The sequence below is a fragment of the Schistocerca serialis genome, chromosome 4 (assembly GCF_023864345.2).
Source record: "Schistocerca serialis cubense isolate TAMUIC-IGC-003099 chromosome 4, iqSchSeri2.2, whole genome shotgun sequence".
In the NCBI taxonomy this organism is placed as follows: Eukaryota; Metazoa; Arthropoda; class Insecta; order Orthoptera; family Acrididae; genus Schistocerca; species Schistocerca serialis.
In genome coordinates this window covers 483,692,693-483,764,781 of record NC_064641.1, presented here as the reverse complement: position 1 = coordinate 483,764,781, position 72,089 = coordinate 483,692,693, and the positions used below count along the sequence as shown (strand labels likewise).

Sequence of the window (72,089 nt, the reverse complement as noted above, 5' to 3'; positions counted from 1 at the left end):
TCGCCTGTTCGTGGTTTCACCGTCCTTCAGCCACTTCCCACAGATGTTCACTACATTAGCACCCGAACAGTGTACCGACCAGCTCCGCCGTTTCCGAGACGGTCGTTTCCAGAGCCAGGTCATAACAACCTGCTCTTTGTCAAAGTCGCTTATGTCAGTGGATTTGCCTGTTTGCGTTCCGTGTCGTTGCTAGTACGGTCTCCCATTCGTATCTGCTCTGCGTATATACTTTCATTAGCGCGTCACGCCACCAAGCAACATTAAATCTCGCGATGGGCAGCGGCTATGATGTTTTGGCTCTTCACTGTTCATCTTTCTAATTTTACTTCTCTTCTGGGCCGTTACCAATTTTCCGGCTACATATCCAACGACAAGTTACGACTAGGCATATTCTCTGGGGCACTTGTTGAGATTTTTTCGTCTAAATTTTTCCCGAAATAGTCTTTCAATAGCTCTTCAAATTTATTTTCATCTTAGAATACGAGTCCAGCTTCATTTTTGCTTGCGTAATAAGGATGGAATATTTATTCTCCCTGTCTCTGGCCTCAGCTATTCTAATGGGTTTCAACTTGCCTCCTTTGGTGCTCAGTTTTTCATAGACTTCATTCCATGAGGCTTCCACTCTTCTATTCCTCCTCTTTCTTATCACACTTTATTGTAGCTTCCTCTCAGCGGCTATTCCTGTTCTTGGTGTTTCGGTTTTTCAGCCTTCTGTACTTCATTGTCCCAGCGCTAGGTTTCATTGTCAACACGACCATCGTTCTTAGATGTTTACCCGAACAGTTGTTTAGCCATTTCTTTTAACTGCATCTCAATTCATTTTCCTCCATAACTGTGCCCGCATTATTGGTTATGTTTTTCTGATAACCTTTCTCCTGAAGCCATTTGTCATACCTAGGTTCGTCAGTCTTCTCTATTATGTTAGTGTTGGGTCGATAGAAGCCCATTAATTACTATCAGCTTAACCTCCTTCAGCTGTAAATTCTGAAAATAGTTAACCCTGTCATACTTTTCCCTTCCTCCATTTCTGTAGGCAACTTGCCGCTTTGCCGACCCCTGAAAAAAGAAATTTTACATATTGCTGATTCCAGTGACAAGGCAAAACACACAAACTCTCCCCTTCTTAATTTCTCCCTAGGATTCCCGACCCAACATGAACTCCTCTTAACTGCTCATTTTCTCTACTGACCTCTAGATGACTGTTTAGATGTTCTATTCCAACCGTTTCAGCCTATAACTCTTTCTCAACATACAAGACTGAAGTTCTTGAGTCAAGTTATTGTATACACGAATTCGAGAAGCATAGCTTCTGATGATTTAAAACAGTTCCTAGGAACACTACTAGCCATTCATTATTCGACCACTGCCTCTATTGTCGTTCTCTATGGGCCAGGGCAGGGCTAATCATCTTATACGCCATTTTTCCCTCGGTAATATTCTCCACTGTTGATTATCTTGTAACCTCCTCTCAGTTCCCTAGGATTTTTCATCGTCCATGTATTAGTCTGACCTATTGATCTTCCTGCAAGTCACCTCTAGGAAGTGGCGCAGCATTTTTCAAGTCTTCATCTTGAAAAACTTGTCTTCTCCTGTTTGCAGTTTTCTGTTTCAGCTGAAGATCCTTCCTGATCCCCACCCCTCCCCCCTCCTTTGCCGGTTTTGAAGCTGACGACAGTATTACTGAGCTAATTAATCCACCTAGCTGTAGTGCCACAGCTACAGTGCGAAAGACATACGTAAACCTCAGACAGTAGACTAGTGTCAAGTTTACTCAAAAGTAAAAATAACTATCACATTTTCATACGAGCAAGCTTTATTAAAACGCCACCCTAAACTTCGTCACCGTTTACAAGTGTGGGCAACAAATCTGAGCGTATCAGCCCAGTTAGTGTTGTTATCTATCGAATACGTCTTAAACACAAAACAATGACGCACGCAAGCACTCAAACATCTTATCGGCATTTATCACTCTCGTAGATGCAGTTCACATGCACTGCCAAAGGAAGATTGAGATAACACTCTACTCTCAGAAACTTGTGATTGAGTACACTGTACTGACAGAAATAGTGTTTCCCTTAACCACATTTAACTTTTCTTTCATCATTGCCTGCCGTTCTACTTCGAAGTCAGCAGTGAGATTGGTGAGGGGGTCGGAAAAGCGTAACAGCTGACTCAGTGGGCGTCTAAGAACTTCCCAGGAAGGGAGGAAGGGAGGCGAATCTTTCACCTGTGATGTCTTCTTCGGTCTGATGCTTATGGCAAATTGTTTCACCACCAACCTCATCTTGCGCTTCGTCAGATTTCAGCTGCTATCTTGTTCCGCGCAGTTGCGTCGCCACTCCCATGCCACTTTCGAAGACTGAGCACATCTGCTGCTTCTCGCGATCGTTTGTGTTCTGTTCCGTAAATAGTCATTGATTATTATCATCTCCCCCATCCACTGACTAAAAGCGAGAGAGGTGGAGCAGTATTTAGCACACTGCACTCGCATTCAGGAGAAGGACGGTTCAAACCCACGTCCGGCTATGCCGATTTAGGTTTTCTGTGGTTTCCCGAAATCGCTTCAGGCAAATGCTGGCACGGTTCCTTTGAAAAGACACGGCCGATTTTATTCCCTATCCTTCTCTAATTCGAACTTGTGCTCGGTCTCTAACAACCTCGTTATCGACCGAACGTTGAACACTAATCTCCTCCTTCACTGACTTAAAAAATCGCGGATCGTGTCTCATTAAAAGACCATGTGCAACTATTATTAATCGTCTAAACGTTCGAGAAATCTCACTGTCGTTATTGGTAAACCACTGAATAGTAACTCCTGCCAGAGCACCCTCTGAATACTGGGAACCCATATACGAAGGCAACTTCGACGCACTTACGGAAACGAAGTACTACCCACAAGACAGCATCCCAACACGAAGCCGTCCAGCCACTCCTCGATATCCAGCTGATGCCCTCCACCTTCGTAGTTTTGCAGTTGTGGCTGTTTTGAGTGTTTCCTTTTATTTACACTTGTTCCGACAAGGCTCGTAAACTGTATATTACAGCCTGGGATAAAGACATGCAAAGCTTAATTAAACGAGCAGCGATTGAGATTCGAATACCCGCAAAATGAGGTAGAACCAAAGAGAGCATTCAGATACACGAAACGTACTTCCATCATGACTTAGCGCACTGCTGTAAGAAATACAGATATTGGACACTGTGGACTAGAGGCTGGTTCATTAGGCACGACTGCATTGGTAAGCTCTTGCCTTCCTCCAACGTGGAAATTAGCGTACACAGTTACAGGGTATGCTGCACTGCAACGTGTAGTGCGAATCGTAGATTTAGTTAACATTAAACGCGAAACTGGCTGAAAGCTGCCCTTTACACAAGGACAAAAAGCCTCAGCAGATATAACAGGAACTGCCTCAATGTCAGTTAACACTTCCATATTTTTTTCAAAAGATTGGAAGAGTGATAATGCTTGACGAATCAAATAAACTATCCTTTCAAAACCAGTAGTAAGAAACCCGTGTTGTAGTAATGAATAATACTGCTTGTATTTTATCACTGAATGATTCGCCACGAAATATAATGCTCAGGAGAAAGCACCACTATCACAATATGAAAGTAATGGCAAGCGTGAACCAAGCGTCTGCCGTTCACTGCAGGGCTTGCGTGAAGAAAACAGCGGCGTTCCCAGTCACCGTTGCTCTCTCACACCGCAGTCCGCTCCTGGTGGACTTTCGTTGGCTGAAAGGAACTAACTCAAAGCCCAGATAGTACAGGAAATGCTCTGCAGGCAAGTGATTAACCTGGAGGAGTAATTTCAATTATCAAATGATCATCGTAGCTTCATCTGTTCACCACTTTCGTGTTCCATTTGCGTTTGATATCACAGATAACCCGAAGTTACAGCTAAGTTGCGGCAGTCATATTGTCTTGGTAATTTGTCTTTGTTTCTGAGCTTTTTCTTTCACTGGTGCTTATCAGGAACACGGATGACAACACTGAGTCACAGAAATACTTCCGAGCTGCCTCGTATGTCGAAATGTACCAAAATTAAAATAGCGCCTTTTATACTTATACAACTACGCAGTTTCACTCATGCTGTTCACAGTCAATTTTTTGATAGAAATTTAGGTTTCCATTAAGTATTTGAATCTGGAAAGCGTATTGCACCTCTTCTTGTAGTCAAGTGAAAAATTCCGCATTACAATGACTTCTTCATTGTGCCAATTTTTATCGACGTAATAAGACTATAAAGTTTGTGAAAATTTCACCTCCAGGAACGATATATGTGATTTACAAGAACCCTATACCGTAAAGTAGATTCGGGACAATAGACAATGAATTACGATTACAGAAATGTATTTAATCTCCTAGTTTAAGAGCACTACAGGGTACGATTTCTTCTCCCTCGTGATGCAATCACATTATCTTAAGTTTTTACATTGGGTCAAGGAGGTAGTGATCTGCTTCCCGGGGTATCTTCGCACAGTTTGTGTGTCAGTGGTATTCGGTGGATCGTGACAAACAAGTTGGCGACAAAACAATTCAAAAATATGTTCTGTGGGCAACATCTCAGACGAACATGCAGTCAAGGGTGCCAGTGGCACCCAACAGTCTTTGAAGAAGGCATCCACATTTCGTGGCAACTGTGATTAGTCATTGTCACACTGAAATACGCCATATCCAGCTGCCTCAAGGATGGGCAGTACTCGGTATTTAAAATGTCCTTAATGTATCGTATTTCAGATTGTCCTCAACGAGCATATGTCTATAACGCATATCATCCTCTTTTGACTCCTTTATCTAGAACTATACTACAAAAGCAACCTCACGTCTGTGATTGGGGTATTTTTGATACTGCTTTTATTTCCCCCATTGCCAATGGCCTCGTCGCAGTGGTAACACCGGTTCCCGTCAGATCACCGAAGTTAAGCGCTGTCAGGCTTGTCTAGCACCTGGGTGGATCACCGTCCGGGTCTGCCGAGTGCTGTTCGACAGGCAGGATGCACTCAGCCCTTGTGAGGAGGCCAATTGAGGAGCTGTTTCATTGAGAAGTAGAGGCTCCGGTCACGAAAACTGCCAACGGCCGGGAGAGTGGTGTGCTGGCACATGCCCCTCTGTAACGTATCCAGTGACGCCTAAGGACTGAGGATGACATGACGGCTGGTCGGTTCCGTTGGGCCTCCACTGCCTGTTCGAACGGTATTTGCTTTTTTTTGTTTCATTTCCCGCTTTACTGTTCCATTCGAGAATTGTAAAGCGAAAGAACGACTATCTTATTTTCTCGCTGTAACCATTTCACTAGACATGTGTGGAAGGAAGTAATTTGTTGACCGAACGTTCGCTCTCGAAATTATGGTAGTAAGCTTCACCGTGATGCACAACACATCTCTTGTGACGTCTACAACTGAAGTTCGTTGAGTATCTCCTTAATGCTCTCGCGAATACGGAATGAACCCTTAACGAAACCAGTCAGTCTTCGTAGGTTCTTCTCTGTTCTGTTAATCTAAACTGGTAAGATCCCCGGACTAAAGAGCAATACTCAAAATTCGGTCAATCGAGCAACTTTTAAATTCAGTTCTTTCGTTCATGAGATACGTTTCCTTAAGACCCACTCAATGATGTATCAGCATGCCATATGCTTTTCCAGCACTTAGTTTTGTATAGTCATTCCTCTTTAACCGCTTCGATCAGATACTTCGAGGTATTTTGGGTTATTTCTATTTCTAGTGATTTATCGTCAATACTTTAACCGAAAACCAGTGTATCTCGTATATTTGTGCGCAATGCGTTACATACACAAGGGTTGGACAAAAAATCTGAAACACCGCCAAAAATGTATACTTGAACATAAATGCAGAGGCTAGGCAAGTCTGCTGGTTAAGGCTGCGAAATGCCAACATGTTGCAAGTGGATGTCCTGGTATAACAGTGTCCTACGTAGTTGTGAGTGCATTATATCGGACCTAAGCAAATTCGAAAGTAGCAAATTGTTGGCACTAGTGTGATCGATGCTTCCGTAAGTAAAGTGGCCAAAATGTTAAGTATTTCAAGCGGCACAGTATCGAAAAATTTATACTGCACACAGAGAAAGTGAAAAAACATTATCCTGAGAGTCACAACACGAAGTGTGTGTTACGTGATCGTGGCAAACGAACATTGAGGAAGACTGTGACGAAAGAGTCACTGCAGGACTTAATGTCGCACTCCCTAACGCCGACAGTACTAAACCAGCACGAATGGAGCTCCATAGCTAGCAACTGTGGTGCGAACTGGAATTCCAGAATCACTTGTCAGTTATGCAAACGCCCGTAACACGCAAACGTGGCGCCGAGCCCGTAAAACCTACACAATGGAGCAATGGAAGAAAGTCGGTTGGTCTGTTGAGTCTTATTTCTCACTGCAACCATCTTCTAGCCGAGTTTACCATCCAAGTGTGAAACATTACGAGACTCCGGTGATAATCTGCCTATGCAAATCATGATATTCCATGGGCCCCATGGTTACTTTGCAATGTCACATTACTGCCAAGGATTATAATACAATTTTGGCTGATGAGGTGCATCCCACGACAAACTGTTTGTTCCTCAATGGTGATGCTGTGTTCCAACACGACAGAGCCTCTGTGCACACAGCTCGCATCGCCCACGACGTTTTGTGAGCACGAGGATGAAGTGTCACGTTTCATCCGGTCACCACTGTCACCAGTCTCAAAATTATTGAGCCTTTGTGGTCTACTTTGGACAGAAGGATGTGTGATCGCTATCCTCCTCCATCACCTTTATCCAAAGTTCTCACTATTTTTCAGGATTAATGGTACAAGATTTCTTTGAAAATCGCACAGGTAAAAAATATATCCATTGCGAAACGGCCGAAAGCTGTTTTGAATGCTAATGGGTTTCCTATACCGTATTAGGTGTGATAATGTGTTGTGTTTTTGATGTTTGCAAGCTTTTGTCCATCACGGTATTTACGTTCACGATCGACTGTCAGTCTTTGTACCAACAGTCGATCCTCTAAAGCTCTCCCTGCATTTCACTATAGTTTTCTGACACTGCAACTTTCCTGCAAACATCAGCATCATCCACGGACAGCCTAACGGAGGTTCCGACGATAACCCCTAGATCATTTATACATATTGTAAGCAGTAACGGCTCTATAACCCTCCCTTGAGATACTCGGGAAATTACTTTTACATCTGTCGATTCTGATGGTAAACTAGGGATGGGAGTTACCTCTGAAACAAAGAGTTTTCGGTTATATCCTCTTTTCCAGCGCCAGTTTAAACTGAGCGCTGACACCGTTGAAAATAACTGGTTTCTGAAATAATCGATTTTCGGCTTTTTATTCTTATTATTTCCTGTAATAAATGCAGAAATCGAACAAAACTTGAAAAATATTGATTCTCTCAGCTTAAGATAAACAGAATCGAAATATTAAATTCAATAGGCACATAAAAGAAAACATAGTTCGTTCACCATTCGCTCCTTTTCTCGAAAAGTGGTAAGTGGTTGAATACTACAAAAAATCCCCGGTATTCTCCTATTGATTCTAATTTTTCGAAACTCTGCTCAAAAATCCTGTTGTATTCGAGAATCATACCGGTATTTGGGCCTTATGAATAGTAATTGCACAATAATCAACATTCTAGTTTTATTGTAAACTGTACATGAAATGTTGAGTTTTACGTTTTCTCCTTATATGATATAAGATTATGTAAGTTTGTTGTGGGTCCTCCCGTTCTTAATATTTTTAAGCAAATGGAGCATTGTACTTAACTGATACCGCACTTCGTAAAATTCTTCCAGGTTGGGGATGGTGCCATTCTGTAATACGACTGATGTTCGACGACGATAGTGTGAGACTAACATACACTGATCAGACACAACATTATGACCACCTACCTAATAGCCGGCGATGCCTTGTGGCATGAAAGCAATGAGGCCTTGGCAGGTCGTTGAAGGGTGTTGGCACCACACCTGCACGGACAAGTCATCTAATTCCCGTCAATTCCAGGGAGGGCGGCGATGAGCTCTGACGCCAAGTTCAGTCACATCTCAGATCGATCGGTTTCAGATCTCGCCACTGCGTTCCTCGAACCACTCCATCACACTCCTGGCCCTGACACATGACATATTACCTCGCTCAAAAATATTACTGCCGTCGGGAAACAGGATCGTCATGAAGGGGTGTACGTGATTATGCGATACTCCTTGGACGTCATGGTGCCTTGCACCAGCTCCACTGGACTCATGAATGCCCACGTGAATGTTCCCCAGAGCGTAATCGAGCCGCCGCTAGCTTCTCTCCGTCCCACATTACTAGTGTCAACGTGCTGTTGTCCTGGAAGACGACTAATTCATGCCCTCCCATAGGCATGGTGAAGAAGATATCGGGATTCATCAGACCATGCAACGCCCTGCCACTGCGCCAACGCCCAGTGCCGACGGTCACGTGCCCATTTCAGTTGTAGTTGCCGATCGTTAGGAGTGTTCGATGCACTGTGTATTCAGTCACACTAGTACTCTCCCCAGCATTAAAGTCTGATGTTAGTTCTACGATAGTTCGCCGCCTGTTCTGTTTTACCAGTCTGCCCAACCTACGACGTCCGACATCTGTAATGAGGAGTGACCGCCCAACACCACAATGTCTGGAAGTGGTTTCACCTTGGTTTCGCCACGTGTTAAAGACACTCACCACAGCACTCCTCGAATACCCGAGAAGTTGTACAGTTTACGAAATGCTCGTGCTGCGCCTCCGGGCCATCTACCCCCATTCAAACTGAGATAGACGCGCGCCTTCCCCATTCTACACATGGACAGTACGCTCACTGATACTAGATGCACCTTGCGTGTGTCTGACTAGCAGACATTTCTCGCCAGATGACACTGCTATTGCCTGTACGGGTTTAAATCGATGGTAGGTCGGTGGTCATAAAGTTCTGGCTGGTCAGTCTGTAGACCACATAGGGCAAGTCCCACACACTGCTTGTACAAGGTACACGCTTACCATCCAATAGGCCATGCCACATGGAAGTAGGTACATTGTAGAATCAGCAGTGCTGTACCAGCTCTTACGCCACGTGTTTGTTGCTCGTTTGTATCGGCGTTGTTATTAAAATAACACTGTCCGCTATTCCCGGCTTCTATAATAACGCAGTTATCCAAAGCAATAGAAATTTTACGAATAAAAATTACTCAATTTTAGAAAAGATTTATTAAAAATCCAAAAATTTTAGAACGGTCCGTTACAGCCATCCGAACAAGATGAAGATCAATCCCTCCTGTGGTGACCTTGCTTGCTCCAGTACCTAAGAGTCGACGGGTACGATTCTACGGAAGATTAGGATTTCACATCCTGTCGACTGACACTGATAGGACGTAGGTGAGAAAGGAAATCAGTCACGTCCTTTCAAACTGTCATTTCGTTTGATGGCTCTTTTTATCTCTTCTTGGCAAACGCTGAGCTTTTCATCACACAAGAAACAGCGCTTCTGGAACTACGAGTAATCATCTTACTGAATTGAAATTCCTCATTGATAACATACTGTTCTATGCTTTGCCCGATTTCGGTTTCAGTTTTACCACCCTTCATGAGCATTGCAATTTTCACTAAAGTTAGTGTAGCTACTCCTGCAAGAATAGTGGGTGGTACGAGAGATCTCACGGTCTAATGATTTTCTTAGTCATCTAACTGGTTTGATGTTGTTTGTCACAAATTCCTCTCCTCTGCCAACCTTTTCCTCTCGGAGTAGCACTTGCAACCTATATCCTTCTTGATATTCTCTTTAATCGATCTAGAGAAACCAGGAAAAATCTCAAGTTGATAAGCAGACTAAGATTTGAACCTTGCTGCCCCAGAATGACTATAACCTACAAAGTGGTTCCATGCGCTCTTCGCTACATTGAACCGTGCTTTGTATGAGCGGGAATGTCACGCTACGACAACCCTATTTCCTGGAGGCCGATCTTTTTGCCCCGATCGAACTCACTGACCTGCTTATATTGGGACTTTGATGCAGATGGGGTACACTGGCATTTACTTTCAAACTGTCATTTCGTTTGATGGCTCTTTTATCTCTTCTTGGCAAACGCTGAGCTTTTCATCACACAAGAAACAGCGCTTCTGGAACTACGAGTAATCATCTTACTGAATTGAAATTCCTCATTGATAACATACTGTTCTATGCTTTGCCCGATTTCGGTTTCAGTTTTACCACCCTTCATGAGCATTGCAATTTTCACTAAAGTTAGTGTAGCTACTCCTGCAAGAATAGTGGGTGGTACGAGAGATCTCACGGTCTAATGATTTTCTTAGTCCTCTAACTGGTTTGATGTTGTTTGTCACAAATTCCTCTCCTCTGCCAACCTTTTCCTCTCGGAGTAGCACTTGCAACCTATATCCTCAGTTATTTGCTGGATGTATTCCAACCAACGTCAAATCTAGCACCTTCAGCCATCTAAATTTCCTGTTTTGTTTTGTTTGTGCAACCAGTTTCAGCCTTACATTACACACGCCATCTTCAGGTTCCCTGACCGACGTGAACCTGGTCCAGTCAAAACAGGGGCCAGCATTCAGTGAAACGCTGGAACTGGGTGCACAAATAAAATAAAACAGGAAATTTACACAGCTGAATGCGTTTGATTTGACGCTTTATCCTGAACGACCGACATCGCGCTACCTTCTTGTATAAAGACGGACTTACAGATAATATTCCAATCTCTGTCTTCCCATACAAGTCTTACTGTCTACAGCTTCCTCTAGTTCTATGGAAGTTATTCCCTGATGTCTTACCACACGTCCTGTCATCCTGCCCCTTCTTCTTGTTAGTGTTTTCCATATATTCCTTTCCTCTCCGATTCCGCGGAAAACCTCCTCATTCCTTACCTTATCAGTCCACCTAGTTTTCAACATTCTTCTGCAGCTCACATCAAATGCTTCGATGCTCGTCCGTTCCAGTTTTCCCGCAGTTCATGTTTCGCTATCACACAATGCTGCGCTCCAAACGTACATTCTCAGAAATTTCTTCCTCAACTGAAGGCCTAAGACTAGCAGATTTTCTTGGCTAGGAATGCTGGTCTGCTTTTTATATCCACCTTGCTCCGTCCATCACGGATTATTTTGCTACCTCGGTAGCAAAATTCCTTAGCTTCATATAAGTGGTGATCACCAATTTTGATGTTAAGTCTCTCGTTATTGTCATTTCTGATACTTCTAATTACTTTCGTCTTTCTTCCATTTTCTCTCAATACATATTCTGTACTCAGCATACTGTTCATTCCATTCAACAGATCCTGCTATTCCTTGGTGCTTCCGTATCCCATTTATGTACGCAATGATTCTTCCTGACTAGTCTCTTATACTTCAACCTACTCTTCATGATTAGTAAATAGTGTCTGCACCTGCTCCGGGTACGCCTTACAACCCAATATCTGATTTTGGAATCTCTGCCTTACATGATGTAATCTAACTGAAATCTTCCCGTATCTCCCGGTGTTTTCCAAGTATACCTCCTCCTCTTGTGATTCTTGAACAGAGTGTTCGCTATTAGTAGCTGAAATTTATTGCAGAACTCAATTAGTCTTTCTCCTCTCTCGTTCCTGCTACCAAGCCCATCTGCTTTTGTAGCCGTTTCTTCTACTCCTTCCCCTAGAACCGGATTCCAATCCCTCATGACTACCTTAGAGTACTGATTACCCGTTCAGTGTCCTCATATACTTTCTGTTTATCGTCATCTTCTGCTTGCGACGACGGCATGTATACCTGAACGGAACTGAGTAATTACTCAAAAAGCGATACATCTCGCTATGTAAACAGCATCGTTAAGAAGAAAAGAAATAGGGAGTGTTCAGTGTCTTTTCGACAGTGAAATTATTAGAGACGAATGATAAGCTAAAAAATTGGCGAAGAGAAAGGAGAAATCGGCTGAGTCACTGTTGACCTAAGAATTCCGGCACTCACCTCAAGTAATAGAGAAAAATCAAGAAACAGTCGAAATCTGGAATCCTATACAGGGATCTGAACATAGCAGCTAACGAAAAGAATAAGTGGCTTAACCTCATATTTCGGTACATCCGTAAAATGATTCAGGATGATTTTTTGACTTAATGGTTCAACCTACACGCAAAACAGCAATTGATTTTTAAATGATGGCGCATTTAGAAAATTTCGTATCAGGAATAGGTCATTTTCTTCAGCGTAAAGTAGAGGAAGCTCTATTATACGGGGGATCCCAGGAAGAATGGTTAATATTTAGGAATATGGCAGGAACGATCATTCGAAGAAAAGGAGTTTATAAAACGTGGGTTCTAACGTGCATACATCAAGAGTTGTGAGCACTTCTTCATCTTCGATACTATGAAACAAATCTCTTCTACTGAAAGCTCTTTGCTGTCGGTATTTTCGGAGGAGGGAGTATATATCAAAATTAGAAAAAATTATCAACTAAAAGTGTGCTCAAAATTGCTTATCTTAAGGGCTATGAAAACTTGTTCTGTAGATTGGATGTTTCACAGTGGTGAAGATATCCAAGGGATCACAGCTCTTGAAGTGTGCATCTTAGAGTCAATGTTTACTGCATATTTTTCTTCTTTCTTGTTCAATACTATCACCTCAGAAAATATGGAAAGCAAAGGGCTTGCAGTAGAAGTGATTTGTTACACAGTATCGAAGACGAAAAAGTGCTCATAGATTTTAAGTTATGCGTTTTAGAGCCCATGTTTACTAGACTTTTTTGCTGAAAATAATGTTCGTCATATCCCTGTATATTGACCATTCCTCCTGGATACCCTGTATAATAAATAAGAAGTGGAACACGGACTATCTCAGTGCAAAGGGACTCTCAAAATCACACATGTAGAAAACGCACCAGCACATCGATCAAAACATCTTGAAAGCCTGCGATTAGTGTTTACTTTAAAGTGTGACTTCAAAAGAGTTTATGATCCCGATTTTTATGCCGTGGATCGTTAGTCCTTTACGTAAAATACAGCCCTTACGTGAATAAACGCAACTGACTCACTTTAAGTTTCGTAGTGGCAAGGAACGTCATTTAATAACACTGCAATCTCTGCTTAAAGTACATTATTTCCTCAGGTTATAAATGCAGTTAACACGAATGTAGTCCGTTCCGAGAACATAGTGAGTGAATGAAGGCCGGTGAAGTTATGGAACACATGGAAGTTTAAGGTCAACATAGACGCAGGGATGATGAACAGAAGCTCGTGAAGATTTCAGATTTTGCTCGCGCGTAGTATGATGTTCTGTGCTTGAATACAGGGTAGGTAAAGGTAGGTAAAATTCTGAGTTATAACCCTAGATGGGTCGCTCGTGCCCGACGGACCGCCATGTCATCCTCTGCCAATGGCGACATGCGGTATGAAGGGGCACACGGTCAGTACACCGCTCTCCCTGCCATTGTCGGGTTTCTTGATGTTGGAACCGCTACTAATCGGTCAAGCAGCTCCTCGGCTGGCCCCACGAGGCTCAGTGCACACCCTGTACCAGTCCTCCCACCAAGGAAAGATCCCTGGCAGTACCGGAAATCGAACCCGAGTCCTCCGCACGGCAGCTACGGCGGAGGACTGAATACAAGATGTCGTATTCCATTTATAAATCCAACAGACCATGTGCTTTTACGCTATGCTCTGGATATAACAGACAAAAGAAAATCACCACATATTGTCATTAATATCCGAACCATTATTCAATGAGTGGAAGAGCGACGAGATAAGATATACGAAACACTGGATGACTGAAGTAAAGACCTTACATTTTTCACGTTAAACTCTACTGTAAAACGTATGGTGGGTAGAAAACTAATGCAGTATATTCTGGGAAACCACGTAACGTACAAGCACGTCATTACAGTGCAGGCGTCCAAGCCAGCAACCATCTCACCATAATCCAGAAACAAGGTGGATGAATATGCCCAGTTCACTACCACAAGACAAAGCGTCTATATTATGAGACAGTATCGTCACGACGACATCAAGCCATCAAGTGGAGCTCAAGAGTGAGTCCTTGTATAGGGGCCTCGTGAACCGATTCTGCCACCAAGCTTCTCTGTTGTTTCAGTCCCGTCAGAGCTCGCCCGACTTGGTAAGATGTAACTTACAGTTTCCACCCGGAGACGTACTGCCAAGCAGACGGATAAGTGGCTACACATCTTTGGGGCAGACGAGAGCCTATCGACATACATGCAAGTACGGGGCATAGAAAGCCTCTCAGTGTAGTGACTTTTTAGCCGAAGTAGACGTCAGAGTCATTGAGCTTTTTGTAGCCCTGGTCTTCTATTTTTTCTTAGTTCCTCTAGCGTCCGCTCGACTGAAAGGCATTGGTTTTCTGCCGATGAAGAGCTCCTTCAGGTGTAGAACCATAATGTGCCTTTTCGCCAGCAGGCAAAAGGAAAAAAATAGTGGTTCTCCGCACTTGCTTTCTAAAGTGATGCATTAAGTGAAATAGGAATTACTTAGAAAATGTTAGACGTTATGCTGCACAACGACCTTAGTACTCACTGAACGTAGGTAGAAGTTAATTGCACATAAGCTTAAATAATGTTAAACTCTGACATAGATGAAACAAAACTGTTGGGACAAGGGTCAAACTGATGGAAAGAGATCAGACTAAGCAATGGAACCAGGGGGCAAGCGAGAAGATAATTTTTAGCGACTTGATACAGCTAAACACTGTTCTTGTGTTGTCGTGACGTTCGTATTACTGTGCAGTATGCTCTGCAGTGCACTTCCAAAGATTGGGTTTATAGATGAGATGTTCTCAACGAACAGAAATTGACGAATACCGAAAACAACAGCCTAAAGAAACTGTCGATTTACAGGAAATCTTGTTACTGCAGGGATCAGTGAATTCCTTGTGTAACTTGTTCTGTAAAATCAGTCCTACAAGAATTTCTTACGTTCGCTACTGAGGTTGGAACTTCATGTACAAACCCGGTGAATATTTGTGATACCTTAAGATGGACAACCACACCGGGGCTGGAGTTGGGACTTGCCATTCGTGGGCTATAGCAGCACCTGCCTGTAGCCTTCAGTTGTGTCATCCGTGCAGTCTTCACCGATAAAGCCATGGAGGTCATGACTTCCGTTTGGCATTAGCGCTTCTCCACTCTTTGTTAGTGGTTGCAGGCAAATGTGTGTGTCCGATAAATAAATAATTTGACTCTATGAGACATTTCTCATTGTTTTCGGCGACTGAGAAATTACTCGTAGAGAGAAGGTTTAATGAAATAAGCTTTTCAAGTCTCCTTCAATAGTAATCTCTGAAAATGTCTCAGTGGTCATTTGCGTGCTAATACACTGGTATTCTATAGGGTTGTTTACTACTGTAAATGGATAACTGTCTGGAAAGCATCAGGACAAACAAAAATGCTGTATCCACTAACATCGAACCAAAGATCCCATACGCCAAAACCCACCTACGGTATACAGCGCAGAGTATGCTACGCTTGCATCATGTGTCCTCTTCCTCGATTCATTCAGGAAACCTACGCAGGAAACACAAGTGCAGCATATTTTGGTATTCTCTAAATGTCCGTAAGTTAACAGTTTAACTTTAACCAGAAAGGTATGTAGAGGGGGACTAATATACCTTTAGAATGCTTTGTCAAGACGTGTTCTCATAATTTATTGAACAGCTGTAACGCGCTAGGCCTTTATTACAAACGTCTGCTAAACGTTGCACTTGCGCCAACGGAAGACACAGTCTTATCAAATATATCAACATAGGACCTCGGGCAGATCAGTAAATGTGTTGCATAAGTTTCTTGAATACGCTACAGGTATTCGACAAAACAGAGTGAATAGCACTGAAATTGTTGTCTACGTTCCCTTTTACGTTTACATTAAGTGTTCTTGTAAACCAGTACATCTGTGATAATATTAGAAGCACCCCATGGTTCCATAATTTTATACGCAGTAGGAACCGTCAATAATTATATATAATCAATACACTTTCGATCATGGCATTTTCCCTGCTCACCTTAATAAGCTGAAGGTAAAAGATACCAGTTTTTGTGGTTGTGACAGTAATTCATTGGAAGATTTAAATCACAGGTTACTCTTTCGTGTTAATAATAAATGTCATACAAAAAATTACTTGCGAACCTCAAATAGTTGATTGTATCTTTCGACACCAAGGAGATATATGTTCTAGTAGACTCCACAAGTGAGATGTATAGCTCTCTCTCCACATTCTTGCCAAGTAGCAACAGAGTCTAACGCGTTTAACCTTTATACTATGTTATTCGCAAAGCATTTGCATTTAACGAGCAAAATAAGTCCGCTCTTTATGGTTATTATTGTTGTAAAAGATATTTTTATATATTGTTAATCACAAATTTGTACATGTCAAAGTCGTGTTCATATATAACAGCTAACATACAGTTATCATAGGCCTACTTTTTGGCAGTATGTGTCATATCTTTTTTGTTTAAAATAACTGTTTCTTGTTTGTTTGTTTTTTTACAAAAATCGTTCATTATGAGGTACTCAGTATAATACAGTGAGTAGATAAACACTCATATTGCTGTAAGCCAAATTAAATGAAAATAGGTCTATAGTGTTTATGACGTGATGTTAATGTAGCATTATTTGTGACTTTTTCAACGAGGGCGAGTTATTTTTGCCCGCTTTGCCAGAGACAAAAATCGCAAAGCAGCGATAACTTGAATTCAAGAAAATATTCTATTAGTTATGGTTCTTGACAAGAAAAACCAAACGTATTGGAGGTCCAGGACATTGAGGGGGAGCATTACTTTTAACAAGAAGAAGTCTGTGTCAAAAGGAACTGCCGAGTGCTCGATGTGTCTAGCCAACACTGTATCAACGAAAACATTGCGACGGGAACTACACAAACAGAACATTCAAGGTAGAAGTGCCATTACCGGGCTTATTGTATACGGTTAAACACAAAGAGGAGAGGCAGTGCAAGGCACGCAGATGCAGACCACACCATAACACCACCGCCTCCGAATTTTACTGTTGGCACTACACACGTTGGCAGAACACGGTCACCGGCATTGGCCACACCCACACCCTGCCATTTGTGCTGTACGTGTCCCTTCACGTTTCCACTTCACTATCACAGCGGAATCAGTGGACCTAGGGACATTTAAAAGTGTGGAACTCTCGCTTACAGACGTACGACCAATCACCCGAACTCGTTCGAAGTCCGTGAGTTACGCGGTTCGCCCCATTCTGCTCTCATACGATGTCTAATGACTACTGAGGTCGCTGATATAAATTACCTGGCAGCAGGTGGCAGCACAATGCACCTAATATGAAAAACGTATGTTTTTGGGGGTGTCCGGATACTTTTGATCACTTAATGTATAAACTATCTGAAGTAAATACTTTCACTAACCGATCCCAGTGGTAGACTACCATTTTAATAATTATGATTATATCCATACTTACACGGCTGACTGGTTTTTTGCGAACATTGAGGTGAAATGAGTCATGTCCGTTAGTATCCATAATTGAGGGATCTGGCTGTCATCGAGCCTTTCGTCAGTTGTTAGCTTCCTCTTGTGTGCCTCGAAGAACTGGAACAGCTACTTTGCGAGGATTTTGTAACATTTCAGTCGTCACAATTTGATATTTTTATGTAAAGATCCTCAAAAGGAATGAAGCTGTTCGCAATTAAGAATCCCAGTCTTTGACAATGTCAGTTTCTGACTATAAAACTCTGGTAGAATACTGAGGAGAGAAATGCAAAGAAAGACCTGCACCGGAACCTGAAACAGAATGTAGCATCTCCCAGCTGGGGGGACCAGTAAGCCGGTCAACTGCCACCCACCGAGTCCTCTTTGTCTGTTTTGGACGACGAAAGAAAAGGGGGCAGGGGTGATTGTGTATTAAACTGGCGAGGGTGTCCGGTTGTGTGCGTGGGCCGCGGGGTGCGGCGAGCTCGGTCAAGGGCGAAGGGTTTCCCTGTGACGGCAGGGCGGCAGCGGCAGCCGCGGCCACAGCCAGAGGAAAGCTGCTGCCGCCCCCCTCTGCGACGCGCCTCATATAAAGGCGGCCGCTCGTCTCCGGCAGCCACAGCGCCTCACAGGTCCTCCGCACACACAGCCACCAGGCGTCTCAGCAACAGCTTCCTAACAGGTACGCACCGGCTCCGTCCTAGTAGCTAGTCCTACCATTACGGTTGCGACTTTCCGCGTGGTTTTCCCTCACCTTTAAACCTAGTATCTCTCCTGTTTCAGTTCTCTCTCCATGTACGTGTTCGCTACGATAAGCAGTATCTATACCAAAGTGCCATACAACTACAACAATTTTTGTTGTGTGCTTGAAGTACAAGCATCTATTGGTTGTTTCGTGTGTGTGTGTGTGTGTGTGTGTGTGTGTGTGTGTGTGTGAGGTATGCTAGGAAGAATTTACTGATTTTCCTTTTTCCAGTTTACAAGTCATTTTTAACATAGAAGACCTTAGTACGGTCTTAGTATGATGAAGTTTTTCAGCTGATACAATTTTAACAGCTGTTAAGCTGGGAGCACAAAACAGATCTTTGTTTATCGTAACGTGTGATTCCTAATCAATAAATGAAAAGAAAATTTTTTATATCCCGAGTAACGTTTACAAATAAATTTTTAAGCAAGGCATCAGAGTGAGCTGAGTGTAATGCCATAAGTTAAGAGTTCTTGGGACGTTCTCAAGCCGAAGGTTCAGCTAAGCTATCCCTTGTAGAGCAAGCCAAGGACTTTGTCGCAGTGGCAACACCAGTTCCGTCAGATGACCGAAGTTAAGCGTTTCGGGCTTGGTTAGCACTTGGATGCGTGACGTCCAGATCTGTCGAGCGTCGTTGGCAACTGGGGTGTGGCCCACTGAGGAGCTACTTGATTGAGAAGTAGCGGCTCCGGACACGAAAACTGCCAACGGCCGGGAGGACGGTGTGCTGACCATATGCCCTTCGATATCCGCATCCAGTGACGTCTCTCGGCTGAGGATGGCACGGCGATCCGTCGCTACCATTGGGCCTTCCGAGGCCAGTGCGGAGAGAGAGTTTTAGAGGGCAACCTATAGTTTAAAATGGACTTCGAAAGTATATATAACTTAAATTTTTCATATAGAAAAACCGTACTCAGAAGAGAAACAAATGATACGTGACAGATACAAGTTATATAAGAAACTGAGGTTTGGGCCAACGTTTTTGTTTGCAATTTCGTTTCTTTAAACAGATATACAGGAAAAATGTGTGATAAAACTGGCATTTTCTTGCACCTCCTTAATTTGGCAACTCGCGAAAGTGTGATTTACATTGTTGAAATTCAATTTATTATCGTTGGTTATTGGGTTATAGTGACAACAACGTCAAACGACTGTGCATAGTGTTCTTTACGTTTACAACTGGAAATATGCGTGCACACCTTCCTATGTTTCACCTGGTCAAAATCACTCTATTCATTGCGCTCGCTATAGGAAAAAAAATGACGGTTCGGTGCCAGGCCAAAGATTGTCCAATTCCTGCACCTCAGCAATGTCTGTTGCTCTTATTTGTCTCTCGCCTATCTTAGACAGCTCCACCAATCAGTTGATCACGCACTTCCTGTTGCCCTAACTTGGCAGTATGGCGTAGGGGTTTGAAGAAGCTCCTGCATGCCAACAAACATGGGTTTCGAAAATATAGATCATGTGAAACCCGGATCGCACTTTTCTCACTTAACATCCTGAAAGCCGTGGATCAAGGCAGTCAGGTGGATAGAGTATTTCTTGATCTCTGAAAAGCATTTCACTCAGTATCACATATACTCTTATTATCAATAGTAAGATCGTATAGGGTATTTGACAGAATTTGTGACTGGATTGAGAATTTCTTGGTAGGGAGGTCGCAGCATGTTACCTTGGATGGAGGGTCATCGACAGGTGTAGAAGTAACTTCGGGCGTACCCCAGGGTAATGTGTTGGGTCCCTTGCTGTTCATGTTGTATATTAACGATCTTGCGGACAACATCAATAGAATAACCTCAGACCTTTTTGCAGATGTTGCAATGCAGTTATTTACAAAGAAGTATAGTCTGAAGGAGGCTGCACAAATGTTCAGTCAGACCTTGATAGGATTTCAAAATGGTGCAAAGATTATCAATTTGCTTTAAACGTTCAGAAATGTAAAATAGTGTCCTTCACAAAACGAAGAAACATAGTACCCTGCGAATGTAATATCAAGTGAGTCAAAGGTGGAATCTATAAACTAAAACAAATACCTTGGTGCAACACTTATATAGGCTGAGTCGTAGGTAAAGCACGTGACAGACTTTGGTTTACTGATAGAATACTGGGTTAATGCGATCAATCTACAAAGGAGATTGTAATCCTGTAGATCTTCCCGGCGTGTTAAATGATTATGTTCTTCACAGGTGTGATGCCGGATATAATCGTCTTCAATACACGATATTTCGGCGATACATCTGGCAGCCATCTCGCACCTGAAGATGGTGGCCAGATGGATCGAGGAAATATCATGTATTGAAGACGATTATATCCGGCAGCATACCCGTGAAGAACATAATCAATACAAAGGAGATTGCTTAAAAATCACTCCTTCGACCTATCCTATAATAAGGCTCACGTGTGAGGGACTCGTACCAAATAGGACTGGGAGGGGATACTGAAGGTAGGCAGAGAAGGGCAGCCGAATGGTCATAGGTTTGTTTGACCGGCAGGAGAGTGTTACGGAGCTGACAAGCTCTTGATGATATATGGAAACCATTCCGAGAAAGTCTACTAACAAAGTTTCAAGAACCGGCTTTAAATTATGATACTAGGAAGATACTACTACCCACTACCTATCGCTCCCATGGTGATAGTGAGGACAAGATTAGATTAATTATAGCACTCACATAAAGGTTTTAAGCAATCATTCTTCTAGTGCTCTATACATGATGGAACGGGAAAAATCCCTAATAACTGGTATATTAGGATGTACCCTATGCCAAATACTTTGCAGTGGTTTGCAGAGCATAGACGTAGCTGTAGATGTAGCTATAGTTGATAACGCAGAAGACACTCAAATCCCCTTTCGCTAATCCATGTTCAGGTGTACTGTGATTTCTATGAATCTTAATCGATTGTTTGTATGTTCCCTACGAAGAGGACAATGTTTCCTCCCCCATCCTTGTCTAGTCTGAGCCTGTGTTCCGTCTCTAACGACCTTATCGTCGACGAGATGCGAAATTCTAATCTTTGTTTTCCTCTGGACCCAGCTCTGCACGGAACTGGCGCGTATTATTGAACAGGCGGCGACGGGCGCACAGGTTTTGGCCGGTCATTACCAAAAGCAGGCGGCGCCAGCAGAAGCCGCCGTGGGTGTACGGCAGCTGACGGCGCCGTGGGCGAGGACGCGCTACGCTTTCAGGCGGCCAGTGAAAGTCCTTGCTTTCTTTGGATCGGCTTTCTCCTCTCTCTCCGTGCCTTACGGCTGACCTCCCGTTGCAATCGCTCGCCCAGGGGGAACGCCCTTTCCTGCCCCGGTGTCTCCGTAAAAAGCAGGTAGCGACAAGACGGGCACTTCTCGCTGTTAACACTGGCTACACGCCGACGACAGCAGAGAATAGAATTGCGAAAATAAAGACATAATGAACGTTATAACTGGAATGAACTGTTTTCTGTTTAATCGGATTATTCACCTACATCGAATCACAACCGCTATTTCATAGACTTGATTCAGAAAGTCACTATGCAATTTTTTCTTTCCACTTTATTAACAAAGTTGTTTCCAACGCTTAATGGTTTTGAATACTGTCTCCTCTGATAGATAGCGAGCTAGGTGATGTGTTGGTTAAGGCCCTGGATCCCTATTCTTGAGAACTTAGATCGCATCCCCGTCCAACTATCGAGATATTGGTTTTCCGTGTTTCCCTGCATCAATACTGTCAGGAGAGTCCCTTTGAAGAAGATACAGTAGATTCCTTGTCCATTCTTGTCCTAGCGGAGCTGTTGCCCTCCTTCTCTAATGACTCTGTCGTCGACGTACCATTTCCTCCTTCCGTACTCTGAATCATGGAGTGCCTCTGCACTACTGAACAACTGTCGTGACTTGCTCAGATTACGGTGCGTTTCAGTAGTCCAAAAACCATTATGTTTTCCATTGTAGGTGAAGGACAGGAAACTAGTCCCTCAGACATAACGAGTACCTGCTTAGGTCAAACGAAGCCGACGAAATAGGTAAGCTTCGGCTTCGGAGTAATATCATTTCGGCAACGGCTCACATAACTTGTGGAAACTAAGGTCATCGCAATGTGACAGTAGATCACCCTGGGAATAACCCTCAAACACTTTGAATAAAATCTTCGTTGTCTTCCCTGAAACACCTGTAATTTTATTGAGTAACAAATAGTACTTTAATAAGTGGACAACGAAAAAGACTGAACCATCTAACAAGAGCGAAGAATTATTTAAACCTATGCATGATTTGGTTTTTCAGAGGTCTCGTGGCTATCCGAGGTCAATGAAATTTGAATGCTCCCTCCTTTGATAGCTAGCGAGCGAGGTGATGTGGTGGTTAAGGGCCTGGATCCGTAAGTGCTAGGTATGTTATTGCTTCCAATTGCTAAATTACTGTTTAAGATAACATTATTATTATTCGAATTCCAGGTCAATAAAGCTGGAGCATTCTTTTGGTTTAGAGCAGAGCAGAGCTATCGCCTACGATACGTTGAAGCTACGAAACAACACTCGCATAAATTCATTGTGTAAACTACGGGAAATGACTTGTGCGTAACCTAGTCACCGTGACTCAAGCCACGAATATTTTTAAGGCTGAGCCACTTCATTTGTTTATGACAACTCACTACAAGCGCATCAGAGCTTTACGCCTCTGACAGGACACCACATTCGTGTGTATGGAACCCTCAGTCTGACAGCTTACTAGAGAGTTTAATGTGTTAAATAAATTACTAACCCTTAGAGTGTATTAGTGTTATATCCGTCCCAAGCTTTCAGAAAAATCTGTGTTATTAATTGCTCTCCCAGTCGTTACAGTACTATCTTGAACTAATTCTTTATTACTTTACGGTCTTTTCGTGGTTCTCCGCATTTTCGCGTTATTCAGAAAGATATGTCCTTCGTCCTTATTCTAATGTTCCCATCCTTGCTGATAGTTCAGTACGATTGTATCAGAGAAATAATTATAAGTAACAGTAAAACAAGGATGTTGAAGGAAATTTACGAACTCAGTGGTTTAGGCGTTCTTTTGGTATGCGTTTGAAAAAATCTGGAATACCACTGACAACATAAACTGGAATTTAAATCTGTTGCCGAAGAAGAATCCAATGTTTTTCTGTTGCACCGGTTAAAAGGAACGGAATGGCCCGATTTGTAAATGAATCAACTATACACGGAACAAACGTACACTACTTCTTGACAATTAGCAACGCCCCTTCCCTGTGTAAAACAATGACAAAGATTGAGAACGTAATACTTACTAATATCGCAATCAACACGACATACACTCCTGGAAATTGAAATAAGAACACCGTGAATCCATTGTCCCAGGAAGGGGAAACTTTATTGACACATTCCTGGGGTCAGATACATCACATGATCACACTGACAGAACCACAGGCACAGAGACACAGGCAACAGAGCACGCACAATGTCGGCACTAGTACAGTGTATATCCACCTTTCGCAGCAATGTAGGCTGCTATTCTCCCATGGAGACGATCGTAGAGATGCTGGATGTAGTCCTGTGGAACGGCTTGCCATGCCATTTCCACCTGGCGCCTCAGTTGGACCAGCGTTCGTGCTGGACGTGCAGACCGCGTGAGACGACGCTTCATCCAGTCCAAAACATGCTCAATGGGGGACAGATCCGGAGATCTTGCTGGCCAGGGTAGTTGACTTACACCTTCTAGAGCACGTTGGGTGGCAAGGGATACATGCGGACGTGCATTGTCCTGTTGGAACAGCAAGTTCCCTTGCCGGTTTAGGAATGGTAGAACGATGGGTTCGATGACGGTTTGGATGTACCGTGCACTATTCAGTGTCCCCTCGACGATCACCAGTGGTGTACGGCCAGTGTAGGAGTTCGCTCCCCACACCATGATGCCGGGTGTTGGCCCTGTGTGCCTCGGTCGTATGCAGTCCTGATTGTGGCGCTCACCTGCACGGCGCCAAACACGCATACGACCATCATTGGCACCAAGGCAGAAGCGACTCTCATCGCTGAAGACGACACGTCTCCATTCGTCCCTCCATTCACGCCTGTCGCGACACCACTGGAGGCGGGCTGCACGATGTTGGGGCGTGAGCGGAAGACGGCCTAACGGTGTGCGGGACCGTAGCCCAGCTTCATGGAGACGGTTGCGAATGGTCCTCGCCGATACCCCAGGAGCAACAGTGTCCCTAATTTGCTGGGAAGTGGCGGTGCGGTCCCCTACGGCACTGCGTAGGATCCTACGGTCTTGGCGTGCATCCGTGCGTCGCTGCGGTCCGGTCCCAGGTCGACGGGCACGTGCACCTTCCGCCGACCACTGGCGACAACATCGATGTACTGTGGAGACCTCACGCCCCATGTGTTGAGCAATTCGGCGGTACGTCCACCCGGCCTCCCGCATGCCCACTATACGCCCTCACTCAAAGTCCGTCAACTGCAGATACGGTTCACGTCCACGCTGTCGCGGCATGCTACCAGTGTTAAAGACTGCGATGGAGCTCCGTATGCCACGGCCAACTGGCTGATACTGACGGCGGCGGTGCACAAATGCTGCGCAGCTAGCGCCATTCGACGGCCAACACCGCGGTTCCTGGTGTGTCCGCTGTGCCTTGCGTGTGATCATTGCTTGTACAGCCCTCTCGCAGTGTCCGGAGCAAGTATGGTGGGTCTGACACACCGGTGTCAATGTGTTCTTTTTTCCATTTCCAGGAGTGTAGTTTCCGCTACAGGCCTTCACAGCGCTGTTGTTTGTAACTGAGTGCAAAAAGAATCGAATCAGGAAGGATGGAAGATTAGGGTTCAACGTTCCTTCCACAGCGAGCTCATTAGTGACGGAACACAAACTCAGATTGAATAAGGATGGGGAAGGAAATGAGCTGTGCCCTTTCAAAGGAACCACCACGGAACTTGCGTTCTGGGGAAATCACGGGAAACGAAAATGTGAATAATCAGATGCGGATTCGAACCGACATCCTCCCGAATGCGTGTCCAATGTGGTAAAAAATGCGCCGCCTCACTCGTTGTAAAGGTTCCAGGCTGGTAATCATGACAAGCGGCATTCAAACTCTAACATGGTCATTATGATTTCAGTTGTCCTGCAGATCACTTAAAAACCACTTCAAATGAGTGTCACGGACGTTTCTCCGACAAAGTCTCGGTTTCGAACGGCGTCGTTGTCGTTAGGCCATTCTGGTCAAGCTCTTCTCCTCGTCAACAATTTTAGATACAGCGGCTAGGAAATTACATAGACTCATTCTTAAAAACTAGTCTTGAAACAATCCAAATCGGTTTTTATTTATTTTAAGTGACCGTTTCAGTTAATCCAATGCCTTCAGAGGAAAATTTGTTTTGGAAAATGCATTTTGGTCTGACGACCGGATATCAGAATTGAGTAAGAAGTTCCCTGAACTATTTCAAGAAAGTATTTTTAGCCTGCTCAGCATTTAAGTGGACTTGTATAAACCCGTGTACCTGAACTCGAGAAACGTTAGCACTTATTAGACGCTGCAGGACTGCAGTAAGGTTGCGGCTTCTTTCTGCGTTCACGGTTAATAGAAACAGAGAGAGAGAGAGAGAAACAGAGAGAACCACGCCGGGTCGCCTGTCAACAGAGGAAAGCGTGCCCCCAACTGTTGTGGACAGCTCCTCCGCCTCCGTGTAATGACGAAACCAGGTGGCGCGCTGATTAAGGCACTGCAGGAGCGGTATTCACATCTCCATCTGACCCTTCGCATTTGTATTCCCCGTGCTATCACTAAATTACGTATTGCGATCGCCGTGGTCATTCATTTGAAAAGGACACGGCCTATTTTCCACATATCCCAACTTTGTCGAATCGGAGCTTTTACCGAATGAATGGCAGCCTTCTTTGAATGTGGATAAAAATGATTCCAACAACAAAGAGGAAGCTCCTCAATACTATCTAATTACAAGATAAGTGCTGAACGCCTTGAACGCAACACATAGTTTAAGTATGTAAGACACGATCACACAAAATCAGTATTAAGACAGGCACACGGAAGACTTTGGTCTGTTGAAAGAGTTCTGGGGAAATGTAACGCATACAGTTTTTGGAGTCATTAAACGGGCATGACAACAGACATCGAACGAATTCAGAGACGCAGTGCTAAGATCGTAAAAAATCGGTAGCGCCCGTATTAAAGTGTAACAGAAATGCTCTGGAAACTTGAAGAGGAATCCTTTGTAAGACACACGACGTAGTTCTCTCGAAACCCTGCAGGGTAAATTAACAGAACCAATGTTCGACGAAGACTGTTCGATCATTATGCTGCCGCCAACGTCTGTCTTGGGTAGTTTTAACGAGGATAAGGTAAGAGAACTTGGAGCACCTATAGAACCATTTAGTCATTTTCCTCTCCCATTACGCTAATGGAATAGTAACGAAAACCGATAATACGATGAACACTCCACCATACACTGTACAGTGCATTACGGAGTATGTAAGTAGGTGTAGATCTGATCGTCGAAGACACGTTAAACCCTAATGTTTTTCCTTCCTCGTGCACTTTCTTCATTTCCATCATTCGGAGTGTAACACCGAGGTGGTGGACAGATCATAATAAGATACTAATTTCAAAACAAATTCATGTTATTAAACAATCAGAATAGAATTTCAGAGATTTGCGATTGCTTGGTTGTCAACTGCGGTTGCCTTGTGTTATTGTGCAAGTGACGTGACGTCAAAGATCATACTGCGTGATTACAGAAGTCAGATGTCATCTGAACGAAGAATAACACGCTCTTATTTGGGAGAAGTACAATAAATTTAGCTACCAAAGTGACTGTGAACCTCCACCATCAGAAAGAGACCTTCAATAACACCGTGTGTAAATTACTTCTGTTTCTGATCTGTTGTACGTTCCACGCTGTCAGCTCTTATGAATAACTCAGATGTTATAACTATGTTTACACAGTGTTGCTTCATTTAGAAAGCTGAATTAGCAACCAAATGTAGAAGTCACGTGGCCTCTCGTGGTAAGCGACGTTATACAATGCGTAATCACGTGAAGGTCTAAAGGTCTACCTTCCGTGAAGCGCTCTGCGACCATTGGCCTCAACCTGGTAAGATTACTAATGAAAAATATTAATCTGCACCAATTTGATGGGAAAAGCATCCAGAATTATTAAATGAATTAGGGTTTTTTTAGTATCCACACTGCACTGCTATAAACATGAATATAACACGAAGACAAGCAGAGAAAAAAGTCACAGTTATCTTGCCCCGCCCCCCCCCCCCCCATCTGTTCTTGAACTTCTAATTCAGCCCGGTAACACGTGTAGAAGCAGCTGCTAATACAATAAGCTGTTTTCATTCTGAATTTGAGTTTACAAAGTAGAAAGAAGTTTAAGTCCAGTAGGTTTCCCTGCATTTCCTAGTTGTATTACCAAAAGTGAATTGCAGCTACTTTTTTGACGCCGGCATGCATACCGACGTAACAGATCTATAAAGATCACAACTGGAAGCTGAGGGAAAGGGAAATACGTTTTTGCCCCTGGAGTGTAATTTCTGCTGTTGTTCAGTACATATATTATCACCATTTCAAAACAATTCGACATTCAATACAAATAGATCTTGGTTGTCCGTAGGCAAGAAGCTTCTTTCGTAGAACTCACACAGGACCATTTTGAAGCCCCTCCAAGCGTGCAACCAAGTTTAGCGCCTAGTAGGCAAAGAAAGCGAACCACATTGACTTCATCCCAGAATCTGTCGCTACTGAAAGGAGTCTGGCGCAGAAAGTTGAAACGAACAGTGGGCGGTAATGGGAGGTGAGAGGTCGCTTTCTCGCCGCTGTTGCAAGTGCTGATTTCCGAGAAAAGAAGGAACGATCCGAAAGCTAAATCCACGCCTACGTCAGCGATCCAAGTCGGTGACAGACCACCAAATTTCTCTTGCCATAACGGCCTCTCGCGTGGGTGACGGTGCTGAACTTGTTGACTCCTCCTGTATAACTAGACGCGCTATACTACCCACCATCAATTAAAATTTACAAAAACTTTCTCGTCGCTCGCAAATGCCCACGGTATAGATCCCTGCTGCAAATCATACCACTTTTACTTACAGCACTTCACTCACTGCTGCCTTACCGAGTTAATGCCGCGCATTAGTTGTACATGTCGTTGTCCAGAAGACACAACGGTAGCGAGCTGGGTGACAAATTTCCAACTATCTACCGACTGAAACAAGAACACTACTTGAGCCAGTGCTTTTGAGTGAGAGAACATACTCTCTCTTTCTCTCTCTCTCTCTCTCTCTTTGCCTGTGGCTAGTTGGCATTAAGATCGCTTCACAATTCGTGCAAATCATAGACTGCTGCCCTCACTCAGCGCTAAACATACATACACTAAGAGTACATGTTTTTGTCTCGGACATACTTGCCCAAAAACAAAACGATCACCAGTCCCTTAGTTCCGAAAAAGGTTTGCGAAAGATTTCCGTTTCTTGTAAGCCAAGTGCCCGTACTAGGAGTCTCTTCGAATACATTTCCAATGGGGAACGTCTTTGTCCCATCACTGGTTCACTGGGATTTGATTGAAAAGAACGTAGCTGTTCAATGGATCGAATGCATGTCAGCCCACCCAAGGGGGAGGAAGTTAAAAAAAAGCGTATTGTCAACTTTTCATCACCTTTTTTCAGCTTACGACGAACGTGTGAGGTCTTGAGACACAGAACAACGTGGTACAGTAGCTAACACGCTGGATATGTATTCGGAAATACCTGTTTCCAATTTCCGTCCGACCATCCTGATTCAGCGTTTCGATTGTTTTCCGAAATAACGTCACATGAATGCTGGTATGGTTCCTTCTAGATGGCCGCATCCGATATTATTGCTCACCATGTCGAAATGAGTTAATGCTCTGTCTGTAATCACCTCAATAATTACGAAATTCTATAATGGAAATTTTGCCTTCTCTTTTTGAGAGATACGTTCGCTTAATGTCAAGTCTGTATTATTTTTCATGGAAGTTCTACACATTTTCTCGCAAATGGAAACCGACAAGCCTGTAGCTGTCCATACTTCCCCCGAACATCAGTTACAGAAAGAAAATTTTCTTAAGAAAGTGTCTAACAACTACATACGAAGAGCTTATTAGGAGAGTCTACCACAGAACTGAGGAAGTGAAGAAGTTCGTAAACGGAATATTTTTCTTTAGTGGTATTTTTGTCTGTCAGTGTTAAGTCCAAGGAGAATTACGTACGTCTAAAATAAGTTTATACTCTGCAACTTACGTACAATAACACATGGAGGGAGCATCATACCAGTATTGTCTAATTTCTTCTCTATTCCATTCTATTTTATATGCATCTGCCAGTTCCCTAATTCCTTCCGAAGATTCCCGCTTAAGTTCCTCGAGTAACTCTGTTTTCACTTTCATTTGGGCTATACCGACCTGTTATGATCCTAGACATCGCGTCTCTGTTTTCGATGATTTTTGTCATGAATAGGACACAAATACTGGGACAGAACTCTAGAACTGGTCGAACTAGGGTCTTGCAAGCGATTTCCTTTGGAGATACTTTTCATTTTTCCACATCTCCTCCAGAAAATCCAATTATCTCATTCGCCTAACGTACTATGAACTTCAAATGTTCGTCCCGTTTCATATTTCTGCTGAATACAGTACTAGCACAAAACACTTACCTGAAGTTACGTGTAACCCTGGCTATCTCTTTGTTATAGTCATTAAGTATGTTGTTTCGTTCTTATAGGTAAAAGATAGCATGACTGGATATTTGTCGGCATTCTCGCCACTATTATTACTGACTTCCGATTTTCGGCTCGCGGGATGTCCACGTCGCAGTCGGTTTGTCCGAGTTTACAACTTCCATTGGTGCTCCCCAGGTTGTACACGGATCCTTCGGTTCATGCCACGGACATTCGAAATGCATTAGAAGTTAGAGCCAGTGAGTGACAGTTGCTCGCCCGGCACTCGGCATGTCCGTGACACGCCTGGGCGGAACGCTGGCGACATTTGCGTCAGGCGGGCTGGCATTGTCTCTGTGTGTCTCTGCTCGTCCCACGCGGCGGCATCCAGGGCAGCGGCGGGCAGGGCGGAGCGAAAGTGAAAGCAAGCCGCGCGGCGGGGCGTGGGCGGCGGCGGCGGCGCTTCCCGCGCGCCTCCGTCCGTTTCGACACCGCAAGAAACTCACGCACCACACGTATTTGGCAGCTCGTCTCGAGCTGGCCGCTCGTCACCAGCCCAAATGTCTTCCCTACTGAAACTATAACAACAGAAACGAACTAAACATGTTTTCGGCAGCGTAATTTATTTCACAACGACTATTTTTTTTAAATACTTCTAAATAATCCCAACAGCACCTTCTTAATGTAATATTTACAAAACTTTTCATATGATGAGAACATACTTACTCATCGTTAACAGAGAAACTACTAGTACTCGATTAGAAGATTAATGGTCAACTTCTTGGAGTTCGTCGCAGCTCGAAAATATTTAGGTAGAATGCTAAGAAGCACTGTGAAATTATACAAACTTGTAAAAATCTGCTGCAGAGAAAGTAAAGGGATAATTTTGTATCGCTGAAAGAGTTCTGGGGAAAATGAACACAACGCGGTAGTACGACTGATTCTGGATATGGAGCCGTTATCAAGTAGACATTAAATTCTTCGTTTGTGTGGCCATATTGTCCGTAGTTGCTTTACAGTTCTTGATGGTTATCAAGTAGATGTGACAACGGCTATCGAATGAATTTAGAGAGGCATAACAAGAATCGTAACAGGTCTTTAAAGTGCTCTAAAACACGTGGCGAAGCCCACTTTGGTCCATTATTAGTGGTTCCGTCGTCTGTTTTATTTGCAAATGAAGTACCGAAAAGATGACCCCGTTCTAGATTCTGTTATAATTTCCTTTTTCTTATCCTTGTCGGTCTTAAAGTGAACACACTAGAATGGTTTTTAAGTATTTCTTGACAAAGGATGCTACAAATACGACTAGCACTATTTCAGGGAAAGAACATCACCTTCCGTTCCTTTTTTACGAGATAAGTTCTCATATGGGCTGTATCTCACAACTACAGTCCCAGTATAATGTATATTATTAACTTCAGGCTTCCCCTTCTCTCCGATTTGGGAAAGATCCCAAACACTCCGACGTTAGGGAAGAGTATATCGCATATAGCCTCTCGCACGTGATGCACCTACCAGCAATATATTCCAATACAGCAGCTTCTCTTTAGAACTCATTCTCACGATTCGGTGTGGCAGGTGGATTTTAACTGAAATCGTTTTTCCGAGCCTTCTACAGCTACTCAGACTAGATTTTATTCATAGAAAAAGCAGCAGTATAACTGGAAATTTCAACAGCGATCTTCTCCAATTCTGAAGCAGTGCAATATGTTTAGGCTGTTTTCGTTAGTTCATAATACAATTTTTTGCGTACCTCTTCGGTGGCGCGCAGAAATTCCTAATCCTACCTACTATTCTTGCTTTTTTCAGTCGTAAGACACGTTTAATGCACGTATCCTCTGCAAGTCTCGTCATCTCCGAATAACGCGACCTACAAGCATTTGAACCTGCTTTCCGTATTCATCCGTTATTCTCCCTCCACAATTTTTACCTCCCCTCCCCCCCCCCTCACACACACACTTCTGTGCATTAATAAACTGATTCCTTCATGCCTGAGGCTGCATACTATCAACCGATCCCTTCTTTTAGCCAAGTTGTATCGTAAATATCTGTCCTTAAAAATTTTGGAAATTTGTGGTAAGGCCTATGGGACCAGACTGCTGAGGTCATAGGTCCCTAAGCATACACACTACTTAATCTAACTTAAACTAACTTACACTAAAGACAGCACACACACCCACGCCCGAGGGAGGGAGGACTCGAACCTCCGACAGGGGAAGCCGCGCGAACCGTGACAAAGTGCCCCTGACCACACGGCTACCCCGTGATGCGAGACCTTAAAATATAACATCCCTATATTAATAACATCGACGAGGAACTCAATCGTTTCACTCTAATTTACTTTCAGCTCCCTTCATGACACAAATGTTTAGAAGTACTTTCTGTTGCAAAAACTAGACCTTTGAACAATTTGCTTCCTAAGATCAGAAGAAACCATATTTAGTCACCTGCAAAAGTAAATAAACATATTTAGTGTTTAAATAAAAACTGCTGTGCCTTTACATCCCACTAGTTCTCTCTACAACACTTCAAATCTCAAACTGCCTTTACCTAAAGCCTAAGACACGCCTAAGGTCTTCCTCCTTTGTTGCTAGTGAATCTTCATGGCTACAGGGTCGTAAACCATGAAAACCTTTAGGTCCTAACTTTGTGTTCCTGGTTCCATTGTGTCTTGCCGACTGACGGGTCTGATTTTGAAGATAACGTACATTCCGAATGGTTATAGTTAAAGTGCAGCTATTCACAGAGGTCCAGTAATTATCGTATGGCAGTTAAACTTGGCGGATAAGCTAATACTTTAATGTGGAACCGATTTACACTGGAAAAAAATTAGCTCCAATTTTGGTCAGCACTGCATATCGAAACATTTCTGTAAGTCTTTCTTGTATTCACAGCGCCAGATTTGCCCCTGGTGGCCAAAATTGTAACTAATTTTTTTCAAGCATAAATCGGTTCCTTGTTCAAGAATTAGAATATCTACCAAGTTTCGCTGCCATCCGATAGTTACAGCCCACACTGGACCTCTCTGAGCGGCTGCATTTAACCGTGGTACCACGACAAGGAGGGCTTAACCAGCAGAAAAAATCATTGTCAAAGATAAAACTTAACTATCGAACAGGCAAAGATAAAACTTATCTGTCGATTCTGCAGGGCTATAATTCCACGTAACTGTGTATGAAACGTTAGGAATAGAAAAGTTTCAAGAACCACCACCACACAACCAGAAGGTTACCAGGAACTAAGACAACCGTTCGTGCAAGCTTCCATTTGTGTGGTCTTCTTCCTTTGTCGTTTGTTTCTTTTCTTTATGTCGTGAATTTTGTTCATTTTCACAGTTATTTTCAGAACTCAGTAACGGATAGGAAATTATTAATCTCAGCTTTTGTTATATTTTCCTTGGCCACAAGTTTGTGTAATAAGCATCTTCAGTTTATCCATAAAAACAAACAATTATAAAAGTCCAACAGCTGAAAACAGTCACTTGACAAAGTTCTTTTACACACGAGCTGCACAGGCAGCGAGAGCCATGTTTTTTTTTCTTTTTTTTTTTTGACACCACTGAGAGTTATTTTGCATTTGTGCAGGCAGGACTCGGCACGTGATGAGGCTCGCGACAGCATGGCGGCTGGCGGCGCTGCTGCTGGCCACGACAGCGGCGGCCACAGCGGCGGCGGCGGACTCTGAGGACTGGTCGTGGGGCGGCGGCCGCGACGCCAGGACGCAGCAGCTGGCGCCCTCCGCCCCCACGGCGGCCGCCTCCGCCCCCGGCGCTGGCGTCCCGCCCTCGGCCGCTGACGCAGGTGAGGCGGCGCTCGGGCGCTCTCTGCCTCTCCAGTAACGCTAGAGCTGGAGATCGGGCCCCCGTCCCCACTGATGAATTTTATAATATTGTAAACCGTTTTAACTTACTGGGAGACTGAGTAGTGTTGGCTGGATGCCCTCCATGTTTTTCTGGCGGCTAAAGGCAGTACCAACCTTCACCGACAAGTCCAAGCATGGAAGAACCGACATGAACACTTCAGACTACACATCAGAGTAGAGAAAATTTTTTTGTGGCGGGTTACTAATAAACAGCGTCAGCGTCAGATCCGGTCCAACGGTCTCGGTTGACAAGTAAGAGGAGACTCAAAGTAACGTCTGAATAACAGCCGAGCATAGCACTTTGAAGGTGTGGCGGTGAAACTTTTAAGTTCCGTGCCACCCTCCGACGGTGGAAGGACAGAGGAGGGGTGCAGCAATGCGCCAACTCTATGGCCAAGGAGAAAAGTGGCTGGACGTGAACACGCCACTGCTAGTGGCTGTACGAAACGGGCAGAAAAACGTGGTCGTGTGGGCCCTATCGTCAGTCATAGCCCGAATCCGAGTCTTCCAGGATTGTGAGCGGAACGGGGTGTCGGTGCCAGCGCCGTGGAACTGTGGTGCCATGGTTTGGAGTCCAGCGATTGTGTCACGGAGGACGTCCACTTTTGTGTACAGTTCTCGAGCCTTACGGCGAATGGTAGTCTTGAGTACAGAGAATACTTAACACCTCTTATCATAGATCTGCCAAACATGAGTACATTCAAGTACTTTCGCTCAAAAACCGCCGACGATGGCTCGCTCCTTCCAGAAATCTCAAGGCCCGTTTGGAATGCATCGCTTAAATAGCGGACAATAACTGAAGTGCTTTGTAACAAGAAGATACCGGACTGACTCATGTCGAATTTACACGATCCAGTCACATTATTGTGACCACTGCCTATGTTCGACCTCAACGTGTAGTAACAATTCACAGACAACAGGTGGCAGCACTAGCGAAGAAGGTATATGGGGTGTCGGGGGAGACAGAAACCACAGCAGTTGCTGTCGTAATTCGAAATCGGAGCAATTTTATCTGACGCCAAAAACGGCACGATCATTGGCTTTCAGGCCAAGGGAGCAAGCATTTCTGATTCGGCTAAGATTCTAAACTGTTCGCGTGCCGACATGGTAAAACATACCGTCCATGGCAAAATGGCACTAGCCAAAAGAACCGGCGCAACTGTGCTGCGGCACGCGACATAGAGGGCAGGTGTCTCCTCAACGAAAATTCAGCGAACGTTGCTGCGTATGGACCTCCGCAGCAGGCGCCTCGCTCATGCAGCCATGACATCCTCATTCTTCGTTTTTAGCGAAAAAACATGGTCAACTTGCTAGAAATATTCTTAACAAAATTATCTGAGGCTGTCAGTTTTACCTGCGTTACGAGATAAGAAACAAAACCGCAGATCTATTTTGCAGGAAGCAGATTGTCGAGTCGTAGTTGGTTCAGATACATCACTAAGCCAAGTACACTTCGCAGCTCTTCTTGCCCCTGATATGACACTGAACAGAAAGTTCTACTGCTTCTTTCGTGAAGAGATAAATAGAAATGACTATTACGGAAAGTTTTTTCGTAAGATACAGGAAGTATAGAATAAATGTTTCTCGATATTCCTCATTATGTGCCACTTTTTTGACGGAGTACCAATAAAAACTTCGATTCACAATAAAATGCATCTGGCTGGTAGAGCTGTACACTTACGTAGTTATAACAAAAATGTCAATTGTTTTCTTTACAAGTTACTTCACAGCCGTTGGCAATTGATTAAATTAAGACATGTTTCTGCTGACGCTGTAAGTTTATGTCGTACTTCTATTTGCTATTGGCCAGTTTCAATCTCGCGGTGATCATCAAGCATTTTCATGTACGTGGTCTACTGTTTATAGACCGTACACGAAGTCAAAAACTAAAATTTAGAAAGAATGCCGCGGTGTGTTGCATCCAACGTTGTCAAACCACGGCATATTGACAACTGTTCTTCGTTTTTAGCGAAAAAAACATGGTCGACTTGCTAGAAATATTCAAGGGTCTCTTAACGAAAGTATCTGAAGCTGTCAGTTTTCCTAACATACCTGCGTTACGAGGTATGAAACAAAACCGCAGATCTATTTTGCAGGCAGCAGACTGTCGAGTCGCAGTTGGTTCGGATACATCACTAAGCCAAGTACACTTCGCAGCTCTTCTTGCCCCTGATATGACACTGAACAGAAAGTTCTACTGTTTCTTTCGTGAAGAGATAAATAGAAATGAGTATTAAGCGTCTCTGGACTGTGGACTGAAGACCACAACAACAACTGCACGTATGTGCACTTTGCCTGGTAGCAGTAGACATATGTCCATTTACATGCAAATGTTCGACAATGAGGTGGAAATTTTCAAAATAAGCGCATACTTGTCTTTATTTAGAAAACGTAGTGGCTAGAAATGAACTGGTCACCGGCTAGGAGTGACCCCGGTTGCTAGCAGAGCGCTCTCGTCTTGCCCACAGGCGTGCTGCAGCAGGTGGTGGACTCGATCCTGCAGTCCGGCCGACAGGGCCGCAACCTGGACGGCTACGACGACGTGTACAGCGACCCCAACGTGCAGCACGCGCTCACCGCCGGCAACGACACGCAGGCGCGCCACTACATCCGCGAGCGCCTCTGCAACCTGGGACTCATGGCGGTCAGTACCACCTCTCCGCAAAGCTCTGTCGCTGCGCTACAGCCAAGTGCGTCCTTACTGGAAGACTAATGCAGGGGAAACTTCTCTGGTGTGCTTTCCATTCCGATTTTTGTATGAGTATCGCCTTACTGCTGCACTCAGCGTCAGTCATTAATTTCTCCCAATATAGCGTGTCTACCTACTTAAATTCGAGCATGATCAAAGACATTCATATCTGACATTCGTTGAGCATCGTACCCATATGAAACTGATCAAATAGTAACAATTAACTCGCTGGCTCTCCATAGATCATTTCGCACCGTGTGGAATACAATAGACACTGGTAGTGGACAGACTGCAGAGCTTATCATTCTATTAGCAATATCCTTCCAAACGCTCCACTCACGTTCTGGAGAAGTGTGGTTTAAATCCCTCTGAATCATCATCCCGTGGTTACTGCTTGTGTTTTGTCTTTGGCTACATAGTCGTTGAAACGTCGTTAAGGGCTAGTCTTCTTTCCTCCCTACAAAACGTCCAAATGAATTAAAATTCTATCCATCTTTACGGCAAGACTAGAACTTACTTCCTTTGCTCATCCATCTTCCTCACTGACTAATACAGGTAGCCACACCAGAAAAGAAGCACAGGATGCCTAAAATGTTAAGATGAACAATTGCAATGAAACACACATGATTTTAGATTATCTCAGATTTATGTTGAATAAAATTTGCTACCAGTCACAACTGTTTTTTTTTTTTTTATTAAAGTCACGACCGGTACCGGGCTTATGTCTATCTTCAGGTGACTATGCATTCAGTTTCATGCTTCCACCTTCAATGTTGCAGCTCACTGTTCAACCTAAAGTTAAGTTACACGCTGTTGACTATGGAGACGGAAGTTAAACCACTTGAGGTGGGAAAATGCCGATGTACTTACATATAGATGGTGTTCCGAAATCGTGGCAAATGTGCAGTTACAGTTTGGATACATATGAAGTATACATAGCATAATAAATATGGTGTCACCGCCAGACATCACACTTGCTAGGTGGTAGCCTTTTAAATCGGCCGCGGTCCACTAGTATACGTCGGACCCGCGTGTCGCCACTATCAGTGATTGCAGACCGAGCGCCGCGACACGGCAGGTCTGGAGAGACGTCCTAGCACTCGCCCCAGTTGTACAGCAGACTTTGCCAGAGATGGATCACTGACAAATACGCTCTCATTTGCCGAGACGATAGTTAGCATAGCCTTCAGCTACGTCATTTGCTACGACCTAGCAAGGCGCCATTACCAGTTTATATTGAGATTGTTATTAATGTATCAACAAGAGCGATGTTCTCCAATTATGGATTAAAGTTAAGTATTCAAAGAGCTTCGTACTTTATTTATTAGACTCAACTCCTTTAACTGTTCCAGACCTCACGCCAGCCTGCGTGAGCTTAAACGCGTGCATTTCGGCCTCCTCTAGCAACACGGTGTTGGCTCTTCTGCCAACACATCAAGAAATGTGCAATAACAATTTGAATTTTCCATCTATATGTAGGTACATTCATCTCTTGTCGCTTTGCCACTTCCAAGGTTTCACTAATGTCTCCCTATTCAACATCACGCTAACTTGTTGTTTAGGTTCAACACGGAACTCTAAAACTGAATCTTGACATAGGAAATTGAACGGATGCTGATCTGAAGATGGGCAGAAGTCCGAACCACCTTCAGTTGTGACTGGTAGCGTATTATATTCAACGCACCCTTTAAACGACCAGCTACGGAGCTGGTTGTATCAGGTTTATTATATTTTTATCTATGCTTAGCCTTACATCCTAAACATAACGGAGTATTACATGCTGCTAAATTTCGTTTTTGATTTTACAAAATACTATCGACAGAAATCTAGGTTTCTAACATATTTCCTAAGAGTCCTTTTTTTACCGTCAGGATTTCTCCGAATCCGAGGGGGGTGCTAGTTGTGGGTATAGCTGCACGATGTGGCGGATACACGTCATTCAACAACTCATTCAGAGCAGAGAGTCGGAACTGGGCTCCATTTGGGCAGTGAGTCTCCGCATCTCCCACAGTTTTCTTTTATTCCTTTCAGTGCAGACCAGTGCTTACGTTGTCCCTCAAACACTAGATCTTAATGTATCCTTCGCCTACCAGTCTGGTCCATCCAGTGGCCTTCATTAAAGTCATACGCTTGCACCATGTGGCATTAGTCTGAAGATTATCACTGGCTGATCGAAATCGGTTATGGTATTGTGAAATACTCATACCATTATGTCGTAAAAATGTGTAAAAAGAATAAAAGAATTTCGCGTGGTTCGCTGCACTGTCGGGAGTCTTCGAACGCATAATTGCTGCATTCTTGTCACACCACATTGCTCACATGACTGATTTTCAATTTTCATTTGGCTGCGCAGCTTCTTTGAGTCATTCACACATTAGCTACAGTCTGATCCATGAACGATGGCGGTTCGTGACACGGACGGGGATTGTATTGTTGCCGGTTCAAAGCAACTGTTGCGGTAAGAGCATACTTGTGCTCTGCGCTTGAAGAAAGCGTGTATGCTGCAAATTATGTCTCTCGCATGCTTATGTAGAATTTGTCGCTTACCACCACCAGCAACAGTGACAACTCGCAACAAATAGAATAAAAATTCACTAAATAACTCGCTACGATCACGTTTAATACTCGCATTGGCTACGATTTTCACAGCAGAGCGCTCATTGGCTGTCGGAGAATACGCGACGTGGATGCGCGGTACAAGCACAAGTTCGCCCGCCATCGTTCGGGACTCCAACTATAGTGTAGTGTACACAGCAGGAATGTAATTTCTGGTCACGCCTCCCCCCGCAGTGCGACGACGTGGTGCCGAAGCGGCCGTACGTGGAGCCGCACGAGCTGATCTACGCGCAGCCCGTGGCCATCAAGCCGGTGGGGCAGCCGATCCCGGCAGTGCCGGTGCGTGGGCCCCCCAAGAGGCTGCCGCCCCCGCACCACATCCCCCACATCCCCCACATCCCCCACAGACCCCCGCGCCCCTACCCGCCCGTGCCCGGACCCATCTACGGAGCGCCTAAGCCGCTGCCACCGCCCGTCTACGAGCACGGCTTCGACGGCCCGGTGGCATCGCTGCCGCCCCTGAGGCCGCCCACCAAGGGCCCCATCGACGTGGTCGTGAACTCGCACAGCGGCGTGCAGCAGCACGTGCACCACCACTACCACCACGGCGAGGCGGGAGCCGCGATCGTGAAGCCGGTGCCGCTGCTCGACCACCAGCCGGCCACCGGGCCCGCCTCCTTCTACGAACCGGGCCACACCTACGGAACGAGCGCGCCGGGCGGCGGCTTCACCGGCAGCTTCGCCGGGGGCAGCGGGGGCAGCTTCACCGGCAGCTACGGCGGCAGCAGCAGCGGCAGCTTCAGCGGCGGCTACGGCGGAGTCGGCGTCGGCCCCTTCTACAAGAAAGAGCTCTCCCTCAAGGCACCTCTCAGCGGTGAGTATCTCAGCGGGGCGCCACTCTCTTCTACTCTGCGGCAGCCCGTACGAAATATGAAATCAACATCACTTTTGCTACACAGCTGATACAGTCATCTTTCCATGTTGGAAATATCAGGTACCTGGGTAAAAACTCGCTGCATTTATCCATAGTGAGTACATCCCTGGGTGTCCTAATAATCGAATAACGCTTATTTTAGGACTTTTTCTACTTCCTTGATTCCGTTCCTTTTCTTATCCGGTAATTTTCGCCACCGTAACTCATTGGTCAGCGTGTCCGGCTGCAACGCGGAGAATCTGACTTAGTTGTTTTGTCGGGCGGGCAACCACAGCCAAACTTCGACATTTTTCCAAAGAAAGTTCCGCACTGGCTGTATAAACGATTTTTATTAAATCTGCGACCGGTTTCGCACCACTTATCGGTGCATCCTCAGGCAATATACGCTATTTATAACATGGTAACGTTGAACATTGCCCTGTAGCCACTCCCCACCATTCACGTCCAATATACCGTCTTGTGGTGAAAGCGGTAGTTAAAATTTAAAAATCTTTTTAAAAAAAAATTTTAATGATGGGAGCGGCAATGACCGTGCAAGCTGAGAGGTGGTGCGCGGCAGGGCAATGTTCAACGTTACCATGCTATAAATAGCGTATATTACCTGAGGATGCAGCGACAAGTCGTGCGAAAGCGGTCGCAGGTTTAATAAAAATCGTTTATACAGCCAGTGCGGAACTTTCATTGGAAAAATCTGACTTAGATTACCAGTACTGCCAGGGGTTTTTCCTTTGTGGGAGGACTGGATTGCGAAGCACTTAGCCTCATAATACCAGTTAAGCAGATACTTGATTGAGAAGTAGCGGCTCCAGGGTAAAGAAAGCCGATATCGCATCCAATGAAGACACTGGCAGAGGATGACAGAGCGATTGGCTGATCCCGTGTGGATTATCAGGGTCAAACGTGGAGTTTCGCTTTGCTTTGCTTATTCGGAAATTAGCCAAAATCTTTAGGGCTAACGATACGCTTTCGAGTGTTCAGTCGAGTATTTGAAGAAGATTACTCACCCAGTCGTCAAATTATTGTCAACAACTCTACTGATCACCTGTAAGCATACCATTAATCAGTCACGCCGAGAAAACCTGGTAGGATTGATATTATTCGATAAATTCCGGTCACATTATCTTTAAAGGCAACTACTCAGATGCTTACCACAAAAGTTATCCTGCGAATGAATATACGCAGAATGGCAAAAAGATGTGCCGTGTATGACGTTCGAATGTTACGTATAGATGCGGAATATGGGGAGAGTGTAAACATTGTATGTGAGGAATTTGTCACAGACAGGTTTCTAGTATCACTTGTCAGTACGTCACGAGTTAACAGATTTTGAACATGGAATGATAATCAGTACAATAATCATAGCAAACCGGAGACTACACAAGAATTGGGATTCCGAGGTCGATAGTGTCTAGGGTGGATCTTTAACTTCACAGAGACAATGTTTCCACACGAGTATATGTTTTACGAACGGTCTTCATATATTCTTGGCAGGACCATATAGGGCGATAGAGTTTCTACAGTGAGGTGACAAAAGTCATGGGATAGCGATAAGCACATACAGATGCGGGTAGAATCGCGTTCACAAGGTACAAAAGAGCATCGCACTGGCGGAGCTGTCATTTGTACTTCAGTGAAAAGGTGTCGGGCGTGATTCTGGCAGCATGACGGGAATTAACAGGCTTTCAGTGCTGAATGGTAGTTGGAGCTAGACGCATGCGATATTCCATTTCGGAAGTCGTCAGGGAATTCAACAGTGCGAGATCCATAGTATTCAGAGTGCGCGGAGAATACCACATTTCAGGGATTAGGTCTCACCATGCTCAACGCAGCGGCCGACGGCCTTCACTTAACGACCGAGAGTAGTGGCGTTTATATAGAGTTGAGAGTGCCAACAGACAAGCAACAAGGCGAGAAATAACCGCAGAAATCAACGTGGGACGTATGGACGTACAACGAGAGTATCCGTTAAGACATTGCAGCGAAATTTGGCGTTAACGGCGGCCTGATCTGATGAGTCCCGATTTCAGTCGGTAAGAGCTGATGGTAGGGTTCGAGTGTGGTGCCAGCGTCGCGAAACCATGGACCCAAGTTGTCAACAACGCACTGTGGAAGCTGGTGATGGCTCGTAATGGTGTGAACTGTGTTTGCATGGAATGGACTGCGTGATTTAGTTCGGTTACTCGGAGACCATTTGCAACCATTCATATACTTAATGTTCCCAAAAAAAGATGGAAATTTTATGGCTGACATTACGCCATGTCACCGGGCCACAGTAGTTGGCGACTGGTTTGAAGAAAATTGTGGACAATTCGAACGGATGATTTGACCACCCAGATAGCTCGCCATGAAATCCCTCGAACATTTATGGGACGTAATGGAGAACTCAGCTCGCGCAAAAAATGTTGCACTGGCAGCACTTTCGCACTTATGGAGGCTTTAGAGGCAGAATGGCTCAATATCTCCTCAGGGGAGTTGACTTATTGAACCCACGCCACGTCGAGAAAAAGGAAGTCCGACACGACGTTAGTAGGTATCCCATGACTTTTGTCGCCTCAGTGTATTATGAGTCGGACCGCTCCCAATTTTAATGAGGGGCGTAGTGTACGGGGATAAATGTACTGCATAAAATTCAGCAGTCGACGACCAGCATCACATCCATTGCGTTTCTACGACCTTTAGCCACTCAGTGTCTGTATGTGCATCATGATTGTATCACTCTCATTATTAACAAGTGTTTGAAGACAGTAAGACTGTTCTTATTTCGTCTCTACTTTCTCAAGTAGCCCTCTATCATTCATTTCAAGGCACTCTGCTCTAAACAAGGCCTAAAATCATGTGCCATTGTAGTACTGCCTCGATTGGGACGTTTTTCCTCAATTATTGCATATAACTGACAAAGCAAGATGGAGACTAGCAAAGGCAACGATGGAATTCTTCTCCACAAGAAGCCCACTCGTATCAAACATATACCGAGTGAGATGGCGCGGTGGTTAACACACTGGACTCGCATTCTGCAGGACGACGGTTCAAACCCACGTCCGGCCATCCTGATTTACGTTTTTCGTGATTTCCATAAATCGCTTCTGGCAAATGCCGAGATGGTTCCTGTGAAAGGGCACGGCCGATTTCCTTCCCCATTCTTCCCTAACCTGAACTTGTGCTCTGTCTGGAATGACCTCGTTGTCGACGATACGTTAAACACTAATCTCCTCCTCCGTATTAAACATAAGCCTTAATTTTCGCCCCATATACCCGTACATTCACTGTAACAAAAGATTCATCTATTTACTGCCTACGTAAAGTGTTGTACGTTGGACGCAGGTGTGAAGTGTAAGCGCATGCGCAGGTAACGGCCTGGGTTCGTCGTACGCGGGCAGCGGCGGCGGCAGCAGCGCCGCCTACGAGACGCCTCGCGCCGATGGCGGCTACTACACGCAGGACTGCGTGTGCGTGCCGCTGGAGCAGTGCCACGATTTCGGCCGCAAGGAAGACGGCCTGCTGATCGACCCGCGCAACCTGCCCTCCACGATCGAGGCCATCGACGACGGCGCCGTCTACGTCACTGACGCCAACGGCACTGTGGTGTCCGTGACGCGGCACGCCAAGAGGGACGGAGAGGCCTCCAACGCGACTGCCGCAGACGACCAGGAGACGGCAACGAGTAGCAGGCGGCGCCGGGACGCCGAAGAGAACAGCAACGTCCAGCCGGTAAGTAGCGCGCCGGCGGCAGAGAGCACCAGCCAGGGGACGCTTCATTCCGGTCCTGAGTAGCAGTCACCATCCCGACATCGCTCCTTCCAAACCCATCGCAGTGCGAATAATTCTCCGCATGGGAAACTGATTACCACAAAATCTCTAATGGACAAGATGATCTCATGCACTACAATGCACATTAGGTTCTATCTGGATGTCAGTCTTGCTCTATACATGGCGCTGGATAGTGGGAATCGCAGCGATAAATTATTTTATTTGGAGCACACAGGCAATTTTTTATATTAATTTTCCACGCAAATTATTTCCCTTTATTTCCAATCGATTTCGAAGCCTTTTATGGCCCCATCTTCAGGCATTTAGGCACAGCTATGTAAATGAAATACACTAGGAAATATACCTTTTCGCTATATGACACGTGTGGACTAAACAAAATAGTAACTTACAACTTTGAATAGGGCGCTAGTTTTACCTTAGTATTTTGTCTATTTTGTATCTATAGGTGTAGTCCAGTTACAAGTTATACAGTGTATGCCTAAATGCTTCAAGACGAAGCCATAAGGGGCTTTGGAATCGATTAATTGCAACTAGAGCAAACAACAAACACAAATGAGTGGAAAATTAGCATGAATGTAAGCTGTGTGCTCCAAAACAAAGTTAGCCCTAAGCACAGGTAAGGGTTGTTGGGAACGAAATAGGAATCCCGCGTTGCTGTCCTGGGTAAGGTCTTGGTGGTTTTCTCCCATCTCTTACGAAACATACTGTGTGTACTATTGTGATGAACGTTTGTGCACAGTAGTGTCGTGTTTGTGTTGTTATGGTACAGCAAGCGATGCTTTCCTCAACACGAAGACTGGTTTGAGCACTGCAGTGCTTTACCAGGCGTGGTCTTATTTGAAGTGATGTGTCCTTGCTTTTTTCGATTAGTCACTTGCAGAGGGATCTAAAGTTTAACATGGATTCCGAATCACGATGCAGTTTTCTCGTTGAATGACTAATCATTAACAGAGACGAAAGTCGAGACAAACAACAGGGAAAAAATTCTAGCGCCGAACGTATGGAACAAGGTGAAGGTTTTAGCTGTCGTTTTATCCACTCGAGTAGCATCAAGGAAACCTCTGAACTCCAGAAAATGTACCTCTTCATTCCTTGTCGGTCGAATATGGTGACGGAAATTACTTCCACCAACAGATTCAAACCCGCTAAATGCAGATCGAGCATCACAGAACTGTCTTACTTTGGCCACTTCATCTAAGGAGCTGGGTTGTTTCTCAGTAAACTGGTCCTAGGTTTCACACCTAGCGCTAATCTCAACCACTTTAGTAGAGAAATACGTTCTTTTTCAGAATTGAAGAACAATACTCAGCAAAGTTGAGACATTTCAAAGATGTAAATGGAGTATGATTTTATTGGCACGATTTGCTTTACACGGCTGCGTGAAATACGAGCAACTGCAGCCGTACCAAGTGCATTACAGTTTGCCAATTCCGTAAGTGTAGCAATCATCTGATTAACATGGCCAGATAGGATATTCTAAGGCCACTGTCAGGGGAAGTTAACAAAATAAGGTACAGAACGTTTCATTGCTTTGTATCCGATTAAAAGGTTCTCAGAAATTACTGCAACCAGTCGCCTTTTATGTAGATGTATTTTATTTAACCATGACCGGTTTCGAGCTGCCTAGCAACTCATCATCAGATGGTATATACATTTAGTGCTTTTTTGTACCCATTGTGTGGGTGGTTGAGTATCTGTGGCTAGACAGAAACGAGAACAAATAATCGCTACATGTGGTACAGTAACACGAAATATTTACAGCATAATTTATGTTTAACGTATAAGAGCAAATAATCACTACATGTGGTACAGTTACACGAAATATTTACAGTCTAGCCACAGATACTCAACCACCCACACAATGGGTACAAAAAAGCACTAAATGTATATACCATCTGATGATGAGTTGCTAGGCAGCTCGAAACCGGTCATGGTTAAATAAAATACATCTACATAAAAGGCGACTGGTTGCAGTAATTTCTGAGAACCTTTTCACACCACAGTCGCAGTGTTCCACATCCACAATGGATAAAAGTCTTGTATCCGATTAGTCACACACTGTTCTTTGTTTAGGTTGCTAGGAAGTTCTCAAAACGCGAAGAAGGTGCGTTGCACTTCTGATTTGGTCGTTTATAATGAAACTTAGTTTTGTAGCAATAAAGAGGCTTTCACATGATAGACTGATGTGGGGAGCTTGGTCAGATCAATCTTAGAACTATCACAACAACATCAATGCAACATTCATCGGAAATTAGTTGAGATGTTGTCCGTTACCAGTGAACCGGCATGAGGCGTCTGCGCTAACTCCTGTATCGTTTGAGCATTGATCTGCTATGCTCAGCGTATTGACTGTTTCTTATGATAATCACTAATTTTATTGTAATAGCAGAGGCGGTTCTGATGATAATGCTTTATAACCTTGCACTGACTGTATATAACACCTCACAAAAGCCTCGCTTGTACAGCTAAAATTTAAACCTGCTTTTTGTAGCGTGAGGTGACGGAAGACCCGGATGTGGCCAGCACATCTGAGTCCGATGCCAGTGGCGGTTCTGTAGACGCAGTAAGTTACTCACATTGCACACGCATAAGAACATATGCACATTTCCTTCAGTTGCAGTTTACGGAATTCAATAATCTGTCGATGGAGCAAGACGTCATCTTCTGTGCTGGTGCATCTGTGCTACAGGGCTCAAAAGGCCACAAATCGATTTATTTCATGCAATTCCACAACATTTACAATAGTCGATGAAAGTACGTAAATTATCCTGCAACGTAAATATCAGCGATTACTTTTTAATCTAGCGATCTGTACGTCAATGATTCTGTTTCTTTATTCAAACAGCACTGATCGTTCTCGTCCACTCTTTATTACTTAGTCGGATGTCAGAAATGCTGGACCACGACTAGGTATATGGCCGTGGACATAGGTGATCGGCCAAAGACGCCGGTACATGAGAGATACGTTCTGCATTGTGTATGGTGAATGGACATTCATACTGTTTCACTGCATGCATCCATTTTTCCCAATACCTATCGGAACGTTGTGAAACGGTCACTTGTTTCAATCCGAGCTACGAATCACGCCTTTGAGCAGTATCCTTAACCTATCCATCACCGCCATCCTCTCCTCCCAAAGAGGCACGTGGGGTACATTCCTGGTTCAGTTGACTAAAAACATTTAGTAGTTCACATCTACTAAGAAACCTAAAAACCTAACCAAACCATCATTAGATAGAAATTTATTGCAGTAATTTTTACTAATAAAGCGTAGTTTAGAGAGGATGTAACGAATGCACGCGGGGTAGAAAGGTCGGTGTGATTCGTCTACGGGTAGTGTGATTGTGGAAAGTGGCAAGCTGGTAGTTTGGGCGTAACTGTGGTGGGGTGTTCACTTGGTAGTCCAGCGCTGTTACAGCGCGTGCCGCGCAAAGGCTGAAGGTTGCTGCTCGTGTTCACAGCGCCTGCTAGGCGAAGACAGCAACGTCAAGGTGAACCCCACGTTCGGAGTGTCGTTCGGTCTGCCTCAGGGAGGAGGGGGAGGTTATCCCTTGAACCCGTTCGGTCCCAACCCTGCCATCAACCCTTACGGCGGCTCCGTCGGTGGTCCCGGAGGCATCAACCTCGGGCTCGTCAGTGTGAACCCGCTAGTGTCCGTGCAGGTGACCAAAGACGAGTACGGAGGCAAGGTGGTGAAGCCTCTCGTCAACCTGCACGTCACCCCCAACCCGGGCCTCGTCCACAAGCTGGGCAGCCTTCTGCACGGCGGCTTCCACAAGCCCGGCTACGGCCTCTTCCACAAGCCGGGATTCCCCTCCTACGTTAAGCACGATCACGATCACCACCATCATCACGTGCACGTTTCCAAGCCCGCACCGGTCTATCACAAACCACATTACTACTACCCGCCCAAGCCCTACTACCCGTACAAACCAGCGCATTACTCGAATGGCTACTATCAGTCTGGGCCCAGCTATTACGGCCAAAATTACTACGACGCCTACCGCACGAACGACGACGATGTGGAGGAAGGCAGTGACGAAAGCGCCCCTTACTACTCTGACGGCTACGCCCCGTCTGGAGGCTACATTGACGACGAGGAGGACGCCTACTACGGGCGCAGCGGCCGTTCCAACATATCCGCCCTGCCCCAGTCCCACCCCCACAACCCGGCCCCTCCCGCTGGCTCCTCCCCCGAGGCAGGGCAGACCCGGGGCAGCGGTGTGGCCTTTCCCAGTGACAGACGCAGCTTCACCGAAGCCGACGACTACGACGACAAGCGCACCAAGCGACACTCTGAGCCTCCAGCCCCGCAGGTGGTACACCGCCAGAAGGTGAGTAGCCTCGACGTTGCCCTGGGAGCGACACAGGCCAGCCGGACAATCGTAAAGAGAACACATCCTCCCTTTGAACAATATCTCCAGTACAAAGCACAATAGGATAGTTAGTTTGAAAAGCTTGTAAGGATACTGCAGGGTAAGTTGTTCTGAAAAATAACTGTTGAGAAAAACATTCGATACACTGCACCGTTTCTAATTAGCATTGAAGTCAGCGAACCAGGCAACTGCGCCCCCAAATTCAAGTGGCCTACCAGAGATAACTAGTTTCAGTTGTTCTCACAGGGTAGATGACTGCGCACGGGACTGCTACAGCCTCTGGCTGAGGTTCGACCCTTATTACCGTCCCATGTCCGACTTCTATGTCGTTCTCTTGTTAGGTTTCAGGACACCAAAGGAAGAACACATTTGGTTCAAATGGTTCAAATGGCTCTGAGCACTATGCGACTTAACTTCTGAGGTTATCAGTCGCCTAGAACTTAGAACTAATCAAACCTAGCTAACCTAAGGACATCACACACATCCATGCCCGAGGCAGGATTCGAACCTGCGACCGTAGCGGTCACGCGGTTCCAGACTGAAGCGCCTTTAACCGCACGGCCACACCGGCCGGCGACACATTTGGTGACACCATCTCTGACGGGTCGCTTGAAACTGCGCATGGAACGGCCTGATTGGCTAATTGCAATGCTAGTAAACTCGGAAAGGTGCAACATATCGAATTTTTACTTAACAATTATTTCTCAGCGCAACCTACTCTGCAACAACCTTGCAAGATTTCCAGACGGTCACTGACCACCTTGTGTATCACGATTTCCACATGAGTGGTTGAACCCTGCTTCTTCGGAATGAGTTTCCAGTGTCCTCACTACTACATCATATTTTTCGACATGTGAAACGAACGAAATGCTAAAGAAACGGCCTGAAACCTCTATAACTAGGCCTAAAATGATACCCACAGGGTTAGTTAAGAGACATCGACGAGTCGCAGGGATCTGTAATCGCTTGTTCAAGTAAGGGGGGCACGGGATTCCTCACCTTAAATGTACTTTCGAGAAGTGTACCTCGAGCGAAAAAAGAGAGAAATTTTTGCAACCATTAAGATTTAGCACACATGTCACTTCATGGCCTATCCTAAGAGATTATCTAATGCTCCGCTTTAAATACACAATATCAAAGTTGGAGGTTACCTTGCGAGTAGGAGAAGGAAGTGGTTTCTTAATCGTTTTAACGTCAAGAATAGCTATGTATTATTCATAAAGAAATGCTGGAAAAACAAAAAAGAAGTTGATTATGAACTGCATTTATCCTCCTTCTCGTCTGCCTCTGAAATCTAGTCTGCATCAAAAGAGAATATGAAAGTATTCACAATAATTCGACATACGCCTACATGTCCATTTCATTACCCGTATCCATAAGATGGGGACAACATGTTATGTTCATAAACTACTCTGTCAGTACTGTTATTAATTTGTGAATCATTGGGACACAGCAGTTCAGTTTCCACAAGCGATGATAAAAGATTTACGTTTCCAAGACAATTAGTAGATACCATTCCAGGCGCTTTACCAAATTCGTGGCCGGCCGTGGTGACCGAGCGGTTCTAGGCGCTTCAGTCTGGAACTGCGCGACCGCTACGGTCACAGGTTCGAATCCTGCCTCGGGCATGGTTGTGTGTGGTGTCCGTAGGTTAGTTAGGTTTAAGTAGTTCTAACTTCTAGGGGACTGCTGACCTCAGATGTGAAGTCCCATAGTGCTCAGAGCCATTTGAAACATTTGAACCAAATTCCTCTGTCCAGTTCTACAAATCTTCTGACCGCTTTACCCGACATAACTTCATAATAATGACAACGAACTGCTTACGGCGCAGAACACATTCGTAATAACCGTCAAATAAATGTTCAGATAAACTTCCAGAAGCCGAAATAACTGAAGCCGCTTTCCATCGATAATTACTACCAATGATTTTAAGGTACACTTCCAAGAGTAATACCGACGTTTACTGAATGCCCTTTGCGTTCCCGAGTCTGAGGGTGTTTCTCAAGAGCTGGTTGTGTCTCGCTGCCTGTGTCGTTTCCATTCTGTTCCTGACAGATGGTTCTCAATCCTGTACTGAGTGTTCGCAGGCGACCGCCAGACGCTGAAACTGACAACTGCAAATGTGGCAAGACGAACGCTGACCAAGGATGGACTTCGGCGCCATGTCCTGGCGCCATGGACCTCTGGTAGACTCGACGTGACCCATTTCTCTCTCTCTCCCTCTCTCTCTCTCTCTCTCTCTCTCTCCCTCCCTCTCCCTCTCTCTCTCTCTCTCTCTCTCTCTCTGTAGCATTTATGACGAACAGACTTCTCAATTACAATTCTTACCGCAGGATCATTGTATGCTTAGTACGCCATATTTGTCCTTGCTCTATAATAGAACAACCATGTCTCACCATAACACTAATAAATTTTGTTGATAGTACTGTTGTACTTCCGGGCTATAATGGCTAAATTCTCTTTAATTACGGTTTTTAATCACGCTGATTCTCAAGTTTAATGCCAGCAGCGTGTTCGTACATTCTCGTGAGTAACGCAAATGCACTACCAGTTTCCTACCTCCCTGCTCGCCGCTGTGCCTCCGTGAACTTGAGTGCGGAGCTCTTCTCGGTGCTTTCACTCCGGACGCCGCGTGTAAAACATTCGTCCGGCTGTGCTCGGGACTTTCACGGGAGCTAGCCAGGAGCCGTGCACGCTTGGGGAAGCGTGGTGCCTGGAGAAAGCCTCCGCTATTATTCCTCTGACACTGCCATGTCTGTTTTTCCAGTGTCACCTGGTCCTCACAAAAGTCTTTCCACTTGCTGTGCCTGTCACAGTCTCGGCCGGCATGTTCTCCTTCTCTCTGGTTTTTGATTCACCGTGTTTTAAATTTGAAGAAATCGAAATATGCGTTGCTGTACGGTCAGTTTTGTGTGTACAATTTTCCTCTGCCGTGAAAGATCAGTCGTGGTCTAACACAGCTGCATAACATATGAGATGGCGTACTTTCCTAACAAGAATCCAACTCGACAGTATTAAATTTTCCTTTTTGATGTTACAGAAAAATTTCTCCTTCATTACAGCTTATTATAACACGCTCTCTGGTTTCATTCAGTATTATATAGCGTAACATTAATCATTTAATTCTGTATTTACATATAATAGAATTTATTGCACAGATGTTGTATCGCGTACGAGGTGAAATTTGTCCTATAGCAAACATACCAACTTAAAATGTTTCAAAAAGAGCAATGGATATCTAAGAGACTGTGGACTTAGCTCTAAAAGTAAGTGTTGCTTTTGAAATTGTTCCTGTAACACTGGTGCATCGGATGGTAGTTACGATTTGCTCCTTGAAAGCTAAATAATATGTTTACAATAAGTTTTTTGTTAGTTCTCTTTAATGTTGTGCATGTGTTGTAATAAAATAAGCGGAATGATTAATCTTTTTCTTTTCTCATTAAGATATGTCCGCATTCCCTTGTTGCAATATATAAAATTTGCTGATTAACAAAAAACTAACCGTAAAATATACTGTTTTAAGTACGAGTATTTAGATGTTAAAGCATTCATACGAGCTCCACTCGCACATAAATAATGACAGATTTTAGCATCGTACACATTCCATGACCATCTGAAAATAAAAATTAACAATTAAAAGTTACATTTCACAGAAGGTACGAAAATAGTAAATGAGGATCTTGTAAAAGATATTTAGAAAGGAACGTGGCCGTTTTCAAACACTTCAGCGACTTATAGGCGTTGATAATTGGCCCACTGAATAAAATGTCTGACAGACAGAAGAGATGTTTTCACATCTGTATCACAGTATTTTCTCTGTGACGATTCCTTCTGTACCATGAATAATTACTCAATTAAAAACTTGCAAGTGACCGGCATGTAATATATAGGATGATTCAGCTGCCTACACCTATGGGTTTTGCGCAACCCGCAAAGCCTTCAAGATTTTCATATTCTCTCCCTCGCTACATACAAACTATCATTCCTACGGACAAAATGAGCACAACCTTTTTGTAAGAACTTTAATGTAGTTAAATTTTGCACTGGAATATGTTTTTGGCAGAGGCTGTAGTTTTCGAATTATGCAATAAAAACGTACCAAAGTGACCTAAAATGCGTTTTTCTTGAATAACTAGAAAACTGTGGCCTCCAGCGGAAACATATCCTGGTCAAGATTTAACTACATTAAATTTCCTACAAAACGGTCGCTTCAATTGTTTCTTTGGGGCAAATAGTTTGCACGTAGCGACCGAGAGAATATGAAAATCTCGCTTGTTATTTTTGAAGGTGTTGCAGGTTGCATAAAACCCACAGGTACGGGCAGTCGAATCACCCTATATACATATATTTTACACTCTTGCCGTTTTAAGGCTTGTATTTGAGTAATGTTTGTGTGGGTTGGTGGTGTAGCGGGTTAGAGAACAAGAGTCCGGCCCTGGAAGTCCTGGTATAATCCTAGAGGAGGGCAGGGACTTTTCCTCGTTTCAATCCCTCTGGGAGAGACGTAACTCAACCTGCTACCAAATGAGTGCCGGGGATGTTTCCCGGGGGAAAAGGCGACCTGGGTGATGGCGCCGCCACCCTGAGCCGGTGCAAAGAAAGGCTGCACTCTACCTGCAGTTACGAGAACTTGATGTACAGAACACTGGAATTCTCTAAGTATAAGCCGGTGTAAATATTCTTTGTTACCTGATGATGGTTGGGTGATCGAAACTGGTAGCGTATAAAGGTGTATTTCATCAGGAGCTCTCGGTTATTTTTTAAATACCGGGTGATCAAAAAGTCAGTATAAATTTGAAAACTGAATAAATCACGGAAAAATGTAGATAGAGAGGTACAAAATGACACACATGCTTGGAATGACATGGGGTTTTATTAGAAACAAAAAAATAGAAAAGTTAAAAAAATGTCCGACAGATGGCGCTTCATCTGATCAGAATAGCAATAATTAGCATAACAAAGTAAGACAAAGCAAAGATGATGTTCTTTACAGGAAATGCTCAATATGTCCACCATCATTCCTCAACAATAGCTGTAGTCGAGGAATAATGTTGTGAACAGCACTGTAAAGCATGTCCGGAGTTATGGTGAGGCATTGGCGTCGGATGTTGTCTTTCAGCATCCCTAGAGATGTCGGTCGTTCACGATACACTTGCGACTTCAGGTAACCCCAAAGCCAGTAATCGCACGGACTGAGGTCTGGGGACCTGGGATGCCAAGAATGGCGAAAGTGGCGGCTGAGCACACGATCATCACCAAACGACGCGCGCAAGAGATCTTTCACGCGTCTAGCAATATGGGGTGGAGCACCATCCTGCATAAACATCGTACGTTCCAGCAGATGTTTATCAGCCAGGCTGGGGATGATGCGATTCTGTAACATATCGGCGTACCTCTCACCCGTCACGGTAGCAATTTTGCTGTCCAGCGCCATCTGTCGGACATTTTGTGACCTTTGCTTTTTTTGGTTCTAATAAAACCCCGTGTCATTCCAAGCATGTGTGTCAATTTTTACCTCTCTATCTGCATTATTCCGTGGTTTATTACGTTTTCAAATTTATACTGACTTTTTGATCACCCGGTACATAAGAACTGTGGGGCACCACCTGCACGACTCACGATACTAGTTGTGTAAATAACGCACATTTTTGTTGGTGACGCAAACAGGAGAGAACAATGAGGTGGAGACTAACAGTTTGCCTGTGTGCTCCACAGAGACAGGCGTTTGGCGGCCGGTGCGGCCCGCGGCTGGTGTGCTGCCGCAGGCCGTCGCAGCCTGCCCACCGCCCCTCGCAGGCCGGCCAGTGCGGACGCAGGAACGCGCACGGCATCAACGGACGCATCAAGACTCCCGTCTACGTCGACGGCGAGAGCGAGTTCGGTGAGTGCACCCCAGTCTGACTACCCGTACATGCCTACAACATACGGCAAACAGAGTTTTAGACTGTCTAAATGATAAATAAGAGTGAAATTGCAATGAAATGAACACCCTTAGCTGCTTACAGGCGTTGACATACGTCAACGGGGACAGATGAAAATGTGTGCCCCGACCGGAACTCGAACCCGGGATCTCCTACTTACACGGCAGACGCTCTATCCATCTTTTTTTATATATTTAGATTCTTAATAAAAAGCAATACTTTTTCACAAGTAGAAACTTATTTTTCGTTTTAAAACAACTATTTAAAAGTTGTGCACAGAAACAGAAGGAAAAAAAAGTGCTGGAGGAGGAATCGAACTCGAGACCTCCGGCGCAAGAGTCCGAGCCCTAACCATCTTTTTTTTAATTTTATATATATATATATATATATTCAATGTCAATCCAACTGAGCCCCCGAGGACACAGAGGATAGCGCGACTGCAGGGATTTATCTCTGGCACGCCTCCTGCGAAACCCATATTCTCAACGTATTGTCCCGCACTACATTCGTAGTGCCCCCGCCCATTATACTCATTACTCGCGGCGCGTTGCCGATTCCCGTAAAGAGTTCGGGCACTGTTTGTGCATTCGCACAGAAGAAGAAGATGGTCAAGTGGCCGGTGAGCCTTAACTATATGTATACTAAGATACTAGTATATATAAATAAGAGTGACACGAAATAAATTTTACATAATACTCTCTGAGCACCCGGCGTTGCCCGAGTATGTGGGACCGATAACCTAGCAGTTTCGTACCTTCCCCCCTGTTTTAAACCAACCAACCGGGTATGTATTTATTCCAATCTTCTATAAGTTAGTCCTCTCCTCTTCCCTTCTCTCTGTCCATTTCCTCCTCCCCTCGTCTCTGTCCATGTCCTCCTCTCCCTCCCTGTGTTCATTTTCGCTGTGCCTCTGTCCATCTGCTCCTCCTCTTCAAATATCTATCTCCTCCCTTCCTCTCTCTATCTATCTCTTTCTTTCCCCGTTCTCTCGCCACGTTATGACACGCATCTCAAAAGGACGCTGATAGTTCTTTCCCCCACAGTGTCTCTTTCCATATCGTAACTACTGTCTGTACCAAATTTATTTGAAATTGTTCCAGGGATTTGAGATGTGCTTTACCCGTAGCTTTGTCCACATCCCTACATCTCTAAAGTATTTCACAAATATTTAAAATATTTCACACGTTTTTGTACACATATTTCATCCGTATCTCTAGTGAAGTTCGTTCTACAGTTTCGGTTTCACGCAGCTCAATGTTTATGATGTCGTAGCTCCTCTCCTGTTTGTCATACAGTGATATAATATTGCAGGTACGTCCAGTGGTATATGTGTCTACCGTCTACGAAATGTAAAGAAGGAATAAAGTAAAGCGTCATGCATGCTGCGACATATTTTCATGCATCGCAGTGTTCATGGCGTCATTTCTACTGAACTATCTCTCGTACAATAATGTTTTTCTATGTACATTCCGCAGCATATTTGGATACCGTCTGTGAAATGTGTTTTGAATAGAGCTAGTAGCAAAGAAGTAATAAATTTAAAGGTGTGCATGATGTGGCTGTTTTTCACGAATCTTGATGTTTCTGAAATATCTCCTGCATAATGTGTCGTAGAGTGTATAATTTTGCTTCAACTTCAGTTGTATATGTGCGTACTGTCTGCAAGATGTGTCGGGAATGAAATTAGTAATAAAGAAGTCATAAATTAAAACTTCATGCTTCATGCAGCAGTTTTTACTGCACGAACAGCGAAAATGTAGAGACCGATGAATTTTTTTTCTTTCGTCATTTCGTGGGGAATTGTAAGCGATAAAATGTTTTGTAAATGTTTGAAATTATGTTCAAAGTCTGTTGCAACTCATTAAGTGCTCTCAATCTCATATACTGGATGAATAAAGAAAGGGTATTCGCATGTCGTGGGACTCAATGCTTTTCCGCCCCACCCATTTTATAGGTAGGTGGTTCTTACCTACACACCGATTCTTCCCAGACAGTAAGTGATCCGTGTACCAAGTTTGATTGAAATCGGTTCAGTGGTATAGGAAGAGATCTGGAACATGCGTATATACATGTATACGTACAATCATTTTTTTATAATATGTACGGATTTTTTCCAGTAGCTGAAATTCTCCTCCATTACAGGCGAGTACCCATGGCAGGTGGCCATCTTGAAGAAAGATTCCCAGGAGAGCGTCTACGTGTGTGGTGGCACTGTCATCGATGAGCTACACATCCTCACTGCCGCCCACTGCGTCAAATCGTAAGTAGGGCAACGTCTTCACGTCAATACAAGAATTTACCTCGTTGAGTGTCTAGAGAGACCGCTTCTCGTTTCTTAAGCTGCAGAAAGTCAATTAAACCACTGCTCCCTTTGTTTGGCATCGTGTAAAGATTTTACGTAATGATGAATCCTCGAAAAATATCTGTTTGGCTACTGAAAGTAACGCCAGTGTCCCAACAGTGTCGTACCAGCAGTCTGATGTACTTCCTTCCAGACAAGTCTTATGACGGGGAGTCTACAGAGGATATGGAGATTAATGTGAGATCCACAACTGATGTGCTCTGGAGTATTTTACTCAAAAACGAAGTACAGTGTTTTTTAACGCCTTTTTCCCGTACTTAAAACGCTATAGGTTTTAACTGTACCAATATTTTAATCCTCGTAACTAAAATTTTTCCTTTCCTGTTTTCTCCCCTTTTACTAATATTCAATTTTCACTTTCTTACCACGAACTAATTTACATGACACGTAATAATATCTTCCCGTCTTAGGTCTGTATTGGGCTCCACTATCCTTCTTCCAATGAACCACGTTTTGAATCTTCTTTCCTTTTATTTCTCAGAATGCGTCTTTTATGTTAAGAAGGGCTCATTTCCATTTCGTTCCTTTTATTTAAAAAAAGTCTGTGGATGGTTCGTCGTAATTAGTATCAACGAGGACAATTATATTTTATGTTTTCTTTACTCGCTTGTTTAGTTAAGTGTTTCGACTAATTTCATTTCGTTCTCATGGTCTAGTAATCCTGATTTAGAGTGACCATGACTTCCCCAAATCGTTCATGGAAATGCCCAAGTGGATCTTTTAAAACAGACTTTATAAATAAAACGCGGTTTTATTAAAGTGTTTTAATCCCACCCGAGTTCCTGAAGCATTTCCGTAACACTCGCGTGATGATCTAGCAGCCCGCCTATGAATTGCTTCTATGTCCTACCTCAATCCGATCTGATAGGGATCCCAAACGCTCGAGCAGTAGTCAAGAAAAGGTCGTATTAGTGTTTTATAAGCGGTCTCCTTTACAGATGAACCACATCTTCCCAAAGTTCTACAAATGAACCGAAGACGACTATCCGCCTTCCCCACAACTGCCATTACATGCTTGTCCCACTTCATATCGCTCTGCAATGTTACGCCCAAATACTTAATCTACGTGACTGTGTCAAGCGCTACACTACTAATGGAGTATTCAAACATTACGGGATTCTTTTTCCTATTCATCTGCATTAATTTACATTTATCTATATTTAGAGTTAGCTGCCATTCTTTACAACAATCACAAATCCTGTCCAAGTCATCCAAGTCAACTTGTATCCTCCTACAGTCACTCAACGATGACACCTTCCCGTACACCACAGCATCATCAGCAAACAGCCGCACATTGCTATCCACTCTATCGAAAAAATCATTTATGTAGATAGAAAACAACAGCGGACCTACCACACTTCCCTGGGGCACTCCAGATGATACCCTCACCTCCGATGAACTCTCACCATCGAGGACAACGTACTGCGTTCTATTACTTAAGAAGTGTGGTGTGCTCTCCTGCAGGTACTCGCCGTACGACCTGCGCGTGCGCGCGGGCGAGTGGGACGTGAACCACGACGTGGAGTTCTACCCGCACGTGGAGCGCGACGTGGCGCAGGTGCAGGTGCACCCCGAGTTCTACGCGGGCACGCTCTACAACGACCTGGCCGTGCTGCGACTCGCCTCGCCGATCGACTTGGCGCGCTCGCCGCACATCTCCCCCGCCTGCCTGCCGCCGCCAGGCGCCGACTTCTCGGGCCAGCGCTGCTGGGCCACCGGCTGGGGCAAGGACGCCTTCGGCGACTACGGAAAATACCAGAACATACTCAAGGTGCGTGCCAAACTGACCGGGCCGGCCGGTGTGGCCGTGCGGTTCTAAGCGCGTCAGTTTGGAACCGCGTGACCGCTACGGTCGCAGGTTCGAATCCTGCCTCGGGCATGGATGTGTGTGATGTCCTTAGGTTAGTTAGGTTTAAGTAGTTCTAAGTTCTAGGGGACTGATGACCTCAGTAGTTAAGTCCCATTGTGCTCAGAGCCAACCAAACTGACCGGTTTCAAGTAGTCGGCGTTTGACAGCTAGCGGAGTTGCACTGCTCCGGCCGGCCGGAGTGGCCGAGCGGTTCTAGGCGCTTCAGTCTGGAACCGCGAGACCGCTTCGGTCGCAGGTTCGAATCCTGCCTCGGGCATGGATGTGTGTGATGTCCTTAGGTTAGTTAGGTTTAAGTAGTTCTAAGCTCTAGGGGACTGATGGCCTCAGATGTTAAGTCCCATAGTGCTCAGAACCATTTTGCACTGCTCCGGACACCAGTACACCAATGGGAGACTGCCGTTCTTGACACCCCTGCTAGGCAGAGCATAGCTGGGGCCTGCCATTATTCTAGTTGAAAACTTTTCCAGAAGCAAAAACTTCGCCTGTTCGAGAAAAAAGCTTTACTCAGGCACTTATGCAAATTAACAATATTTGACATGATTAGAGACATTACCGATATCTACACCGCAAATTAATCTCATAGATATTATCTCATTTTTCTAGCACATAAAGACTTTTAACAGAACACAAACGCGCCGTTTTCCGAAACTTGTAGGCAGAAAGCGCAACTCTCAATCGTTCCACGCATCCTACTTGTAGTACCGCTTCTCTACAGACGTTTTGTAAACTGGTTCTTTACTTAACGGTCACGGTAGAAACTCTTCAATATGGCGATTTACGTAGAGTAACGAAGCTGTGGAAGTCTCAAGCTGAAGCAAAGAAACCACTGTAGCACAAGTTGCTGGAGACGGAGCCAGCAAGTAGAATGCCGATGTAGATTGCTAAAACAGCCAAATTCAAGAAACAAGGCAAGGTCGTCGCGCACCAGAGTCAGTAGTACCAAGAGAGAATTCCGAGAGTTAGTAGTCCAAGACAGTAATGAAGCCTCGTTATACTGGTACTGTTATGGCGGCTGATCAGTAGCTTCATAGACAGATATCAATTCTCGGCTTTAAAGCCGAACGGCAGGAGTCGCACCTTCTTGGTGTCGGCGTCGCTGCGTACCTGCGCATGGCCCTTTGGGAGTAATCTGAAGGCGCTGTCTCGCTTACAGTTAAAGTTTCTGTTTCATAGTGTATACTGGCGTTGTAGGATGTTTTAGTGGAAAAAGCGGACAGAGATTGGTGAGGCACAAAACCTAGTCGGAGTCTACTTTCAACAATGAATTTTTAATAAAGTGCTCGTCGGCACCTTACACAATCTCAATAACATTACTAGCGTATAAAAATAATTCTGATAATGATTCTCAGCATATATCATGCTCCTAGATTGTGACACGTTTCAGAACGAAGGCCCTTCGCGGCAACCATAATACAAACGGTACTCTACCGCAAATAGTTTAATTTCTTATTTCATCATCTCGGATCCATCGCAGTCCATTGTCTTTTCAGGCATTCCTCGCGGTTAATTCGAAATACATTAATATTGTCAGTGCCATCAAGCCTGTCACAGGAAGTATTTGTGTTATTGTCATCATGCCAGTTGTGTCACCGGGAGAGGAGGTGCAGTAGTTAGCACACAGCACTAGCATTCGGGAGGACGACGGTTCAAACCCGCGTCCGGCCATCCTAATTTTTTCACGTGATTTTCCTAAATTACTTCAGGCAAATGCCTGGATGATTCCTTGAAAGGGCACGGCCGACTTCCTTCCCCATCCTTTCTTCATCCGATGGGACCCATGACCTTCCTGTTTGGTCTCTTCCCCCAACCAACCAGTTGTGTTACGGAGTTTGCAGTGTCGATAACCGATTACATCGCGATTGGGACCAGTCTTAACGGTTTCTTCTTGGGCGCCAGCAAATGTACAATGAATCGCGAGGTACTCTCTCCGTCTCGGGGAATTTCGTTCACCAGTTGATATTTGTGGTTCCTATGACGGTGGAGAGTCACCGGAGCAGGTAGCCGCACTTTTACCTGGAGACACTGTCTAGCAAGCACACACAACAGAGAGAATGAGCAAACCTCAAAATGCATTCTGCCGCTGCATCCTGAATAACGTAGCAAAAGTCTATGAAAGTCTGGACACTGATAAAAATTTTCTTGTCTGGCCGTCGGTAATAATTTCACCAGTCTCCCATATTTTCATCACTTACAATTTCAAACGAAGCTATATGGTATTGTATTGTATGTTAATCGGAGGCCTAGAAACGACGGAGAGGCTCCATCCCTGTCGCAGCCGCAGTGGTCCACAACCCCACAACAACTACCGCAGTCCACTCCATCCCTCCGCCGCACCACACCGTGTGCGGTTCGGTCCCCGGTGGACCCCCCCCCCCCCAGGGAACGTCTCACACCAGACGAGTGTAACCCCTAAGTTTGGGTGGTAGAGTAATGGTGGTGTACGCGTACGTGGAGAACTTGTTTGCGCAGCAATCGCTGAGGCGGAATAAGGGGAACCAGCCCGCATTCGCCACACAGATGGAAAACCGCCTAAAAACCATCCACAGACTGGCCGGCTCACCGGACCTCGACACAAGTCCGCCGGGCGGATTCGTGCCGGGGACCAGGCGCTCCTTCCCGTCCGGAAAGCCGTGCATTAGACCAGCTATATGGTACTACAGACGTTTTCAAGTCTCGCACATCTGCGATGTATAGATGCACACTGAAGCGATGAATGAATATTTGTACCAAGTCCAAGATTCCTACCTGGGTCTCCTGCTCACTAGACAGATGCTCTAACCACTATGCCACCATGGCACAATGGCTTTGCACAACGGCACGATTCAGTCTGCATATGTACATCATAAAAGCCTGAGACTTGAAAAGGTCTCTTGGGCCATATAATTTCATTTGATTAAAGCACCTATGCCTCAGTTTCAGGCAGGATCCCCCGTTTCGATCGATGCTGAGGTGCTATTCGAATACAGTTGGAGAGCCTCTGCAATACTGTTTGAGATTCGGAGGAATACCAAAGAGGGCTGAGACGTTAATGGGAATTTGGATTGAAGAGGGAAGCGAGCTAGGGAAGACTCTGCAGATGTGCAACGTCACTGTGCCACAGTATCATATCGGTTAGTACAGTGAGCAGCAGCTGGTGAGCAGCAGACCCAGGTTCAAAACCCAGCCTCGGTACATATTTTCATTCGTCGCTTCAGCCTTACAATTTCATTTTACCCAGTTCATTTTCAAAAAATTTGTTGATTCGTACGTTTCCACATTTAAATCAACTTTTGTTCTCCTCTTCTCCATAAAGCATAATAAAGCCGAACTGCATACATTCGTTTTGTTACAGGGTGTGTCGTCACAATGTCGTCTACAGTATTTTAGTGCCCTAGGACTATAATTATTCCGAACAGCAACTATTGTGAAATTCTTGGCTCTGTCCCTAACGCCGCAGTGTTGACGCTTTGCAGGAGGTGGAGGTGCCCATCCTGCCGTTCCACCAGTGCCAGTCACTGCTCCAGCAGACCAGGCTCGGCTTCGACTTCCGCCTTCATAACGGATTCCTCTGTGCCGGAGGAGAAGAGGGCAAAGACGCCTGCAAGGTACGTACCAGATACAGGCAATCTGGAGGAAATTTCAAATTTTTATCCTAAATATTTGTTAGTGATACGAATTAAATTTAGGGTACGAACGTCTCACTGTTAACAAATCACGAAAAACTGAGAAAAATGTGCTAATAAGGCTGTCAGCTGATGCTATAGAAATTAAGTTAGTCCGAGGGAAACAAGAATCGTAACTTAATCTGGAAATATAGTTACAACACACCCGAAAAGTGTAAGTGTGCATGAGGAAGGACCAAAAATATGTCAAAGGGTCTCATTTCACCTGGTATCCTCATTTCAGAATGGGACCGACCTAGCATGAATGCTTCTTCTACATGGTTTATCAAACTCATCGTAGCGAACGTTGGTTGTTTTCGCTTTCTGTTTCACTAACAGTATGGACAAACAAAATGCATGGTGCGAAATATCCTTATGCGTCCATGTCACAGGGGCACTCTTTACCCTCCTGCAAGTCACTCCAGTGACTGCCTTAGGCAAAAGCCATTGCAAGGTTGCAGAAAGACTGAAAAATGTATTAATAGGAGAGGGCGCTTTCCAATTTATTCAACACACTGCACATAATTCTCTAGCCTCTGGACGCTACTCTAGTTTCTCTTTCGAACTGCGTTCTTATTAAAATCGTGAATACTTAAAAATTAATTATTTTAGTCAAAAAAGAAGCCATGCATACGAAGTACATATAGAAAATGGGTACATATATTTGTATAAATTTTGCTTCTAAAATCATTTAAAAGTCATCTAAGAGTATGAGAGTTAAAAAAACTTCCTTCCTCCAGTAGAAACTCAAAACTGGAAGGGTTAAGGTGCAAAATTGGGGTGGATCAAAATGAGAATGATCACAGGCGCAGGGGGCTAATATCACATCCAGATCTATTTTATGACACTGCTGATTTACAGCTCTTTTATATTTTTAAGAAATAATGATTTGGCACTGTAGCTACATGTCACTTTATGGAAACTAACAGTTTCGGTCAAACAAGAGGCTATCCTCACCAATAATAAAAAACAATATTAAACATTAACTACGAGGCATAGTCTAATAATACTGATCATTTGAATCAAGATTAACGTTATACATTAACTGCAACAAAATTATAGAATGTAGTAAAGACTTAACTGTTAAATTATGTAATATTTTATCAGGTCGAAGGAAAAAGCAGACCCAGTGGTTATGATTGAAAGTATATCCTGTAATTTATGTCTGTTGTTATCTTGAGCAATCAGTAAAGGAAATAAAGTAGAAATTGGAGAAGGCATTAAAAGTTCATGGAGGAGAAATAAAAGCTTCGAAGTTTCTCAGTGACATTGCAATTCTGTCAAAGAACAGCAGTTGTATGGAACAGATAGTGTCTTGAAAAGAAGCTACAAGATACACATCAACAAAAGGAAAACAAGAGTAAATTAAGCCAAGTTATGATGAGGAAAATAGATCAGGAAATAAGAAACTAAAAGTAGTAGGTGAGGTTTGGTATTTGGGCAACAAAACAAATGTTGATGGCCGAAATACAGAGGATATAAAAAGCAGACTCACAATAGCAAAAAAGGCGATTTTGAAAAAGATGAATGTGTTAATATGGAATAGGAGTCTGAATGTTAAGAAGTCTTATCTGAAGGTATTTGTCTGGAGTATACTGGCCTTGTGAGGAAGTGAAACGTGGATAAACAGTTCAGACAAGAAGAGACTAGGAGCATTTGAAGTGTGATGCTACAGAAGAATGCTGCAGATCAGATGAATGGAAATGATGACTAATGAATAACTATTGAATCGAACTGGGGAGAAAATTAATTTATGGCACAACGACTAAAGAGGGAATGAGCTGATAGGACACGTCTTAAGGTGTCAAGGAATCGATCGTTGTCTAATAGAGGAAAGCGTGGGTGGGTATAAATTACAGAGTGAGACCAAGGGATGAATACAGTAACCATGTTGAAGTAGTTATTCGGAGATGCAGAGACTTGCGTAGGACAGAATGGTGTGGAGAGCTTCGTCAAACCAGACTTTGGATTCAAGACCACAACAGAAACACGTATTTTCTATTAAGATAGTCTATGGTTTTACCTCAACTAGTTGTTTTAATGACGTGAAATATACACTACTGGCCATTAAACTTGCTTCACCACGAAGATGACGTGCTACAGACGCGAAATTTAACCGACAGGAAGAAGATGCTGTGATATGCAAATGATATGCAGTTGACCAGTGTTGCCTGGTGAAACGTTGTTGTGATGCTTCGTGTAAGGAGGAGAAACGCGTACCATCACGTTTCCGACTTTGATAAAGGTGTGATTGTAGCCTATCGCGATTGCGGTTTATCGTGTCGCTACATTGCTGCTCGCTTTGGTCGAGATCCAATGACTGTTAGTAGAATATGGAATCGGTGGGTTCAGGAGGGTAATACGGAACGCCGTGCTGCCTCCCAACGGCCTCATATCACAAGCAGTCGAGATGACAGGCATCTTATCCGCATGGCTGTAAAGGATCGTGCAGCCACGTCTCGATCCCTGAGTCAACAGATGGGGACGTTTGCAAGACAAAAACCATCTGTACGAACAGTTCGGCGACGTTTGCAGCAGCATGGACTATCAGCTCGGAGACCATGGCTACGGTTACCCTTGACGCTGCATCACAGACAGGAGCGCCTGCGATGGTGTACTCAACGACGAACCTGGGTGCACGAATGGCAAACCGTCATTTTTTCGGATGAATCAAGGATCTGTTTACAGCATCATGATGGTCGCATCCGTGTTTGGCGACATCGCAGTGAACGCACATTGGAAGCGTGTATTCGTCATCGCTATACTGGCGTATCACCCGGCGTGATGGTATGGGGTGCGATTGGTTACACGTCTCGGTCACCTCTGGCTCGCATTGACGGCACTTTGAACAGTGGACGCTACATTTCAGATATGTTACGATCCGTGGCTCTACCCTTCATTCGATCCCTGTGAAACCCTACATTTCAGCAGGATAATGCACGACCGCATGTTGCAGGTCCTGTACGGGCCTTTCTGGATACAGAAAATGTTCGACTGCTACCCTGGCCAGCACATTCTCCAGATCTCTCACCAGTTGAAAACGTCTGGTCAATGGTGGCCGAGCAACTGGCTCGTCACAATACGCCAGTCACTGCTCTTGATGAACTGTGGTATCGTGTTGAAGCTGATGGGCAGCTGTACCTGTACACGCCATCCAAGTTCTGTTTGACTCAATGTCCAGGCGTATCAAGGCCGTTATTACGGCCAGAGGTGGTTGTTCTGGGTACTGATTTCTCAGGATCTATGCACCCAAATTGCGTGAAAATGTAATCACATGTCAGTCCTAGTATAATATATTTGTCCAATGAATACCCGTTTATCATCTGCATTTCTTCTTGGTGTAGCAGTTTTAATGGCCAGTAGTGTAGCTTTTGCGCTAAAGCATAATATTTCAAAGATTTCCAAGATTTTTCTGGCGTAATGAAAAGAGACAACCGCAGTTCGTTACCGTTAAGTGAGAAACAATGTCCAGAAGTGAGGCGTGTCAGTAGCGTTTCGTCTGGCGCTGTGCGGCTGAACACGTGTGTGACGACGTGTTGCAGGGCGACGGCGGCGGGCCGCTGGTGTGCGAGCGCGGCGGCGTGTGGCACGTGGCCGGCGTCGTCAGCTGGGGCGTCGGCTGCGGCCAGCGCGGAGTCCCCGGCGTCTACGTGAACGTGGCGCGCTACAACGACTGGATACGCCGCGCCACCGGGAAGTACTGAGGCCGCTGCCCGCCCACCCACTCACACACCGTGTAATCGTCTGCTCACGCATCGTTAATTTATTTGTTGCTTCAACATCAACTATTGTTTCTGGATTCAAGGCCGTGCCATTGGCTACAAATAGACAATCTCAATGCCCCGGTCTGGAATTCGGGAGCACCAAGTACTGCATGTTACATGCACTCTCTATTGTTTGTCAGTAATTTTAAGGACTAGTGTGTACTCAATGTTTAAAGTAAATGTTAGCCTCTAAGTCAATTTTTATTTGTAACTTAATAAAAACATTTTACAAAACGTTACGTGTTTCTTATTTCATTAACAACCTGATATGTTTTGACATTGTGTTTTAGGCAATGAACAAAAAACATTGTTCAAATGGTTCTCAGCGCTATGGGACTCAACTTCTGAGGTCATTAGTCCCCTAGAACTTAGAACTAGTTAAACCTAACTAACCTAAGAACATCACACACACCCATGCCCGAGGCAGGATTGGAACCTGCGACCGTAGCGGTCTCGCGGTACCAGACTGCAGCGCCTAAAACTGCACGGCCACTTAGGCAATGAACGTTGAGGTCATCAGCGCCAATAATATACAACTTATGACTGACTGCTATTGTAATAAATAAGATCTGTAATTAGTGACCAGTCAAATAGTATATTAAAACGCATCTGCTTGAGTCAAAACAGGCGTGCATGCGCTCTCTCTCTCTCTCCCTCTCTCTCTCTCTCTCTCTCTCTCTCTCTCTCTCACACACACACACACACACACACACACACACACACACACACACACACACACAAACACAAACACACACACATATTTTGAGAATATCAATAAAATAATGAAAAATACAGAATTTTCTAATTAATACTAAATTTGGAACCATAAAATGAAGATGCATGTGTCGTGTTAATTACGCAAAAGATAGGATGAAGCAATCACCCTGTGATATACTACAGTGTCATTTCCGTCCATACGCAAAAGTCTGAATGACGATCTAGTTTACCCTGTGACTACCGCGTTCTGCTGACATATTCACATTAAAACCAAGTTCCCTTCCTTGTACCGTCATAAAAGAATACATTCAGTAAAAATACTTTTCACTATAGGCAGTACATCACAAATGTCGCACACAGGACGCAGGAAACCACGCAGTAGTAGGATAGGACCAGTGCATTGACTGTGGGAACAACTTCGGTTCTTCTACACAGTTAGATACGCGCAACTTCTTTTCAACTTCAGACAATACTCACATCCAACCACATTGTATCGTATTAATATTACTGGTCCCTCAATGTCATAACAAGTCGCAAAATGAAATGAAATGATCGTATGGCATCGCCGGCCGGGAAGCTCGGCCGCCGAGTGCGAGTCTTATTACACTCGACGCCACATTGAGCGACTCGCGTGCCGGTGATAAGGATGAAACGATGATGAGGACAACACAACACCCAGTCCATGAGCGGAGGAAATCTCCAACCCTGCCGGGAATCGAACCCGGGCCATCTGTACGGTACGCAAGCAAGTAACCACTCAGCTAAGCAGGCGAACTAGAGGAATAGATGGAAACCTCCTGCCGCGTTCACTTCTCAGTACTTTTCCTATAAAGCGTGCCCCATTAGTAGGTAAGCATACTTCCCATATCATGTTTACACAGCAACTGGGAACAAGAAACTCTGACATCTCACCTAATGTGGCAACAGGTTGAACACAAACTGATGTTTGGCCTTCTGTTCACGATGAATGCATTGTCTGGTCAGAAGTACCCAGACATCCCTACGTAATGTTCAATTGAGAGCCACACCTGCCATTATAAAGGGAAAGTACTGTGCTGTCAACAGGGAAGCAGTAACAGCAAAATTGGCGGTTCTAGAGAGCTCTGTGACTTCGAAGTTGGTCTGGTCAATGGTGATGAACTGAATGTCAGACCCATCAGGAACATTTCAACCCTTCTACAGTTGCCCAAGTCGACTGTTGGTGATGAGATTGTGAAGTGGAAACTTGAAAGAACAACCGCAGCTAAACCAAGACCAGGTAGACTTCACCTACTGATGGACAGGCACTGCCCAGCAATTCGTATATTGGTTGTAAAAAATTAAAAAATCGCATGAAAACTGCGGAACGAATCGCTTGTGAGTTCCACGGTGCTTCAAGTAGCACAGATAGCATAATGACTTTGCATAGAGAGTTATAAGTAATGGAGTATAATGTTCGAACAACTACTCATATAAGCAGTCAAAGCTAAATGACATATTAGGTGGTGCAAAGAGCAACGCCATTGGGGAGTGGATGACTGGACAGGAGTGGCAAACCGATGGAAGGATGTGGGTTTGATGAATGCCTAGAGAATATTGCCGTCCATCATGCGCAGTGCCAACAGCGAACTACGGAGGAAGTGGTGTTACAGTATTGGGGTGTTTTAAGTGGTTAGACTATGATCCCCTTATTGGCTTAACCAGACGCTACATATGGAGGGATACGAAGACAATTACAGCATCGTGTACTGAGTACAGTAGAGGAACAGCTCGGAGACGATAATTTTTTAGTATCAGTATGACAATGCCATAAAGCAGCGTTTGTCCGGCAATGGCTTGTGGGAAATAACATTCATGTAATGGACTAGACTGACCAGAGCCCGATCTGGACCCAACAGGAAACCTTTGCGATGAGGTCGACTTCCTCCAGACTCCAGCGTCCGTCATCACTACCCTCTCTTGATTCGGCTTTTGAGGAAGAATGGACTGTCATACCTACTTAGACATTCAGACACCTCTTTGAAAATGCCCCCAGCAGAGTTTTAAACAGTCAAAAAGACAAAGAGTGGACACACCCGAATTAACGTCCACTAATAGGTGTCTGGATACTTTTCATCAGAGAATGTGTAGAAAAGGTAATAGGTCTGCAACACCAAGTAACAGGCAAGAACAATTTGTCATTTCATTTATGGCTGATCATCCGACTTGTAAAATTTGGATCATATAGCACTTTTTATTTATTTATTAATTTATACAACACATAGAAGTACTCTGTATTAGTTGGAAATAAATGATGGCTTCGTAACTTAGCACCGAATAGATAATTAGATCGGTACTCCTAACTTTGTTTAATAGAAAACGTTGTTAATTATAATCTGGAAAGCAAAAATGGTAATAATCAATGGAATTACTTCATACGTTTTTTTCGAAAATTTGGAACGTACGAATATCAATCCTTGCAATAGTATCCATGTTGAGTTCTAAAACAGTTAAGTTTGTGTAGCCCTGAAACGATGAATCATGTGGTTAGCCAGTAGCGATGTGTACTGTGGGTGATCGTGCAGACAGAAAAGATGTGGAAGATAAGTCTGTCACGAGAGGTTCCCAGAACGTGTGACTAATGAGAAGGAACAAGGTTGTTAACGAAGTCTCTTGACAGGAAGTATGACTTCACGAGATTCGTACACATAAAGAGTTATCCAATATTCTAAGGCGGAGCCTTAATCTCAACAATAGTTATCAGTAGATAAGGACATATTACGTCATCATCCATGCCGAAGTGTCGAAGACACATATAGGAACACAAAAAAGCTAAGGAAATGTGTACATCCATCCGCTGTCTCTTAGACTCGTAGATTTTTTTTTAGTAAGTACATTAAAGTGATTCATTTACGTGAATGGTATTTTTTATGTAAGTAACATCAATTGATACCTGCAGCCAAGGCGATATTTGATTATAAGTTTCTGCACGTCCTGTGTGCCTTATAACTGAAAAATACATTTTTGATTGATCGGAGAAAATTCCAAGGTACGCAAATAATCTCATAAAATATTAAATATCTCCATAAAATTGCGCTCTGGGCTGTTTGCAGCGCTATAGATGGCGTAAAACATGTACCAGACGGTCATGTGACCATCCATCGCTGTCGTAAGTCGTGGCAGTGAAGTGGTTTGTATGTGCCAGACCATTCATGGAACCGGCGAGGTAAGACTGGTCCATTAGGATACGTGGAAGAATGGCTGATAGGATCTGTGTCCACATCGGGAACTGAGTTGCCCGATTTGTTGGTGTATAATGCCGGACTGTCCATCGCCGCTACAAGGAGTGCTGCACCATTAGCAACCATTCAAAACGCCGTAAGAACAGCTGTCGTGGCATGAGCCTAATAGACGGGGACTGTGGGAGAGTGTCACGCCTTATCAATGAAAATCGGTTTCAGACTCGACGGAGACTGTGTTGCTGCCAGTGAATTTAGGTCCGTCTCAAGAATTTCCGACAGAACAAAGAGATTAGATATGCATGCAATGGACATTTGGAGTCGGGCGCTCGCAAAAGGCCTTGTATCTACTCGTACACCCACATCCACATGATTACTCTGAAATTAATATTTAAGTGCCTGGCAGATGGTTTCATCAAACCAACTTCAAACTATTTCTCTACCGTTCTACTCTCGATCAGCGTACGGGAAAACGAACACTTAAATCTTTCCGCGCGAGCTCTGGTTTCTCTTACTTCATACCGATGAATATTTCTTCCTATGTAGGTGAGCGGCAACAAAATATTTTCGCATTCAGAGGAGAAATTTGAAGGTTGAAATTTCTTGAGAAGATCCTGCCGCGACGAAAAACACCTTTGTTTTATGATTGCCCCCCTAATTTGAATGTCATGTCCGTGACACTCTCCCTTATTTCGCGATAACACAAAACGAGCTGCCGTCCTTTGAACTTTTTCATTCCGTCCGTCAATCCTGTTAGGTAAGACTCTCATGCAGCACAGCAATACTCAAGTATAGGACGAACAGTCTTAGTGTAGACGGTCTCTTTAATAGACTTTCTCTCAATAAATCGGTGTCTTTGGTACGCTTTCCCCACAACATATGTACGTGATCGTTCCAATTTAAGTTAGTCGTAACTGTAGTCCCCCTTACAGCGGTTGCAGTCACAGCCTTTAGATTTACGTGATTTATAGTATATCCGAAATTTAGTGGATTCCTTTTAGTACTCATGTGAGTGACTTCACACTTATGAGGAACGGTGTCAAAAGCCTTCCGAAAATCAACAAATGAGAAATCAATTTGACATCCTCTGCCGATAACACTCATTACTTCGCGAAAATAAAGAGCTAGTTGTGTTTCACAGCAACGATATTTTCTGAATCCTCGTTGGGTAATTGCCAATAGATCGTTTTCTTCTAGGAAATTCACACTGTTCGAACACAGTATATGTTTCAAAATCGTGCTGCAAATCAACGTTAGTAAGTTAGCAGTTCATTCCTATTTCGTTTCTTAAGTATTTCTGTGACCTGTGCAACTTTCCATTCTTTAAGTACAGATCTTTCGACGAGAGAGGGGTTGTATATGATTGCTAAGCACAGAGCTGTTCTGTCAGCATACTCTGAAACGAACCTAACTGGTATACAATCTGGACCAGAGTCCTTTCCTTTATTACGCGATTTAATGGAGGCTATCTACGTCTAAGTTACTCAAGTTGGCAGTTGTTCTTGATTCACATTCATCAATATTTACTTCGTCTTCTTTGGTCAAGGAATTTCGGAAAACCGTGTTTAGCAACTTAGTACTTTATTGTTTACTCAGGAAAGCAAGTTATAAAGAGAAGTGTTCATTGCGCGTATTGATAGTCCAGTTGCTACGGGCTTATTTATCGACTGTCATTTTTGTTTAGAACCTCAACCTGTCAGGCTGTGCTTGAGTTTACATAACTGTTATTTTCAACTGAGATTTTGATTGTGATTCGTTGGCCAATTCTGCTTTATCGTTTAAGCATTTCAATTGTATTTACAATTGAGAATACTGATACGGTATTTCGGCATGGGTTTTGTCATGGAAACGCTGCTGCTGCTTGTACAGAATACGTTAGATGATTTCAGTGAAGCTTATTTTGTTTAATTACTGGCCTGTAAATTAGTTGGAATTTGTCATTTCTAAGTCTAATCTGCAGTCTATATAATGAACGAAGTCCGGTTTAGATTATTATTATCAGGCAAAACTAACTTTTTGCATTAATGACTAACAACAAGACGGTTTTGCGGAATCAAGCTCGCTGCTTTTTAACAAAGACTGCTGGGCGTGAGGCTAAAATTATTTTGTGCCATAAAAAAAGATTCAAGTAGGTCTATATTATCTTACAAAATTTTCACTATTATGTGTTTTCTTTTCTTATTGGCAAAGTGATGTATCCTTCCTCTCGATAACATTTTACTATCACGAATAAATGCAAAATAACAGAAGTCCATGCCAGAGGAAACAAGACACATTACAGTGGGTCATACTTATTCTAATCGTCAGTAGCACCTCATTTCATACAATCTGTCTCTCTCTCCCTCATACAGTTTACGACAAGAATTATGGAAAACTGATACATACACACATCGAGATTGCAAAGCCACTGTGTAAATACTTGTAGTTAAATGCATGATGTAATGTTTCACCTTTTCCGCCCCTGTATGGAGTTTGTTGTTTTAAATTTGTTCATGAAAGTAAAATGTTATCGAAGGAAGGATATACTGCATTGCCGATAAGTAAATAAAACATGTAATCAAAAAATTGGCAAGAATGTATTAGCTTTGTTAGTCTTTTCTTACAGCA

General features: G+C 44.2%; 1 protein-coding gene across 1 annotated transcript; it reads left to right on the top strand.

The window, feature by feature from the left end:
* The first annotated feature begins 30,117 nt into the window (after positions 1-30,117).
* LOC126474560 (uncharacterized) lies at positions 30,118-65,748 on the top strand. Its single transcript, XM_050102036.1, has 12 exons — positions 30,118-30,304; positions 33,411-33,626; positions 36,156-36,331; positions 39,167-39,806; positions 43,213-43,574; positions 46,126-46,197; positions 47,096-47,968; positions 53,726-53,891; positions 56,074-56,191; positions 57,758-58,064; positions 61,616-61,747; positions 65,347-65,748. The coding sequence occupies exons 1-12, from the start codon at positions 30,118-30,120 to the stop codon at positions 65,506-65,508; spliced, it is 3,411 nt and encodes a 1,136-aa protein (XP_049957993.1). The 3' UTR covers positions 65,509-65,748.
* Positions 65,749-72,089: the final 6,341 nt, after the last annotated feature.

Bases quoted from the DNA above. Each gene is read 5' to 3' on its own strand.
- LOC126474560 (XM_050102036.1), top strand. From the start codon at position 30,118: ATGTCCGTGACACGCCTGGGCGGAACGCTGGCGACATTTGCGTCAGGC. The intron at 36,332-39,166 runs GTCAGTACCACC...CTCCCCCCGCAG, and splicing joins GCAACCTGGGACTCATGGCG to TGCGACGACGTGGTGCCGAA. The intron at 58,065-61,615 runs GTGCGTGCCAAA...GACGCTTTGCAG, and splicing joins AATACCAGAACATACTCAAG to GAGGTGGAGGTGCCCATCCT.